The sequence below is a fragment of the Raphanus sativus genome, chromosome 6 (genome assembly GCF_000801105.2).
Source record: "Raphanus sativus cultivar WK10039 chromosome 6, ASM80110v3, whole genome shotgun sequence".
NCBI classification, from domain to species: domain Eukaryota; kingdom Viridiplantae; phylum Streptophyta; class Magnoliopsida; order Brassicales; family Brassicaceae; genus Raphanus; species Raphanus sativus.
Window position 1 is genome coordinate 33,128,846 of NC_079516.1, and position 72,089 is coordinate 33,200,934.

The 72,089-nt window shown below is 37.4% G+C and overlaps 4 protein-coding genes, 1 long non-coding RNA gene, 2 other non-coding genes and 1 pseudogene across 9 annotated transcripts; 5 read left to right on the top strand and 3 right to left on the bottom strand.

The window, feature by feature from the left end:
- The first annotated feature begins 13,223 nt into the window (after positions 1-13,223).
- Positions 13,224-15,442, top strand: LOC108810556 (protein BRASSINAZOLE-RESISTANT 2-like). The gene is made up of 2 exons (XM_056987951.1): positions 13,224-13,728; positions 14,575-15,442. Exons 1-2 carry the CDS (start codon positions 13,477-13,479, stop codon positions 15,268-15,270), a joined length of 948 nt encoding a protein of 315 aa, XP_056843931.1. The 5' UTR covers positions 13,224-13,476; the 3' UTR covers positions 15,271-15,442.
- A 5,144-nt stretch (positions 15,443-20,586) lies between these two features.
- LOC108808445 (arabinosyltransferase RRA3-like) lies at positions 20,587-21,781 on the bottom strand (annotated as a pseudogene).
- An 8,477-nt stretch (positions 21,782-30,258) lies between these two features.
- On the top strand, positions 30,259-30,365 carry LOC130497208 (small nucleolar RNA R71). The gene has a single exon (XR_008936218.1). It is a non-coding gene; the product is annotated as a small nucleolar RNA R71 (small nucleolar RNA).
- A 3,109-nt stretch (positions 30,366-33,474) lies between these two features.
- LOC130497274 (small nucleolar RNA R16) lies at positions 33,475-33,561 on the top strand. The gene has a single exon (XR_008936277.1). It is a non-coding gene; the product is annotated as a small nucleolar RNA R16 (small nucleolar RNA).
- Positions 33,562-34,747: 1,186 nt separating this feature from the next.
- LOC108812452 (uncharacterized protein At1g01500) lies at positions 34,748-37,249 on the bottom strand. Of its 3 annotated transcripts, none has more exons than XM_056988434.1 (3): positions 37,011-37,249; positions 35,334-36,129; positions 34,748-35,168 (listed from the first exon to the last, which is right to left on the bottom strand). In XM_056988434.1, the coding sequence occupies exons 2-3, from the start codon at positions 36,027-36,029 to the stop codon at positions 34,953-34,955; spliced, it is 912 nt and encodes a 303-aa protein (XP_056844414.1). In that variant the 5' UTR covers positions 36,030-36,129; positions 37,011-37,249; the 3' UTR covers positions 34,748-34,952. The 3 variants fall into 3 exon arrangements, with proteins under 3 accessions (XP_056844414.1, XP_018440216.1, XP_056844415.1); XM_018584714.2 differs by having other exon boundaries at positions 36,918-37,249; XM_056988435.1 differs by lacking the exon at positions 37,011-37,249 and adding an exon at positions 36,457-36,599.
- Positions 37,250-38,973: 1,724 nt separating this feature from the next.
- Positions 38,974-41,030, top strand: LOC108812450 (3-ketoacyl-CoA synthase 4). Its single transcript, XM_018584711.2, has one exon. It carries the CDS (start codon positions 39,327-39,329, stop codon positions 40,875-40,877), a length of 1,551 nt encoding a protein of 516 aa, XP_018440213.1. The 5' UTR covers positions 38,974-39,326; the 3' UTR covers positions 40,878-41,030.
- Positions 41,031-41,104: 74 nt separating this feature from the next.
- Positions 41,105-44,394, bottom strand: LOC108812451 (sugar transporter ERD6-like 4). Its single transcript, XM_018584712.2, has 17 exons — positions 43,944-44,394; positions 43,794-43,856; positions 43,597-43,686; positions 43,447-43,506; positions 43,294-43,359; positions 43,137-43,202; positions 42,922-42,997; positions 42,774-42,838; positions 42,595-42,687; positions 42,426-42,506; positions 42,266-42,350; positions 42,133-42,179; positions 42,004-42,066; positions 41,871-41,930; positions 41,724-41,789; positions 41,586-41,645; positions 41,105-41,499 (listed from the first exon to the last, which is right to left on the bottom strand). Exons 1-17 carry the CDS (start codon positions 44,136-44,138, stop codon positions 41,272-41,274), a joined length of 1,464 nt encoding a protein of 487 aa, XP_018440214.1. The 5' UTR covers positions 44,139-44,394; the 3' UTR covers positions 41,105-41,271.
- Positions 44,395-65,328: 20,934 nt separating this feature from the next.
- Positions 65,329-66,272, top strand: LOC108809182 (uncharacterized). The gene is made up of 2 exons (XR_001942787.2): positions 65,329-65,854; positions 65,929-66,272. It is a non-coding gene; the product is annotated as an uncharacterized LOC108809182 (long non-coding RNA).
- The last annotated feature ends 5,817 nt before the right edge of the window (positions 66,273-72,089 follow it).

A 72,089-nucleotide genomic window follows, 5' to 3' on the forward strand; every position in this document is an offset into this window, starting at 1 on the left:
ACCGTGTAAAATGAATTCAATAAGTGACTGCGCGTTGCAAGAACATACCTGCCTTGATGGGTCATGTGTGGGGGCAAATCCACTATCCCATTTTCCTACTATGTTCAGTGAACTATGCAATTTTCAAAAAGACATGAGAATTAAAGAAAATCATGACCATTGAAGAGAAGGGTCCAACAATGATTCCAAGTAAAGTTGATATGCTTACAAATATTATAGCCATTGCTAACGTAAAGGTTTCCTGTTTGTGTGAATAATTGCTATGTGAGTACAAATTAATATTAACGATATTCCTACATTTTCTTGGCATGTTCAATGAACTAATATGTAGGCATTAATATATATTATAAATACTATTTAACTGAAAAACTCGGTCACTCGTCAGGTGGTCAGTCATTAGGTCTAATACTATTCGCCTCAAGCGCAACTCAGTTGAGAAACGTAATTTATCGTCCAGATCTTCAAAGCTTTAGTTCTTAATAAATGGGAACATGAGATGATAGGTGTTATGAAAAGTACAAAGTCGAAGTTAAAAAAACCTCTATCCTCCTTCGATGCTCCCTCTTCTCTCTGCCTCTCCCTTTAAGCAACTGAAATTTGTGAGATAACAAACTAAATCCCACATTGGAGAATTTGATAAAGAGTGTCTAATATATAAAGAGATGTCCAACTCTAATAGTACGAGGTCTTCTGGGATGGAAACCAAAAAAAAAATCCATGCGGGCTTACCATTAAGGTCCAAAATGGACAATATCGTACTAATCGGATAATAAAGAGTTGGACATGGCTTTGACAATCCCAACAATTGGTATCAGAGCGGTTGACGAGAAATCTGCAAGAATACCTAAATACCCTTCGAGAGATGAATGGATATATCCTATGAGTTAGGAATGATGAGAGGTGTGTGTGGTAGAGATCAAATCAAAAAGATCCTGAAAATCAGTTGTGGAACACGAGATGGAGATGAATGTGATCCTAAGTTTGAGGGGGAGAATGTGAGATAACAAACTAAGTCCCACATTGGAGAATTAGATAAAGAGTGTCTAATATATAAAGAGATGTCCAACTCTAATAGTACGAGGCCTTTTGGGATGGAAACCAAAAAGAAATCCATGCGGGCTTACCATTAAGGCCCAAAGTGGACAATATCGTACTAATCGGATAATAAAGAGTTAGACATGGGCTTTGACAATCCCAACAAAATCTACGTTCTGGTGACCGGCGGTGGAGCGCATGGTTGCCGAGAGCATCCTTCTCTCCTCTTTTTCTTTGTTCGTTGCTCCATTTATCTTACCTTCTTCTTCCTCGTCGTTTTGCTCGGTGCTATGGGTTGGCTCTCCGTTGTGGTTCTTATCTGCGATTGAAGGGTTCCAGTATGGAGTGTCAGCAAGGCCGGGTGGTTAATGAGTAAATGGGGTCGACATTTAGGGTTTGCGGTGGCGACTGGATGAGAGTTTCCGCTTTCTCAATCTAGTCCCCCGTTGCGGTGAGAGCGCATGAGCGTGGCCTCAAGGCTCCTCCTTTCAGATCTAGTGGGTTGTCTTTCTTGCTCTTGATTTGGAGTGGTGTAGTCCGGCATCTTCGGATCTAGGTAATCGCTCGGTGTCGTGTGGTGTCTCGTCTCCCTCTCTTTCCGGCCAAGTGGTACTTCAGAGCCTTTCTAGAGCGTGCCTATGGTGGTCTCCATTGCTGTGTGGTTATTGTCCCGCGATGGCCGACGCGTGTGGTCGTCGATTTGTTCTGGATTCGACCATCTATGACCTGTGTTTAGAACTCTCCGACTACCGCTTCTGCTTTGTCTTCTCGTTTATCGCTGCTCTTGTGTTGTATATCACGTATGTACAGTGTGATTCTTTTCCCTTTCCAGCTCTTCAGTGTTCTCAGTGGTCTCCTCCGCTGTTGTCTCTCCGACGAGGCTCTGTAGAGCTCCCATCGGGTCTCGTTCTGAGCGCCAGCCAAGGTGTCAGACTTTCGTTTAAGTCTCGCAGTTCAACATCCTTGAAGGAGACTTGTACGCTTATCAGCCATCCTAACTCCATTATCGGGTCTATTGGGCTCCAGTGGAGGGCTGTTCTATCTTTATATTGCAGGTTTGGGCTAGCAGTTCAGGATGTGCCTCTCATTGCTCCCCTCTTCTTGCAGATCGCACTCTCAAGTCGAGAGTAATAAGTGTGACATTGTTTGTCTTGTGGCGTCAAGCCGGATAGCGCTCTAGTCTGCTTGATGCTATTGGATGTGTTTAGTTCGGGATTCAGTCTCCTCTATCAGTGGTGGTTGGCAGATCAGGTTCCTTAGGCCGCTCATTACAAAGCTTCTTGTGGTCGGAGTCAATCAATTGGAGTAGCGCTTTGAGCAAGCCGATATCTACCGAGCTGGTCCCATGTATTATCAAAGGCTCTGAACCCATTTGGGAATGGTTCAGTCTCGGCCAAGCTTTCTTTTTGCTAGTGTCTTGTGTGCTTGTATTCATTGTTTAAGTCTCTTGTTTCACTATTGTTGCTTGTTCTTTCTCCTTGATTTTTAGATTTTTGCTTCTTATATGTTACTGGTACTCTTTGTAATTTTGGTATAAAATTTAACAGTTAGACCAAAAAATGTTATGAAAATCTATAACAATTTGGTTATTCTACTCGCAACCATTCTTATCAATATAATACAGATAAATGGCCTATTTTGTAGTTATTCTATTTTTTATATCAAGTATCAAGGCAATATATTGAAGAAAATCTTGTAGAGAAGTAATTAAGATTTATAGTAACGATATTAGACATTCTAGAAAAAAACATTAAAAATTGACTAAAAAGTCAATTTAAATTTTAAATGGATTTTAAATTTTTAACCAAGTATCAAGACAATTTATCCTTTCAAATCAAACGAAAATACCTAGCAAAAATAGTGATGAGGAAGGTTAAAGTAACAAAAGCCATTTAAAAAATAAACTTCACTAATATCATTGATCTCATAAGTATCTTACCAAATCCCATCAATCGAATCACTATTAATTTAATACCTAAAAACTTACTAAAATATTTACCTTTTTTCAATAGATATACACCTATTCAAAAATATGTCGAATCTTTTCAAAAGCATAAGATAGCTGGTTCTCTCTTAAATGCGTTGAACCGCATTAATTGACTAGAAATCTATTTCAAGAGTTTTCTGAGCTTCTTGGGGATCAATGTCAAAATTCATAACTGAAACATCTAAACCTGCATCAATCGTGGATATATTGACAGAAATGATTGTTTTTTATATTATAAACTTTACTTAGGTAGATTTTTTTCAATACTCGTTTTTCCGTTCTGTTGTTACATATGTATCCATTTAAAAAGTTATTAATTTGTTGTTTGTGGGAACCGAAATTCGCACCGTCAATATTTCGTATAAATAAGGAAACTAGGAAAATTCTAATTTCCCAGAAGGTCCCGGATTTCTGAGAAATCACACGTCAAGCAATCAGAACACGATAACAACGGAAAAATAAAATATAAAACGTAAAAAAGAGAGCAAGAAAGGTTTTATTCCGAATCTGCGTATAAGCGTGACAACAACAGGACAACGTGCTTCGACTACGAGAGCTGTCGGCGAGATCTCTAGTTCTAATACCCGAAGGTGGCTAAACGTAATTGAGTCGCAGCTCGAAAACAGAAACGGAAAGTTGCCTAAAATGCTCTAAGTGCTATTTTGCTCTGAAAAAAGTGATGCCTCTATGCCTCTTGCCTTGAACTCCTTATATACTCCCTCCAAGGTCGGTTTACGCTTCTCCCTTTTGCCCTTAAGCCGTCATAGTCAAAAAATGGGAATATTTCATTTTTCCGATCTTCATGATTATCTGCGGAAAGTTTCCATTTTTTCCGCGGAAACTGATGCTTATCCTCCAAGCAAAAACCGTCATAAGGTTTATGGGTTTTTAAGAAATCGTAAGTGGGCCTCGAATCAAGTTTAGTCAAAAAAATGGGAATATTTCATTTTTCCGATCTTCATGATTATCTGCGGAAAGTTTCCATTTTTTCCGCGGAAACTGATGCTTATCCTCCAAGCAAAAACCGTCATAAGGTTTATGGGTTTTTAAGAAATCGTAAGTGGGCCTCGAATCAAGTTTAGGACCCCTTTGGGCCATATTTTTGATTTGAGACGTATTTACGATTTCTCCGATAAGGTTAAGTTTCCGCGGTTTTATTGTCGACAAAACGGACGATTCCATTTGATCGAGAGATCAAGAAATGGATAGTCGTGAATTGCGGAGAACGGCTATACGGATAGTCGAGAATGCATAGCTTACGTCGTATCGTCGTTTCGGAAGACTTCGGACGTTTCGGAGAATGATCGATGTACGAACGTTCGGTCGCTATAGCGACCAAACTTTGTCCGCAGCTCGGTCGCTATAGCGACCGAGCTTGTTCTCGAGCCCGGTCGCTATAGCGACCGTGCTAGTTCCCGAGCTCAGTCGCTATAGCGACCAAGCTTCGTACGATCCTGCGATTACCAAGTCCATATTCTTGTGTTTTGACGATTCTTTTGCTATCTTCGATGATCGTGTTTTGTCGAGAACTTTGTTTAATCTGCGGAACTTTTTCGCAAGATATTTAATTTTTACGATTTCATTTCGTAAAAATAAAAATAAAAATAAAGATAAAATTTATTTTTATCGAATGTTTGGATACTAACTTCGTAACGACGGTTTTTGACCCCAACAGTTAGTCCCCCAGTATGTTAGAATCGTAGAAAGATTCAAACGTATGTTTAGGTGAATCGGACAAGATAGTCGTTTCTTTTGACGAAGTTTGTATTCGTAAACTCTTAAGGTATACGAAATATATGTATATATATATATTTTTTTTTTGAATAGTATGCAGCCACAATCTTATAAGTATTGAGCTTTTCCACTTCATTTCTTTCACACCTCTTTTCTTTCTCTCAAATTCTCTCTCAAGATGTCTTCCTCTCAAGATGGCAAGATGAACTCAGATGCTGAAATGGTTGAAGCTCTGTTGGCCCCAGTTGACGGATCTGCTCCTGAGCCAACCTGTGTTGCTGGTTTCCTCTCTTTCCGCGAGAGGATGGCTCGTCGCAAGGCCGAGAAGGAAATCATCCAGACCACCGAAGAGAAATCGTCCTCTTCTGCCGCGACGGACGTCCCAGTTTCTGGTTCTGAGGTTCCAGTTCTTCCCGAGATCGGAGAGCGCTCCAAGACGCAGTCTCTTGGAGCTCCATCCCAGGTTTCGGGATCGTTGTCCGTTCCGATCATCCTTGAAGACAAGGAAGAGGCTATTGATCCCGTTCCTCCTGCCAAGAAGGAGATCGTTCTAGGGTTGCGAGCAGCAAGTGCTGTCCTGATCTCTCGGTCTCGGAAGAGGAAGTGTGTGGCACCTGTCGAGGGAGGTCCTCCGCTGCCGGAGGGATTGCGTATTGCACCCGTTCTCCGCGGAAAGGTATGTTGTTCAGATTTTAACTTATCTTTCCGTTTTGATTTTATGCTTATTAACACGTTTTTTTTTTTTTTTTGCAGTTCATACCTCTGATCGATGGGATGATTGGAGATTGCAGTACCGAGGCTGCTCGTCTTGCTAGGGAGCTCGGAGAAGCGCAGGGCCAATTATCCGAGGTCCAAGGCGCAATGACGGCGCTGACGGATTCCTGCACCGCCAAGGTGTCTAGGCTCGAAGGACAGGTCGGCGAGCTTGAGAGGGATCTTGGGAAAACTGCGAGTGCTTTGATCAAAGAGAAGAAAAACAGGAAGGCAAAGGCTTCGGAAGTTCGTCGACTCCAGCACCAGATTGAGACTAATGAGGGCTTGGTGCGTCGCAGTGCGGATGACGCCTTAAGTGCTTTGCGTGCCGGGTTCCAGTCTCGTTTGGCGGGTTTTGCCGAGATCTTAGGCTCCTTAGAGCTTGTTTACCGCAGGGATCTGATTTCAGCGAGCATTGATGGTGGGATGACGGTTATTCATGCGCTTAAAGGCGATCCCTCTTTGTCTTTTCAGTCCGAGGAGGATAGCTTGTTGGCCCACAGGTCCGAGTTGGGATCTATTGACAGGACTTTCGAGCTGTTGCTGTCTGATCTGCGATCTGAGTGCGTTCCAGATCGATCTGCGGAGGATGCTGAGAAGCCCAGTTCGGTGACTGGAGAAGATGGTGACGAAGCGGCTGGGAGCGAGGCAGGTGAAGGGGACATCTAGGTTTAAGGTTGTGGTCTTTAGGTTTAATCATTTTATGAGTTTGTGTTTGTTCCGGCCTTGAAAGGTCGTGTTTTTATCTTCGGGACAGGCCACTTGTGGCTTTGAATCCCTACCGCGTTGCGGTTTTTAATTAATGAAAATTTGGATTCGCGTTTTTATAAGAACTTCCGTATATCAAAGTTTGAAAGGTAGGGTATGAGTTGTCGTCTCATTCCTGCCTTTCAGATGATCGCCGTATCTATCATGTGTTTAAAGCGAGATTTTCCGCAGTTTATAAATTTACGTGGAGGTTCGTACAACGGATAGATTTTAGCGAAGAGGCAAATTTTGGGATCTCGTATCGGGTGTTGATACTATGCCTATAAGATGTTAAGTACCAGCAAGACTGGGTTTAGGGCAAGACCTAGGTTTACTTTCGGATTGAGGCTTTGCGATGACAAATCGGCTTTCGTTTTGCCTGTTTGCGATTTTGACATGACTCGTACCGTTTTAAAATCTGCGAAGTGTTATCGGCTTATTATGATTTGTCTGGATACGAGTCGGAGCTACTTCCTTTACGAAGTCCGGGACGAAATTTCGATTTTCTTGTATAGCACGCTATGAAATCCTGATCGGATGTAAGAGAGCCTACCCTTAGGTGGCTTGTCTGTTTAGGACGTTAGAGTTCGTTTGTTGTGATCAGCAACAAAGACGTGATGCCTTTCTGTAGGCGTTTTTTATTAGAAGTTTTTACGAGAGAAAAAAATTATTCGGGCACGAAGCGACGTCTCGCAGTGCAGTGAACGGATTTTTCTTATGCCATAAAAGAGTTATGGATTTTTTGAGTGACGATTTTCGGATGTGATCATCGTTGTTGAATTGTTTCGAAAATTTGGATTTTTCCGTAAAATTTAGAAAGTCGTGGGAGTATACGAATATACGCACCCCGCTCCCCCCCCCTTTTTAATCGGGGGGGGATAGCTGAACCCGCCGGTTAGCGAGTTGCCTACGTACCCCTTTCCGGGGATCAAGCCATCTCGTAGTTCTTTGATTGTGATAAGTGATAGTATTTTTTGAGATGCATGATGTTCCAAGTTCTTGGGATTTTCACACCTTGCATGTTTTCGATTTCGTAGGAACCAGGCCGGACGACTTTTATGATTTTATACGGTCCTTCCCAGTTGGCTCCTAGCTTTCCTGCGTTTCGTTCAGCAGTGTTCTGGAAAATTTTGCGCAAAACTAAGTCTCCTACGTGGAATCGTCGATTTCGGACGTTGGAGTTATAGTATTTTGCGGCTGCGTGTTGATAATTTTGGATTCGAGTTAGGGCCCGATCTCGTTGTTCGTTGACGAGATCGAGGTTGTCCAATAGCATGGCATTGTTTATTTCCCTCCCGTTCTGGGAGAAGCCGTCTACGGATCCCGGGAAATTCGACTTCTGCAGGAATCATGCACTCGGTGCCGTACACGAGGGCGAAGGGCGTTTCTCCCGTCCCTCGTCTCGGAGTTGTGCGGTGTGACCAGAGGACTCCTTCGAGTTCCTCCGCCCATCTCCCTTTCTTTTCGTCTAGGCTTTTCTTAAGTCCGTCAAGGACGGTTTTATTGATTGTTTCCGCCTGTCCGTTGCATTGCGGATATCTGGGAGTTGATTTGTTCAATCGTATCTTCCATTTTTCGCAAAATGCTTCAAAGCGGGTAGAGATGAACTGGGATCCGTTATCAGTTACTATTTCGTATGGGATTCCATGCCTACAGATAATGTTTTTCCATACGAAATTTTCAACTTGGGCGTCCTTTATACTTGCGTATGATTCGGCTTCTACCCATTTTGAAAAGAAATCTGTGAGGACCAGCAGGAAGCGTTTTTGTTTGGATTTGTGAAGAGGTCCTACAATATCCATAGCCCAGCGCATGAAGGGGTATGGTGACGTAATGGAGGAGAGTTCTTCCGCGGGTTGCCGAATAGTTGGGGCGTGCCTCTGGCATTTTTCACATTTTCGTGTGAATTTTTCGCAGTCTCCGATCATCGTTGGCCAGTAGTATCCGTGGCGTTTTATTTTTACGGCGAGCGACCTTCCGCCGGAATGATTTCCGCAGGAACCAGCGTGGACTTCTTCCATTACCTTTCTGGCCTTATGTCCCTCCAGACAAGTCATGAGTGGTCCAGAAAATTTTAATTTGTAAATTTCTCCGTCGACCGTTACATAACGGGCAGCTTAAGTTCGGACTTTTCGAGCTGCCCATTTCTCAGGAGGTAATTTTCCGTCAATGATATACGCTCTTATCGCCTCTAGCCACGGCGCATCACAGCCATACTCGTTTTGTTCTGGCGTTTCTTCTGATTCGACTGCGATTTCATCCTCGTTATCATCCTGAATAAGATTGATGATGACGGGAGGTCCAATGCTTGGATGTTCAATGAACTCTACCGGGATTACTCTTTTAAGTCCCGGATCTGAACTCGAGGCCAGGGCTGCGAGTGCGTCTGCTTGAATATTCTCGGAGCGAGGGATTCTAGTCAGGGCGAAAGAATCAAAGTCTTGGGATAAGTTTTGGACTAGTTTGAGGTATGCTTCCATCCTTTCGTCCCTGGCTTCGTACTCCCTGCTATACTGCCTTGCAACGAGTTGAGAGTCGCAGTAAGCATGGATATTTCGTATTTTCAAACCGTGGGCTAATCGTAATCCTGCGATAAGGGCCTCGTATTCTGCCTTGTTATTCGAGGCATGGAACTCTAATCTAAATGATTTTTTCGAGGATTTCTCCGGTCGGTGACGTCAAACGGATGCTGATGCCGGATCCTTGTTTTGACGATGACCCGTCAACGTGGAGGAGCCAGGTTGAGTTAGGCTCTTTGTTAGTTATGGCTTTGGTTGGCAACTCCACCAAGAAATCCGCGAGGACTTGAGACTTTGCACTCGTCCTGGGGCGATAGTCTATACCGTACTCGCTGAGTTCGACGGCCCATTTGGCTAACCTTCCCGACTGGCTCTGACTATGTAAGATAGTTCGGATGGGGAATGTCGTAAGGATGATGATGGTGTGGGATTGAAAATAAGGTCGAAGTTTCTGCGCCGATGTTACGACTGCGTATGCTAATTTCTCCATCAGGGGATAACGGGTTTCGGCGTCCAGGAGCGTCTTGCTTACGTAAAAGATGGGTTTCTGATCGCCACGTTCTTCTCGTATCATGACGCCGCTAACGGCCGTTGCTGATACTGCTATGTACAGGAATAGAGGTTCCCCTTCTACGGGTTTTGCGAGAACTAGAGGACTCGCCGTTTGAAAGCGTCTTCGCATTCGTCGGACCACTCGAATTTTTTGTTTCCCCGCAGGACGTCGTAGAAAGGTAAGCATTTATCCGTTGATCGGGATATAAACCGATTGAGTGCTGCGACCCTCCCGGTCAACCTTTGTACTTCTCGCTTGTTTTGGGGGAGGCCATCCCGATGAGTGCATCGATCTGTTTTGGGTTGGCTTCAATCCCGCGATAAGTTACCAAGTACCCGAGGAATTCTCCCGATGCTACGGCAAATCTGCATTTGGCCGGGTTAAGTTTCATGTTATGTGAATTCAGCCGTGAGAAGCACTCCTCAAGATGGTCGACGTGGTCGTTAGCGTGGAGGGATTTGACGAGCATATCGTCAATGTATACCTCCATTGTTTTTCCGAGTTGATCAGTGAACATTCGATTGACGAGTCGTTGATACGTTGCGCCGGCGTTCTTGAGGCCGAAAGGCATTACTTTATAGCAATAAGTCCCGCGATCCGTAATGAACGCTGTTTTCTCGCGGTCATCGGGATTCATCATAATCTGATTGTATCCTGAGAACGCGTCCATGAAGGACAAGAGTTCGTTTCCTGCTGTTGCTTCGACCAACCGGTCGATGTGCGGCAAATGGAAACTATCTTTTGGGCATGCTTTATTTAGATCGGTAAAATCGACGCATACTCGCCATTTTCCGTTCTTCTTTTTAACCACGACGGGATTTGCAAGCCAATCGGGGTATTGCACTTCCGTTATAGATCCCACTTTAAGAAGTTTTTCGACTTCCTCGTTGACTGCGGTTGCTCGCTCGAGGCCTAGTTTCCGCCTTTTCTGTTTGATTGGTTTGAACGTTGGATCGGTGTTTAGTTCATGGCAGGTGATGTTAATGTCAATTCCTGGCATATCCTCTGTAGTCCATGCGAATGTGTTAAGATTCTTCTTAAGACAGGCTACGAGTTTTGTCTTTAAGGGCTCGCGGAGATTAGCTCCGATTTCGACACAACGTTCTGGGAATGCTTCATCGAGACAAACCGTAATTACGGGCTCACAGGTTGGTTCGCGTTTTTCTTCTAGGGCATCAGACCTTCGAGATTGCCAGAAGAGTTCAGCCAAATCCCGTGTGTCTTCTTCTGAAATCGTTTTCTTAGTATTCTTGGGAGCGGTGTCGAGATCGGACCTCTTGCGCTTGAGTTCCGCAGCGAGATATATCTGCGACATTCTGGGATTTCCCCAGATTGTTTCGATCCCGTGGGAGGTCGGAAACTTGAGGCACATATGATATGTCGACGGGACTGCTCTCATTGAATTTATCCAGGAGGTGCCCATGATGGCATTGTATGATGCCGGGAGATCCACTACTAGGAATTCCATCAGTTTTTCTACCATTCCGGCTTTGACTGCGAAACTGATCGACCCTGAAGCGATGGTGGGTTCTCCTGAAAGCCCTACCAGCGGGCTGGCATCTTCTGTAATTTCCGACGAATCGATCTGCATTTTCGCGAGAGTTTCTTGGAAGATGATGTTAACCGAGCTTCCGGTGTCGATCGGTACTCTCGCGACGTCGATGTCGTGGATCGTCAGCTCAATTACCAGGAGGTCGTCGCGAGTTTTAGCCTGTTCGGCCGCTGCTCCCTCCATGAATGAGATCTTGTCTGAGATTTCCATCTTGCGTCTGATTGTTGAGCGTGAGCTGGTCGTGAGTAAGATTGATCCGTACCCCCCCCCCTCCTTCTAGCGCCAAACTGTGGGAACCGAAATCCGCACCGTCAATATTTCGTATAAATAAGGAAACTAAGAAAACCCTAATTTCCCAGAAGGTCCCGGATTTCTGAGAAACCACACGTCAAGCAATCAGAACACGTTAACAACGGAAAAATAAAATATAAAACGTAAAAAAGTGAGCAAGAAGGATTTTATTCCGAATCTGCGTATAAGCGTGACAACAACAGGACAACGTGCTTCGGCTACGAGAGCTGTCGGCGAGATCCCTAGTTCTAATACCCGAAGGTGGCTAAACCTAATTGAGTTGCAGCTCGAAAACAAAAACGGAAAGTTGCCTAAAAGGCTCTAAGTGCTAGTTTGCTCTGAAAAAAGTGATGCCTCTATGCCTCTCGCCTTGAACTCCTTATATACTCCCTCCAAGATCGGTTTACGCTTCCCCCTTTTGCCCTTAAGCCGTCATAGTCAAAAAATGGGAATATTCCATTTTTCCGATCTTCATGATTATCTGCGGAAAGTTTCCATTTTTTCCGCGGAAACTGATGCTTATCCTCCAAGCATAAACCGTCATAAGGTTTATGGGTTTTTAAGAAATCGTAAGTGGGCCTCGAATCAAGTTTAGGACTCCTTTGGGCCGTATTTTTGATTTGAGACGTTTTTACGATTTCTCCGATAAGGTTAAGTTTCCGCGGTTTTATTGTCGACAAAACGGACGATTCCATTTGATCGAGAGATCAAGAAACGGATAGTCGTGAATTGCGGAGAACGGCTATACGGATAGTCGAGAATGCATAGCTTACGTCGTATCGTCGTTTCGGAAGACTTCGAACGTTTCGGAGAATGATCGATGTACGAACGTTCGGTCGCTATAGCGACCGAACTTTGTCTGCAGCTCGGTCGCTATAGCGACCGAGCTTGTTCTCGAGCCCGGTCGCTATAGCGACCGAGCTTGTTCCCGAGCTCGGTCGCTATAGCGACCGTGCTTCGTACGGGGCTTGGTCGCTATAGTGACCGAGCTTGCGTACGAGCTCGTTCGCTATAGCGACCAAGCTTCGTACGATCCTGCGATTACCAAGTCCTTATTCTCGTGTTTTGACGATTCTTTTGCTATCTTCGATGATCGTGTTTTGTCGAGAACTTTGTTTAATCTGTGGAACTTTTTCGCAAGATATTTTATTTTTACGATTTCATTTCGTAAAAATAAAAATAAAAATAAAAATAAAGATAAAATTTATTTTTATCGAATGTTTGGATACTAACTTCGTAACGACGGTTTTTGACCCCAACATTGTTTCATATGTATAAATTTAATATTTTTTTATTAATTTACTAACGATGCAAACAAAGTAAAAAAATAAAACAATCATTGGATAGACAGAACATGATACTATACAGAGACACTAACCAGGACAAAAGTGAGCCTTTCTTTTGTTTTTGTTCGTACTCCCAATAGTGAGAATTAAAATTTTAATTAAATAAAATTCATTAACGTTTATTAAAACTTAAAACAGTTTGTTTTCTATTAACATGTCTATTGGAGAAAAAATCCCTGGTCGAAAATATGAATGATATTTAAGTAATATATATATAAAAGATTTAAACCACTCCACTTCCCATCGATTAGTTTTAAACTGGAAATCAAGAAAACTTGTCATAATATCAGAGTAGACCTATACTCTGATCCATTAGTCCGACCTAGATAGTTAGACCCGATCATCCTTTTAGCTGATGACCCATAGAAAATTCAGTTGTGCCGAAATTATTAGAGAACAAAGCATTGTTTCGAAAGGGGTATGATTTATTATACGAAATTAATGATATAGGCACCATTATCTCGAAGGAGAATGTTGAAGAGAAGATTTCACATCGAAAACATGAATGAGACCATTTCACTCACCACATTTAGTTTTAAGTTGGAAGCTCATGAAACTTGTTAATGTCTGAAAAGCCAATCGGATGGGTGTTTGCCGGTCGTACATCAAGGGCCTCACTTAAACTATGGACCACGCATGTCTCTCCATCTTTTCTCTATATAACCTCTGGTCAGTTTACACATATTGAGAAAGAAACATGCATAAACGTACTACTTCGACTGATCCACTGCGCAGAACCTCGCAGTAAGTTACGTGCACCACTGCTAATCTCACCATTTAGATTGACTCTCTGCGTATTTAAGTCAGATCACCGTTCATTCAGGTTTTACTTTTTGTCCTTTCAATAACGAAAAAGATACTTGTAAAGTGTAATAACCCCCAGTTAAGAAAAAAAACCTTATTCCTTCGTGAGTTACTAACTTCAGCTGAATCAAACTTCCGTGCGTCTTAAGAAGAAGATGACCTATGAGGGTGCAACGTTGACGTCAGCAGCAGCGATGGCGATGACGCGGAAGCCGTCGTGGAGAGAGAGGGAGAACAATAGGAGGAGGGAGAGGAGGAGAAGAGCTGTAGCGGCGAAGATTTATAACGGTCTCAGAGCTCAAGGTAACTTTAATCTTCCCAGGCATTGCGACAACAATGAAGTGCTTAAAGCTCTTTGTTCTGAAGCTGGTTGGGTGGTCGAAGAGGACGGAACCACTTATCGCAAGGTTAGTTAAATCTGAGTTAGTGGTGGGTGTTTTGATGTTGACTATGCCTTACTATATATATTTAGATCTTTTCATTAGCTTTAGAAAGTGGAGAAACTATAAACTATTCCTTTGACCAAAAAAAAAAAAAAAAAAACTATTCCTATGAAAGACAAAACTACAGCACATGACTAAATATCTTGGTAGGTTGAACTTTTTAAAAGCGTATTTAAGCATGGGAATTTAGGCATGGGCATGTTAACTATATCCGAAACTGTTACAAAAAAATCTGGATGAGTTTGGATACAACACGAACTAAAATCTAGATGCGAGAATATCAGAAATTAAATTAGTTAAATCTATTTTTTTGTATATGTTAAAACAATTTAGATATGTTGAAGTATTTTGTAATTTTGTTGTTATGTTGAATATTTTTAGTTAGACTAAATAGTTTGACTAGTTTTTATTAGCTTACTGAATAGGTTATATATTTTGATTTTTGAGTATTGTGTGGTCAATTTCATTAGTTTCTTTGTTTTGGGCAATTTCAGATATTAGTTATAATTGAATCTGAATCCAATAAATAAAGAAGTCAACTGTGTCCGATCTAAAAATTAGTATATAGAACCCAATTGGAACTTATGAATATAGTAATAAAAATCTAAATTAACCTAACCGAACTCAAATACGACACCGAACAACATGGACATTAAATTCTAAAAACCTTCACAAATTTACACTAAGACAAAAAGTTTATGGTGGGCAAGTGCCCCTCCCAAACACAACGTACGTCCGCCACTGGTTTTATAGTGCATCTTCAAATCTCAGTCATAATGTTAATGTTTGAGAACTAACTGGTATTTTCAGGGACATAAGCCTCTTCCTGATGACATGGCTGGATCATCTTCTCGTGCCACTCCTTACTCTTCTTATAACCAAAGTCCTTTTGAAAGTCCCATACATTCTTACCAAGCCAGCCCGTCATCTTCTTCATTCCCGAGCCCTCGTGGTGGCGACACACACAACATCTCCACCATCTTCCCTTTTTATAGAAACGGTGGGTTTCCTCCACTTAAAACCTCAAACAGTGCTCCTGTCACTCCACCTGTCTCATCTCCAACTTCTAGAAACACTAAGCCATTACCAACGTGGGAGTCTCTTACCAGACAGTCCATGGCCAATGCTGCTAGACAACGAACGTCATCTTTCAACTACCCGTTTTATGCAGTATCAGCACCTGCTAGCCCCACTAATCATCGCCAGTTCAATGCCCCGGCTACTATACCTGAATGTGATGAGTCTGACTCCACTATTGATTCGAGTCAGTGGTTAAGCTCTCAAAAGTTCTCACAACAGCCATTCCGTGGTGGCTTTGCAGTGCCACCCTCTCCTACCTTCAATCTTATGAAACCCCTCTTACCAGAACTAGTATCTTCAAACAATTTAACAGCACCAGAGATTGGTCAGAACAGCCAAGTTAAGCCATGGGAAGGGGAGAGGATCCATGATGTGGCTATGGAGGATCTTGAGCTCACACTTGGAAACTCTAAAGGTCGTAGTTGAGATGAAGAACGAAAGCTCGTTGTGCCATGCTGAAAGAAATGATTAATGTATCAGTGAGTGTGTTTCAAAAGCATTATTTATAGATAAAATGTGTTGTAAGATGTATGTTCATATTATCATTCCGTTTAGATCTTGTAAAACATTACATATATTTTATTATTAAGTGGCTTCAGCTGGAACATTTATCATTCAAACTTGAGATATACCAAAACTTTGAAACAGAGCCCAAGGAAGTAAAAGAAGACTTGAGATTTAGCTATAAGTTACACAAAATTCATAATACAAAAAAAAGGCATGAGTAAAAATAAATTAGAAAGCCAAAATGTCAAAGAAACTGTAAAAACTTTTGAGCCTACACTGCTTTTAAGGTGAATCTTCATTCAGAACCATCAGGGAAGCTATCAAGGGCATCTTGCTTACCATTTACATAGAACTCAACCACAGCTTACATTCTACTAAGCTTATCAGGATGATAATTCAGATGAAAAATCACTGGTTTCACCTTCTTCTTCAGTTCCTCATTCTTTTGTTGGATAATTTCAAGCTTGTGGAAACTTAACATATTGATAAGTGTTCAATTATGTTAAGAAACACAAAAAGGAAATCCAAGAATAGAAAAAGAAAATTTCTATTTAGGTTAGTTTTTGCTTTCCATATCCCACATGTTTAAGGGAATTGTCTGTAACTATAAATATAAGTTTCATGGAGAAGTATTCCACAGGAGATCTAAGAGAAACATTGAGAATGTTAGTTTTGAGTAGTTTCTAAAACTAATAAGAAAAGTTGTTCTTATAAATTTCTTTATTTCTAGAGATCTAAGAGAATTATCAAAGCTTAAGTTGTAGCTTTGAGATTTGAACTGGTATCAGAGCTTCCTCAGGTTGATCAGGTTGAAGACTCGATCTAAGCTTAAGTTGAAGCTTCGATCCTGGTGCTTGTGAACAAGAGATCACGTGACTAAGATGGCGGACGTGACTAGGGCTCCACGCACGAAGGACTTTGGATCCGCAACCATCCAATGTGCGATGTTATCATCAACAAACTACACAGTTTGGTCGATGAGGAAGAAGGTTCTACTTCGTGTTCATGAAGTGTGGGACACGTTCGAATCCTGTTCGGATGATCAAAAGAAGAACGACGTAGCGACAGCTCTTTTGTTTCAATCTGTTCCTGAAACTTTGATTCTCCAGGTGAGAGAACAAACCGCAGCGAAGGACATCTGGAACGCCATCAAGTCACGACACCTTGGAGCTGATCGCGTAAGGGAGGCGAGACTTCAGACGTTGATGGCGGAGTTTGATAGGTTGAAGATGGATGATAACTATACGGTCAATGACTTAGCAGGGAAGATATCCGGCCTATCATCCAAAGCAGCCTAGTTGGGAGAAACAATAGAAGAATCCAAGATGGTCAAGAAGTTCTTGAAGAGTCTTCCGAGCCAAAAGTATATCCAGATCGTGGCATCGTTTGAGCAAGTCCTAGACCTAAAATCTACGGATTTTGAGGACATCATTGGAAGGCTTAAGGCGTACGAGGATCTTGTAAGCGGAGAAACTCAGAAAGAAGGCCAAGGGAAGCTTATGTTCTCCAACAACGAACAACATAGTCAGAGGGGCTATGAGAATTCCCGTGGTAGAGGTAGTGGACGGAATGGTAGAGGCAGAGGTTGTGGAAGGTCACACAACCAAAACCCAGTGTCACACACGGAAGACAAAAACTCGAAGAAGGATCGTTCAAAGGTGAAATGTTGGAGATGTGACAAGTCGGGTCACTATGCAATTGTCTGTCCTGAGAAGTCAGTGAAGAGTCAAGAAACCAACCTAAACGAGACACAAGAGGCCGATGCACTCTATGTACACGAGGTGGTGTACTTGAATGAAGACAAGGTGATTCCGAAGAATCTCGATATCAACAAAGGCAGCGCAAGTGTTTGGTATTTGGATAATGGAGCGAGCAATCACATGACGGGAAACAAGGAGTTCTTTTAGAGTTTGGATCAAAACACCAAAGGGAAGGTGAAGTTTGGTGATGGATCGTGTGTTGATATCGTTGGAAAGGGTGTGATTACTTTTGTGTGCAAGAATGGAGAGAAGAAGGCACTCAAAGACATCTACTACATATCTGACCTGAAGCACAACATATTGAGTCTTGGGCAAGCAACAGAAAACAGATGTGAGGTTAACACGAAGGATGTCTACTTAACGCTCACGGATTCGTGTGGAAGGTTACTTCTACGTGTCACAAGATCTCCTAACCGTCTCTACAAGACCCCGATGGAGATTAGCTACTCGGAATGCTTACATGTCAGAGATCAAGATGCTACATGGAGGTGGCATGCTCGACTAGGACATATAAGTTATGGAGTGATGAACAACATGGTAAAGAAGGATATGGTCATAGGAATGCCGAGTGTAACACATGAAGAAAACGTGTGTGACGCATCTCTAGAAGGAAAGCAGATTAGACATTCATTCCCGACTAAAACCATGTTTCGTGCGACAAAGCCATTAGAGTTATTGCATGGAGATTTTTGTGGACCAATCACGCCACCAACGCCAGCAAACAACAAGTATGTCTTTGTCTTGATCGATGACTTCTCAAGGTATATGTGAATTATACTTATGAAGGAGAAGAGTGAGGCATTCGATCGCTTCAAAAGATTTAAGGAGAATGTAGAAAAGCAAACAGGGTCAACCATTAAAACCTTCCGCACCGATAGAGGATGAGAGTTTACCTCAGCTGAGTTCAATCTATTTTGGGAATAGAATGGAATCAAAAAGCACCTAACCGTGCCTTACACACCTCAGCAAAACGGTGTTGTGGAGAGGAGAAACCGAACCTTAATGGTTATGACAAGGAGTATGCTGAAGGTAATGAAGATGCCAAACTACTTGTGGGGAGAAGCTGTGCGTCATTCAACTTACCTCATCAATAAAGTTCCTACAAAACCCTTGAAGGATCAAACGCCATACGAGTGTCTCACATTGCGGAAACCAAATATCAAGCACTTGAGGATATTCGGTTGTGTAGCACACGCGAAGATATGTGTGACTCATCTGAAGAAGTTAGATGAGAGATCGAAGTGTGTGGTCAATCTTGGAACTGAGGCGGGTTCCAAAGCATATAGACTCTACGATCCAGTCACAAGAGCGGTGATGGTGAGTAGAGATGTGGTTTTCGATGAGAAGAAAGTTTGGGACTGGTCATCTACAACAACTCAAGCGGAGTGTGAACCAAGTATGCTTAAGCTTCCACATGAGGGTGATATAGAAGAAGGTAATGATCATGAACATGAAGCTATAGACCAAGATGAGGAAGAGGAAGAAGAAGCTACTGATCACAATGACACCCAAGATGGTGGTGTTCAACCGTTGGTGACTAGACACGGTCGCACCATATCAAAACCAAGATATATCAATGATTATGTGTTGATTGCAGATCAAGAAAGTGCAATGATGTTGCTCACAATGGATGGCGAGCCAGAGAACTATTTTGAGGCTGAACACATAAGAGAATGGATTGAAGCAATGGTGGCCGAGATAGAGTCTTTCACAAGAAACAAGACATGAGAGCTTGTACATAGACCGACTAGAGTGAAACCCATAGGGTTGAAGTGGATCTACAAGATAAATAGAAAGGCGGATGGTACAGTGAGTAAGTATAAGGCGAGGCTTGTGGCAAAAGGCTATGTACAAAGGCAAGGAATAGATTTCGACGAAGTGTTTGCACCTGTGGCGCGTCTCGAAACTATTAGGCTCTTGATAGCCCTCGCAGCAACCAATGGTTGGGAGATACATCACATGGACGTGAAGACCGCTTTCTTGAATGGAGATCTAAAGGAGTTAGTGTATGTAACTCAACCCAAAGGTTTCAAGAAGAAAGGAGAAGAGGATCGAGTTTATGTGTTACACAAGGCTTTGTATGGGTTATACCAAGCACCAAGAGCATGGAATGTGAAACTCGATCAGGTCCTAAAGGAGATGAGATTTGAGAAGTGCACGAAGGAACCATCAGTGTACCGCAAAACTACAGGAGGAAACGTCTTGATCATAGCCATCTACATTGATGAACTGTTTGTGACGGGAACTTCGCTTAAGGTGATTAAGCAATTCAAGGAAGAGATGTCTAAGAAGTTCGAGATGCCAGATCTAGGTAAGCTAACATATTACCTTGGCATTGAGGTGATTCAAGGAGAAGACGGAATCAGAATAAAACAGGAAAAGTAAGCTCAAGGAATCATGTGTGATGGGCAACTCAAGTTCCAATGGAGTCGAACTTGAGAATCTCAAAAGCTGAAGATGAACCAGAGATAGATGATACTGAGTTCAGAAGAATCATAGGATGTTTGAGGTATATGCTTCACACACGACCTGACTTGTGTTACGCTGTGGGTGTTCTAAGCAGATACATGCACAATCCGAGAGACTCTTATGGACAAGCCATCAAACACATACTGCGGTATGTAAAAGGAACAACAAACTTCTGTTTGTTCTTCAAGAGAGATGGGTCAAAGATTGTCATTGGTTATAGTGATAGCAGTCACAACATTGATCTCGATGACGGGAAGAGCACGCCAGGACATGCATTCTACTACGGTTCATCATTGATCACTTGGACGTCGCAGAAGCAGCAGACGGTCGCATTGTCATCATGCGAAGCAGAGTTCATGGCGGCAACAGAAGCAGCGAAGCAAGCTATATAGATCAAGGATTTGTTGAGTGAGATACTAGGTGAAGAAGACAAGACAGTCACGCTTAGGATCGACAACAAATCAGCCATTGCTCTAACAAAGAATCCAGTTTTCCGTGGAAGGAGTAAACATGTACTCAAGAAGTATCACTTCATTCGTGAGTGTGTGGAGAACGGGCAAATCAAAGTGGAGTATGTGCCGGGTGTTAAGCAGAAGGCCGACATCCTTACCAAGCTATTAGCAAAGATTAAGTTCAAGCAAATGAGGAGCTTAATTGGAGTTCAAAAATTTGATCTCCCTAATTCAAGTTGGAATTAAGGAGGTGAATGTTGGATAATTCCAAGCTTGTAGAAACTTAATATATTGATAAGTGTTCAATTATGTTAAGAACACAAAAAGGAAATCTAGGAATAGAAAAAAGGAAATTTCTATTTAGGTTAGTTCGTGTTTTCCATGTCTCACATATTTAAGGGAATTGTCTTAACTACAATATAGGTCTCATGGAGAGGTGTTCCATAAGAGATCTAAGAGAAATATTGAAGCTTTAGTTTTGAATAATTTCTAAAGCTAATAAAAAAAGTTGTTCTTATATAATTTCTTTATATAATTTCTTTATTTCTAGAGATCAAAGCTTAAGTTGTAGCTTTGAGATTTAATCTTTCTCACATCTTGAACAGAACCTTACTATTAACAAACTTATACATATCCATCACTCTCTTAGAAGTATGCAAATTGCAGCCTAATGTACTCAGATAAAACAGCTCTTCGTTAAAAACAACTTGGTTCCGCAGTTCTGCTTTGGAGAGCCTATCCGCTACATGGTCCAGCAGCTCGATTGATAGAACCGTGGGTCTTGGATAGAAAAAACCCGGAATTGAAAACCCATATCCTCATTGTATGAGCATACCTAGCCATCCCATGGCTGGCTCATCAAACACATCGTTAAATCCATAAGCTGTCATGTTGTTATGACCATCACCTCAATGACTCCACGTCAGGGTCTCTGTACAGATACCTAAAAGGGTAGTGCAAAAATACAATATCCACATCCGAAAGAAGAACTTGGTACCCGAGTTGTAAGAACTCTCTCAACACACGGAACTTCAATCCATAGATGGCGTGGTTGCCTCCGTTTTTCCCGACCGTGTCCACGTCCTTGTCCGGATCTGCTTATTATATTTACAGAAACTCGCAATGTAATCATCCAATGCGACAACTAGATAGTTTTTTTTATACCTAATCTCTTTACACTAGCGATCTAAAGTCTAGCATAGCTTTCACGTTTGAGTTTGCAAGAGCCACGACACGATCACCTCTTTATCAACAGCAACATCCTCTAGTATCTTTGCTAGTCTAGGGTTTACAGATTCATCGGGAAGGATGATTGGGTTAGTTCTTATACTCTTGATAGTTCCAAATGGACCAGCCTTTATCTATGGTTTCCTTGCATTGTCTGATCCTTGTTCCGCTAACCGTAGCTTCTCTGTCAGCTCTCTGACCTGTTTCTTTAACTCAGCGTTCTTGTCTGAGAGAGATGCAAAGTCTGCCTTCAATTAGCCATTTCTCAAAAAAAAAGTCTGCCTTCAGCACCTTGATTCGTGGGATGAAGAAATATATATATATATATATATTATATATATAAAAGAAGACTAAGAAAGTGTATAACTGTAAAGCTCAAATCTTTAAACCTACCTGGACGCGTTCGTTAACTTTGAGCGACGAGCTCGAGTTGAAGAACCCGTTTGGGAAGATGACGATCGCGATTCGAGATCCTCTACCTCTGAGCTGTTGGGTTCTGTCTATACGACCCATCATGGCCATTTGACTTTCTCCCCCTCTCTTAACTAAGCGAGATCAAAAGATCAAACGAAGAAGCTAAAAATTGTAATGATTTCTTCTCTGCTGATTCTCGGTGTCAAAGGTTTCGGCTTTTGAAGTTGTTTAGAGAATAGAGAGCTTATTTTTGGCAACAACGACGACGATGAATCAAAAGGCTGCATGTTCCTCTGCTTCACGGTGTTAGATGTGTTTATTCTGTTTTTCTCGTATTCGCCAGTTTAAGATGAAGTTCGATGAGATGACTTTTTCGTTGACTCATCTGATGGTCAACATAATAAAATTGTAAACTACTTGCTAACACTAACTATCACACATGATAGACCAAAACGCTTATGATTGAGATTAGTTAAGCTGTCAAACATTTGAATCAATTTTTTCACAACTTATTGTCCCAAAGCTTAGTCCACCCACATCTTATATACGAGATCCCGAAAACTTTGTTTCTTCCTTTTACCATGAATTCAATTTAAACTAGATTTTGATCCGCGTGTCCGCGCGGATATATTTTTCAAAAATATTGTTATTTATTTTTCTGTCAATATTAAAGTTGAGCAAAAAATCCGAAGAACCGAATCGAATCCGATCCGAAAAAATAGTATCATACTCAAACCGAAATTGATTAAATATCCAAATTATTCAAAATTTGGTATTTAGATAACCGAATCCGATCTGAACCGAAGTATTTCGGATACCCGAATGTATTCAAAATAAATTTAAATACTTATATATGTATATTAGTTATTTTTAGATTTAAAGTACATAAAAACAACTAGAATACTTTTAAGTTGGTTTAAATACTTAAAAATATATACAAATAGTTGAAAGTAAATACCTAAAATAGTTAAATTATACTCAAAACATCAAAAATACTTAAAAAATTATTGATTCTCTATCCAAATATTTAAATCAAACCAATTTATATGTTAAGTTTAGATATTTTGACATAGGTTATTCAGATTTATATGTAATATATTATTTTGTTTATAAATTTTGAGAAAATTAAAGTATATAATGAATTTTAAAATTTTAAATGGGTTATCCGAACCCGCAAAGATCTGAATCGAACCTAAACCAAAATTTAGAATATCCAAATGGGGCTAAATCTTTTACTCCGGAAACCCGAAACCCAAACAGATCCGAACCGAACCCAAATGGATACCTAAACGTCCACTCCTAGTCACTATTATAAATCATATATGTCATCATATAATTAATCGTATTTTATATGTACCATCATATAAGTAATCATATAATTAATAGTATTTTATATGTACCATTAATATATATTATATTTTAGAAATTTAATGAGAAATACAAAAACCACAATTTAAGTTGGTATATGAAACTGGAGTATTTGTATTTTTCTTATATATATATTGAAATTCTATATGTACGATTAATATATATTGTATTTTAAAAATTTAATGAGAAATAAAAAACCACAATTTAAGTTGGTATATGAACCTGGAGTATTTGTATTTTTCTTATATATATTGAAAGCATTTTTTAATAATTGTTGTTGGAAAATATTTCATTAGCAATTAATTTTTGAATATATGTATATTTTGATCAATTCTTGACATAAAATAAACTTTAAATTATTAATTTGATTTGGAATATGTATATAAAGTTTAAATTTTGTTTATGATTATTTTAAACAAAAGATGTTCTTAGGTAATTAGAGTGACTCATTTTCTTATATTTTAAAAGTAGTCCAAATAGATAGTTTTTTCATAATATAATGGGCTTCCAATTTTGCCTAATTTTAAGCCCATTACTTTTTTTCTTAATATACTGTTATCCATATTTCCAAACAAACCTCATTTTCTAAAAACTAATATTCATGTTTCCAAATAAATCTCATTTTTAAAAATACTATCCATGTTTCCAAACAAATTTTAAATATACTTCAGTTTCAATAATATAGATATCAAACAAAAGAGAAAATTGTTTAGTGGCTAAAAATACTGATTGTATGATCAAGCCTTTATCTGTTCGGTATTTGAAAAGGAAAAATGTGAAATGAGGAGAAAGATAATTGTTTGAATAGCCGAGGAGACTGCCTACTAGGGTATTTGGAAAGGAAAAATGTGATATGAGGAGAAAGAGTATTTAACAATAAGAATATTATGTGTAAATATGTCATACAAAACATATGTATAATATAGTAAACTAGGTAGTTTGCCCGCACTTGCGGATTTGATAAATTATTTTCATATTTTTGAAATATTTAATAGTTAATTAAATATTAAATCTTTTATATACGGTAAACATTGTAATGTTTTGGATAACATAATATATAATCTCTTAATATAATATATTTTATTACGAAAAATAAACTTAAAACATTCATATATACATAAAACTATAGTTACGGAATTATATTTATTTTGAAAATATTGTAATGTTTTTGGATAACATAATATATAATCTTTTTAGATAATGATGATTATCAAATTAATGATTTTTTTAAAAAAAATTATGGGTAATTATATATTAACAAATCTAATCTAATTATTTATTAAGAAAAATAAAATTTTAAACGCTCTAACTTTTAGCGTGAGAGCAAAAAAATCACATGAGTGATTTTGATTGTAAGAAGAAATTTATCTTAGAATATAAATGATTCATTGTAACTTATGTGATATATATATATATATATATTATATTTGTTTTAGTAATATTAAAATGACTCTAATTTAATATATATATATATATATATATATAAAACATTGACGACAATAAATATAATATAATTTAAAATAATATTGTTACAATTTCTAAATTATTTTCAAAATAATAATAAATTATCAGCTAAATCACTAAAATTGAAATATGACTTAAACCTAAAATTATGGGAAACATAGTAAATTATCAAATTTATCTTTCAAATAATAATATAGATATATAAGATTACATGAATATATTTATTTTTTTGCTCACCACTCTTCCACAATTTGTTAACACAAACCTGTGATTTGTATATGTTTTTTTTCCTGGTTTATTATCACTGATATTAACCACAACAGCTGCTTTCATATGAAGAAACATATTTTCCAGTAATGAAACCTCTTATCTATACAAAAGCACCTGGCTCACAATAAAAAAAAATTAACGTATGTTTAGGTTTAATATTTTGTATTTCCATTCAAGATAAAATTATTAGTTAGAATGATAATTACACACTATAAGATAATATCCTATGTAACTTAATCTATAATATTATAAATAATAATAAATTACATATAATTGTATAACATATATGTTTTCAAAACACGAGAACATATAACTTAATAGTACATTGATGTTAGGAGTTTTGAGGCTCCTAAGTCAAATGATAGTATAGTGGAAGTAAGTTGTCGAACCAGTTCTGAAGGATTTAAAATCAGAGAGAATGCAAGTATTTGCCTAATCTAAGTGCAATCAGTGAATTGGATGGTTTTTAAACTAAAACTAGAATGCAAGTAATAGAAATGATACTTTTAAGCTATTGAAAAGGAGAACTCATGGGTATAGGGATTTCAGACCTTGGGTGATCAAGTTCCGAACTAAGGATGACAAATGAATCAATCAAACTATTAACCTTAAGCCTAAACACAATTTTAAGCAAGCTCTATATCTAGATGAATGCTCATTTGCTAACATGTCTCAAACATCAAATGTCTTTGGTTGAATAACATGCAAGCAATCATTACTAACAAGTCTATTAGCTATCTTAGCATCTTTAACAACAAATATCTTTGGCAAAGTACACTAAGAGCTTAGGAGAGTTGACTCAGGCATTTCATCAAACACTTTTTGGGTGGGAAATGCCTAGAGATCACCCTTTGAGTGGCCTACTCAAATGATGCATTAAGATCACTCTACTATGCAAGGAACAAGTATGATTTACACCTAACACATCCTAGAACTAACCTAATCACCCTAAATCTCCCTAACCCATGAATCCAAAAGTGGATTACTCACTAATCTCCATGATTCCTCTTAAACCCATGGTGGATTTCAGATGAATCATATAGAGAACTAGAAGAGAAAATCACAAGAACACAAGAACAATTAAAGCAAAAGAGAGCTTTTCTTGAGAGAGTTTTGTGTATTCCAATGTCAAAAGATAATCTGCCAAAATGGTGGCTACATAGTACTTAAACATTAGGTTTTCCAAGTGCAAAAACGTGCACAACAATTGCAAAAAGGTCCTTCAAAAATAATAAAATCGTGCAGCAGATAACGCGGAGCGACCTCAGAGGGTCACTCCAGGAAGTCGTTCTGGGGTTGGGAGCGACCTTGGGGGGTCGCTCTGAGAGGTCGCTCCAGCCTCCATTTTTGTGTCTCCGGGCGATGAAAACGCGAGCGACTTAGGTAGGTCGCTCTGGTTGGTCGCTCTGGTTGGGAGCTACCTTAGGGGGTCGCTCCAGAAGGTCACTCTGCGGTTCTCGACCAGGATGGATATGCCTCTAGTAAATTGATCATAACTCCTCCATTACAGCTCCAAATGACTTGAAACCACTTCCATTAGAAAGCTAACTCAATTTCCTGTGTCTCCACAAAATATTAGCAACAGAAGATTTCTCTAAGGCCTTCATCCATGCTCATCATTCACCCCCTTTTTGATCACATTGCTTCCAAATGTCTCTAAGAACTCCATGTGGTGTTCCAATACCTGATAGAGACATATGTATGCCAAATGCAACCTAAACATGTATAAATCCTAATCTATATGATGCAAATGCTTATGAATGAATGGTTAAAACAATGCAAATATGCAAGACATCAACTCCCCCACACTAGTCATTTACTTGTCCACAAGTAAACTTTCAAGAACCAAGGAGAAGAGGTTTGAAGATGGGGACTCATAATCAAAAGAAACTCTTCTTAGTTCTCAACCTAACAACCTTGCATAATCATACCAAATAGCAAAAGCAAAGATTTTATCCATCTCTAACTTCTATAGGCCTATCCCAGCTCCTTTGATCTCTACACTCATTAATCATGCATCCACAAACCACAAATCCACCATCTCTCTAACATTCAGGAAGCAAACTCAATAGACATCTCACAAATGGTCAACTGGTCCAAGTCAATTGGTTTGGTAAGACAAATGCTTTAATGCAAGTGAAATCAGAGGTTCAAAATGATCTTTTAAGGTGGTTTACTCTCAAAACAAAGTAGCTTTGACATTACACATAATATATCTAAGAAAAGGATCAACTCATGCATACAATGCTCAATCTCCATTGTTCTACCCTTTCCCAAACACACAAGATATTCAGTTATTCCTCAATGTCAAACCCAACTCACATCTCTCACCAAAAGATTCCAAGAACATTTTTCACTTCAGACTCTTTCTTTTTGAAATCAATAAGGGGTTTTCACAATTTTTAAACAAATCTCAGCTCCTAACAACTTTGCTAGCCCCCTTTTTATTCTTTTTTTTTTTTTTATTATATTTGGGGGCCAAGACTTTTCACAATAAGAGCTAGATACTTCTCCACTTATCCCATAAAGACTAATCATTTAAGCACAAAGAGTCAAACCTTTCATATTCCCAAATCACAATCACAACACTCACCCCCTTCCTATAGCTAGACAATAGAGTGACTAATCTAGCAAGAATGGAGACTAAGCATTGTCGTTCCCAATACTCTCAACATTATGCACATGTAAAGCTTTCCAAAGAGGCCTCACTCAACAAATAATGATGGTTTAAAAAGGAGGTATGGGTTTTGGGAGTGGAGTACCACTTGAGTTTGTCAAGAAGATTGGTAAAAAGGATAGGACAACTCAAGTGTGTATATCCATGACTTAGCACACAAGGGACCATATGCAAGAGACATTAAAACATGAGCTTGCTTCAAAGAGAGAGTATCAACAGTCAAATGAGTTTCAAGAGGAGCATTCAAGGCGCGAAGTTTATAAGCTTTCCAAAGGGTGCTTAAGCTACTTGTCATGATTACAAAGGTCAATAAATTCAGTATTTAGCATGAGCTCTTTACAAGGTTGAAATCCCCCTAATGAATGAATGCAACCTATATGCTTCTAGACTCAATCCTAAAAATGCAAATGATGCAACTAAATGATTCTTTTTGTGCTTTTCAAATTTTTTTATTTTTTTGGATTTTTCTATGCAAATAAGAATGTAATATGCAATGCATGAGACTCAAAATCATGGAAACAAACATGATCAAATACTTGGTACCTCCCCCACACTTAAATCACACAGTCTCTGTGTGAGTGAGGTACCCAATGGAAATGTGAAATACAAAAAAAAGTTATGTGTTACCTTCCGTGGAGCGAGGTGTGAACGTCGTTGCGACATGTCGCTCCCAGCTGGAGCGACTTCGGTATGTCGCTGTGAGAAAATCGCTCTGAGGTCGGTTTCTGTGTTTCCACTCGCGTGTGACGCGAGCGACCTCGGCATCTCGCTCTGGACATGTCGCTCCCAGGTGGAGCGACCTAGAGGTGTCGCTGCGATGAGATCGCTCTGGTGTCCGACTTTCTGCTCAATACCTGCACACAACTTAACTTTCCCATTGTTTTATGCAATAAAATGATAATGCAAATACTAATGCAATATATACAAGGATACTCATGGGACTTCCTCCCAAGTAAGCTTGTTTTAAGTCTCTACCTTGACTTTGCCTCCTTTGGATCAGGCTGGACTAGGTGCAGAAAGTGGAGTTGACATCCCATCTTTCTCAGGTGGTAGCTCATCAAAGTGATCATCAGCAGGAGAAGGATTCATCTCTTCAATGGTGAAGGCTTGTCCAAATACAGTGGGGTTCCTCATCTTCTCCTTGATGTCAAAGTGGAGGATGTTCTCCTTGCCCAAATGGAGGTCAATCTTCCCTTCCTTCACATTCACAATAGCTCCTGCTGTAGCTAAGAATTGCCTTCCAAGAATCAATGGGTCTTGAGCCTCCTCACCCATTTCAAGCACCACAAAATCTGTAGGTATCTCATACCTTCCAATCTTCACAGGGAGGTTCTCTAGGATGCCCACAGAGTACTTCACTGATCGATCAGCCAACACCAGAGAGAGTCTACACTTCTTGTATTGAGTGAAGCCAAGCTTCTTTGCCACAGACAAAGGCATCAAGCTGACACTAGCTCCCAAATCGCAAAGACATTTCTCAAATACCATAGGTCCAAGAGCACAAGGTAGTGTGAAGCATCCTGGATCTTCTAGCTTCTCTGGAGCATCAAGCCTCTGAATGATGGCATTGCACTCATGACTTAGAACCATCATGCCCTCCATCTCCTTCTTCTTAGCAGCTACAGCATCTTTCAGGAACTTGCTGTATTGAGGAATCAGCATGAAAACATCAATGATGGGCATTGTAACCTGAACTTCACTCATCTGCTTCTCAAACAAAGTCTTGTACTTCTGTAGCAGCTGCTTCTTGAATCTACCAGGGAATAGAAGCTTGGGTTCATAGGGAGGAGGGACAGAAGAGCTCTCACCTGTTGGAGCAGCAGATTCACCATCTTTTGTTGTCTTCTTCTCTTCTCCAACCTTTTCTTTACCCTTATCTTTCTCAATCTTCTCCAAGATCTCATCATCTGTCTTCTCATCAACAATGACCACTTCATCATCTAGATTGATGGCTACCTCCTCACCTTGTTTCTCAGCATCCTTAGTGAGGGTTCTAGGAGGTAACTGCTTACCACTCCTGAGTGTGACAGCTTTTGCTTCCTTGGGGTTTTGATCAGATTTTCCAGGTAGAGATCCTGGCTGGCGATTCTGGTGGGTGCTCATGGAAGCAAACTGAGTCTCTAAATTCTTGACAGAAGAAGCGAGGTGGGTGAATTTGTTGTTGAGCTCATTGTAGCTCCCATCAATCTTGGAGTGAAGGTTCTTCAGCTCATAGCCCACATGCTTCTCACTTCTAGTCTGAGACTCCAAGATCTGTTTCAGTAAGGCATCAGTGCTGTTCTGTTGAGGAGCAGAGGAGCTAGGAGAGGAGTTTTGCTGAGGCTGATAGTTGCTCTGCTGGTTGTTTCGAGGCTGATAACCACTCTGCTGGTTGTTTGAATAGGGCTTCTGTTGGTAGTTGTTGTACTGAAAGTTGGGTTCCTTCTTATACCAGCTACCATTACTGTTGATGAAACACAATTCTTCTTGCCCTTCCAAACCCTCAACCTCATTGATAGTAGGAGGTATCTCCTGGCTTGGGTTGCCAACAAAGTTCACCTGCGCTTGTGTGGCCTTATCAGCAATGAGTTTGTCAATCTTCTCCTGAAGAGCCTTTATCTCATTCCTTGTTTGATTGTCATCACCTCTGCTGCTTTTGTCATGGTCTCCACTGTAGACTGCATCACTCTTAACCATGTTGTCAACCAGAGCCTCTGCCTCTTCCTCAGTTCTCCCCAAAAAGAACCCATTGCTAGCTGTATCCAGTCGGGCTCTGTACTTAGGAAGAGCACCTCTGTAGAATGTGCTCAGCAAGCTCTCCTTAGAGAATCCATGGTGTGGGCACTGAGCTTGGTAACCATTGAATCTCTCCCAAGCTTCACTGAATCCTTCCAAGTTATTCTGTTGGAAGCTGGAGATCTCATTCCTCAACTTAGCAGTTCTTGAGGTAGAGAAGAACTTCTCCAAGAATGCCCTTTTGCAGTCTTCCCAAGTGGTGATGGAGTCACTTGGTAGAGACTTCTCCCACTGACGTGCCTTATCCCCCAAAGAGAAAGGGAATAGCTTGAGCTTTAAGGCATCCTCTGACACACCATTAGTCTTTGACATACCACAGTAGCTGTCAAACTTATCCAAGTGATCAAATGGGTCCTCCACAGCCAGACCATGATACTTGTTGTTCTCTATGCAGTTTAGCAGTCCTGACTTGAACTCAAAGTTGTTAGCAGCCACAGCTGGTGCTCGGATTCCAAGTCTAGGACCATGGATGTTGGGGCGGTCATAAGTGTCAATGGGGCGAGCTGGTCCCTGTTGGGGCCCTTCTGGAACATTGTTTACTCCATTGGGGTTCAGAGGATTTTGTGGATCAGCCATCTCAGCTTCCTCTGTCTGCAGTAAAGCTTGTTGCTCTTCTTCTCTTCTTTTTCTAGCACACTCTCTCTAAAGCTCTGATGTCTGCGGCTCTTGGAACAAGGTTTGATGTACATTTGCTCCTCAAGTTCATACACCTGAAAATCACAAAGAGGTGAAGAAGAGAATCAGTAACTTACAAAAAATAAAAATGACTTAGTCTCAAGCAAATGACTAAATCTCAATGTTTAAATCAAACTCAGAATTTGGCAGCGGCGCCAATTTGATGTTAGGAGTTTTGAGGCTCCTAAGTCAAATGATAGTATAGTGGAAGTAAGTTGTCGAACCAGTTCTGAAGGATTTAAAATCAGAGAGAATGCAAGTATTTGCCTAATCTAAGTGCAATCAGTGAATTGGATGGTTTTTAAACTAAAACTAGAATGCAAGTAATAGAAATGATACTTTTAAGCTATTGGAAAGGAGAACTCATGGGTATAGGGATTTCAGACCTTGGGTGATCAAGTTTCGAACTAAGGACGACAAATGAATCAATCAAACTATTAACCTTAAGCCTAGACACAATTTTAAGCAAACTCTATGTCTAGATGAATGCTCATTTGCTAACATGTCTCAAACATCAAATGTCTTTGGTTGAATAACATGCAAGCAATCATTACTAATAAGTCTATTAGCTATCTTAGCATCTTTAACAACAAATATATTTGGCAAAGTACACTAAGAGCCTAGGAGAGTTGACTCAGGCATTTCATCAAACACCTTTTGGGTGGGAAATGCCTAGAGATCACCCTTTGAGTGGCCTACTCAAATGTTGCATTAAGATCACTCTACTATGCAAGGAACAAGTATGATTTACACCTAACACATCCTAGAACTAACCTAATCACCCTAAATCTCCCTAACCCATGAATCCAAAAGTGGATTACTCACTAATCTCCATGATTCCTCTTAAATCCATGGTGGATTTCAGATGAATCATATAGAGAACTAGAAGAGAAAATCACAAGAACACAAGAACAATCAAAGCCAAAAGAGAGCTTTTCTTGAGAGAGTTTTGTGTATTCCAATGTCAAAAGATAATCTGCCAAAATGGTGGCTACATAGTACTTAAACATTAGGTTTTCCAAGTGCAAAAACGTGCACAACAATTGCAAAAATGTCCTTGAAAAATAATAAAATCGTGCAGCAAATAAAGCGGAGCGACCTCAGAGGGTCACTCCAGGAAGTCGTTCTGGGGTTGGGAGCGACCTTGGGGGGTCGCTCTGAGAGGTCGCTCCAGCCTCCATTTTTGTGTCTCCGGGCGATGAAAACGCGAGCGATTTAGGTAGGTCGCTCTGGTTGGTCGCTCTGGTTGGGAGCTACCTTAGGGGGTCGCTCCAGAAAGTCATTTTGCGGTTCTCGACCAGGATGGATATGCCTCTAGTAAATTGATTATAACTCTTCCATTACATCTCCAAATGACTTGAAACCACTTCCATTAGAAAGCTAACTCAATTTCCTGTGTCTCCATAAAATCTTAGCAACAGAAGATTTCTCTAAGGCCTTCATCCATGCTCATCTTTCACCCTCTTTTTGATCACATTGCTTCCAAATGTCTCTAAGAACTCCATGTGGTGTTCCAATACCTGATAGAGACATATGTATGCCAAATGCAACCTAAACATGTCTAAATCCTAATCTATATGATGCAAATGCTTATGAATGAATGGTTAAAACAATGCAAATATGCAAGACATCATACATTAACGTCTTTAATTTATTTAGTTAATCAAAAGATGATACATTATATTTTTTAGAGTTTGATTTATTTTTAAATTTAAATATTTAGTATTCATTAAGGGTACAATCGATATTAACTGCTCTAATTTTTAACGTGAGAGCTTCATTGCGAAAACCCACTTCGCAAATAATAGTATAGATATTATATATCTATAGCATTAAAAATATATATATTATTCATTTCTATGGAAATAATTATATGCGTGCGGATACGCGGATCAAAATTTAATGATTATTATTCACGATTTTTCGGTGCGAAATAATAGTTAGTGTCTCATTATCTTTAGTCGAATTCTTATATATTGTAATATGTTTCAAATCAGTTTAAATAAAAAGGTGTCAAATAAAAAAGTGTTAGAAAAAAGATGGACCGATATACATCAGACTTTTGCTTATATATGGATGCACTCTATTTTCTTTTGCCAATGTATATAAGTCCTTCTTTGTTGATGAATTAGACTTTTACATTTACTGTCTTTGTTTCTCTGGGTATTTTTCAAATTATCAATTTCTCGTCATTTCAAACTTTAGTTACACATAATTTTTTGTTTATCTTGAGACGTTTAACAATATGGATATTTTGGGCTTGAAAGAATGTGTGTATCAAAATTCTTTGCAAAATTGGACTAATGTTTTTCGACTTCAGAGCCCATTAAGCTATTAAAATAAAAGCTAGCCCGTTTAAACACTAAACCCTAGCTAGGGTTGCCAGCTCCTCGCTACATATACTCTTTTTTTTTCAACCAGGCAAATAACTGAAACATCTTCGGTAGCTCGCTCGTTCGCTGTTCTTTGGTCAATTTTTTCGAAAGTGTTTTTTTTGCTTTGTTTGTTTTTCATGTATTTTGTTGCAATTTGATTTTTTTTATATCCGAAAATTGAGAAATTAGGTGTTTTCGACGGCAAGTGATGAGTATTTTATCTTATTCTACACACAGATGAATCAGTGTTGACAACCGGTCTCTATTTATAATCTGATGCCATAACCCAAAGCTTTTTTTTTTCCTTCGTCTCCACACCTTTTCAGTGTTTTCTTCTGGTAGAGTTTATCCAGCAAGATTTCAGTAATTGAATTCACGTTGGCTTGAATTTTCCCTAATGTGAAAGTCAAAATCTCTTAATTTCTGTTAAATATGATTGTGAAGAATTGACAGTGATGAGATAATAGCAGACGGGCGGTCTGAAATTGATGTCGTGTTGAATGTCTGCCTTTTGCTACATTTAGCATCTCTGAGTCATTCGCCATTACCTAATTTCTGGACAATTCGATTATAACTAATTACTGAGTAAATTGGTTACTAGCTCGTATCTAAACCGATCATAAAGTCAAATCATCCGTTAATAATTCTAAAACATTATAATAACATAATATAACCTCGGTTAATCATTGGAATTTTCGACCCCTGAATTAATCTAAGTAGTATGTTACTCTATTTGGTTAAAACCTGCGATAGTCTGTTATGAAAACTGTGAAATCGTGAAGAAAAAAAACTGAAAAGGTCGATTTTTAGATCTGTAAATCGCATGACAAAAGGAAGAAGAAGAGGGTAAAATTGCCATTTTGCATTCATTAAATGAAAATAAAATAAAAAAAGAGGGACACCGTTGGCGTAGATTCGAACTCGCCACCCGCGAGGCTTTAACAGTGGAACTAACCCCTACACCACTTAAATCACATTGCGTATTGTTCAATAATTCATTTATATATTCGTAATTATACATAAAAGTCCTTAAAAAAATCTCTGATTAATCTACGATTAATTGTTAGGTGTTAGGCCTTGATCAGCCTCACGCAAGCGTAATTTCGCAAGTGATGGATGTTCTCCAGAAATTGCTTTTTCATGTGTTGTGCCACCAAAGAAAAGAATTCAAAAGAATGTTCACAATATCGCGCGTACAGCAGTCTTCTTCCAAATTGGAAGATGGAATCTAAAGAGAAATACATGGTTTCGTAATTCGTGAAAATTGTGTTTGTATTAACGCTCTTAGCAACATATATATACAACGTAATGTTTCCAAATACTATGTAGATATGGATAATCACAATATGGAAGCTTAACATTATCTCTAATATAGTCTTTATCTCTAGAGATTACGTTAATAAGTATTCAGTGGCATTCATGCCATAAACATGTATCTAATCTATCCTCACTCATCAGGCAAATTCTGAATACAAAAGCTACACTCTCAATCGTTTATTTACATCAAAACAGATATCAACAATCCCTCTTAACATTTTTACCAAAAAAAAAAGATATCAACAATCCCACACTAAAATGTTTGATTCACAACCACACCTAAAATACAAACAACTAAAATATATAGGGATTAATTCAAAATTTCAAGGTAAAAATCTGCAAATGTATATTATTTAAACTAGAGAAGCCTCTTCCTGAAGTTTTTGGTAGTTGATTTATATGTACGAACGAGAAGACCGACACCAATCCCAAGACCAACACAGACGCCAAGTCCAATCCCAACACCAACCCTTACACCTGCATTAAACCATGACATCTCTCCATCCAAGCACTGGTCACTTTTCCAGTACATATCTCCTTCGTATTCCTCTTTGTAATTTGTGTATTCTATTGCCTGAACACACAAAAAGAATGATATAACTTAAGGACACAAACATACACACCTTGAAGGGCTAGCTTTGATAGATACACTCATATACTTGCATCTATGCAATAACTCTCATTGCATTTTTGCTATAAGACTCTAGTTCCTACCAGTAATATATGCTATGAAAGTTACCTGATAATGGAGCTCAGCGGAAGTGTTTTTCTGAGGCTCTGCAGTTTCATACTCCGGTATTGAACCCAATGCCGTTCTTCTACTTTGCTTCTTTCTCGAACCAGGCTGTAGAGTTTTGGTTAAGATGATGGGTGTTCCTGAGAAGCAACCAGTGACATAGACCTCTATAGTTGGCAATATTGGCAACAATTCTTGACCGTTTCTGCTCTTCTCCTTTAAGAAACCAGACCCTGCAGTGATCGCAGATTCACAAGTCATGTTCCACTGACTCTTTGATTCCCCAGTGAATCCGTTACCATCAGACATCTCGAGGACTCCAGACAAGACTAGCTCCTTTTTGTCACAAACCTCAAACTTAACGCTACCGTTTAACCTGATATTGTCTGTGCTGACATAAGTAGCTTCTTCTGATGTCTTATCAACTCGATCCCTCCTAAGCTGTGAGGAACACCCTTCTGAGTACATGCTCATTCTAACCCCGTTTATCTCCAAAAGGGTATCTGGATCCAGAGGAATGTGATTGATGGTAAGGACTTCAGGGGTTGAATCTTCCACCATGAAATTGCTTATCCTGACGTAGAACACTCTCAAATCTAACCAGGAAGAGGATATTCTAGAGCTGAGGTGGTTATAGTTACGATATCGAGGTATTTCAAAGGCTTCACCGTTGTTACGTGTCGCACAAGGTTCCTCCATGACCGAGAGAGGAAGACGATCGACGAGTGTTTAAAACCTAGATTTTATTCTTACTCCGAAATCTAAACGGAAAATACTTGTGTGTAGAGGAAGAAGAGACCTGGTTTTGAGGAACAGAAAGCCTTGTCGTGAGGACATGAAACGAGGAATACTTCAAAACTGAAAGCAAGAAATCTTTTATGCCCTAGAATGGAAGATTCTCATCATGAAACATATAGACAGAAGCAATAACAACACCAAACAATATTTTTTTTTTTTGATCAACAACACCAAACAATATATCTGCTATAAATTGTAACGCAAACGCTAAGATAATCGAAGAACTCAAAACTTTTGCAAACGCTTAGAAGACTCAAACTTTCGAGATTGACCTAGATAAGAAACAAAGTTTCAAGATGCTCTGTTTCTTCAAGAACAAAGCATCTACCTTTAACAACACTCGAAGCTTCTCAAACTATGAAGTATTAGACACATAGTTGTCCCACATCGGGTATTGGAAGGAATCCTTAGCAATATATAAGATAGATGGGTCACTCCTCTTATTACCAATTGGTTTTAAGTGTGAAGCTCATCTAGCTTAACATGGTATCAGAGCCCGATCCACGCAGTCCAACCCGATCCATTATCGATATGGCCCAAAGTTGGCCCATCGATCTTTGCCCGAGCATTCCGAGATTGACGCTCAGAGAGCCATCATCTCGAGGGAGCGTATTAGACACATAGTTGTCCCACATCGGGTATTGGAAGGAATCCTTAGCAATATATAAGATAGATGGGTCACTCCTCTTATTACCAATTGGTTTTAAGTGTGAAGCTCATCTAGCTTAACATGAAGATCCCAAGAGAATGAAAAGAATAATATTAATAAAGAAAAAAAAAGAAACTCACCAAAGAAGAAAGTAACAACAACATATATTAAAAGGAAAAAAGATTTTGAAGGGAAATATTGTTTATGGCCAAGATTATACATGTAGAACCCACCACCAAGATCACAGCTTTTCTTTCGATCTAATGAGAACAAAGCGCGTGTCCTAGGACTGCGATCGACCAAGTTGAGCAGATGTAGTTAATGTACGTCATTGTTTGAGGAAAACATGTGGTTATCTATTTAGTTATCTAACTTTGTTTAAAACGTCGGTAAAGTCACGAAAAAGTCTACGGTGATGAAAGGGAGAAACAAAAATATCAGAAACAGTGATGAGAAGAATTAGTGAGGTGGAAGATGATGTGTTCTTTTCTGACCTAACGATCTTATCGTTTAAAACCGTTCGTTGTTTTTTTTTGTAAACTTAAAAACCGTTCGTTGTTACTCAGAAAAAAAAGTGTTCGTTGATTAGTACAAACGAAAGCGACTTGCATTTGATTTCACCCAACACAAAATGATACACTTATCCAAATTAAAGAAATGGAAAATAAAAGTTTTTGTTTTGTCTGAAAGCAAGTTCATGAGTAAAAAAGCTGTCATATTCTGTTCTACGTCTTTTTGATCCTCCTCCTTAACCATAGCCTCTACTACTACTACCTAGGGCTGGGCAAAAAATCCGAACTCGAAAAACCGAACCGAACCCGATCCGAAAAAGTAGCACCGAACCCGAACGGAAATTGATTAAATATCCGAACGGGTCCAAAATTTCGGTATTTAAAGAACCAAAACCGAATCTGATCCGAACCGAAATATTTTGGGTACCCGAATGTATCCGAAATAAATTTATATACTTAAATATATACATTATTTTATATATAATGTATATTAAAAATATTAAAAATATATAAGATATCTTTAAGTTTTCCAAAATACTTGGAAAATATATGCAAATAGTCAAAAGTAAATGTTTAAAATAGCTAAAGTATACTGAAAACACCAAAATAGTTAAATATCTATTGATTCTTTATCCAAATATTCAAAGAAAACTAATTTATATGTTAAATTAAGGTATTTTGACATATATGTTATGAAAACTTATATGTAATATATTATCTTTCTTATAGATTTTGAAAATTTAAAGTATATAATGAATTTTGAAAATTTAAAAACATTTTAAATGGGTTATCCGAACCCGAACCGAACCCGAACCGAACCCGAACCGAAATTTAGAAATATCCGAATGGGGCTGAAATCTTTGACCCCGAAAACCCGAAACCCGAATGAACTGAACCGAAACCCGAATGGGTACCCGAACGCCCAACCCTACTACTACCGGCTTTGGCGCATCTTACCATTTGGATGAGACACAACAAACCAGCACAAAATGGGCTTTTAAAGTAGTGAGACCATTGGGCTGTTGAATATTGTTTAGGCAATAATAAGTAACACTGTGTTGAACAAAAAAAAAAGTAACACTGTAATAATGTAATTCATACGGTGCCATCACTTTTGTTAAAGTTTCAATCAAAATTAGAAAGTTAGATACGCTCTCTTCTTTTAAATTTTGAAAAAGCTTAATGGAAATCTCAGCTTCCAATCAGATCAGGATAGCACTCCCCACAAGATTTTCACCTTTTTTAGATGGTCACAGAGTCAATATTTTGAGATCTCTTTCTTTCAATTACACTGTTTTTAAACCCCTTATTTCGGAATGTAAGTATTACACACTATTTTTAGTTTTTTTTTTTTTTTTGGATTTTACTATTAGTAGTATACTAGTACGGTAGTACCCTTCTCTGTTCCATTCTAATATATCACAAAAATTAATCCGTTTATGATGTACAAATAGAGAAAGTCATATCTTAACAATTTTTTTATAAAATTAGAACTTAACCAAAAAGTTAGTTTTGTTCACGTATGAAAAGGAATATGCGGTTAATTAGAGACACGATCAAACATTTTTTAATTTAAAAAATAAAAATATATTTTCACAGATATAGAATCTAGCTTCAAGATGCTAATAATATCTTTTTAATAATTCTAATGTAACAAAAAATAAAAAGAGAGAAAAGGAACAAAAAAAAAAAACACAGCTCACATGCCTCACGTCTCTTGGTTCTCTTCTCTCCTCTCTGTGTTTTGCTTTGCTGCTGTGTCAATATTATTCCTTTTTTTCAAAAAAAAAACGTGTACTCTCCACTACCACCTTTGTTTCTTTCCTCTCCATTGCTTCAGACATCTCTGTCTTGTACAAATCCAAGCTCTGTGATTTTTTTTGGTGGGTCATCTTCAAAATTGTCTCCTAGAATTAAAAAAGGACGACTGCATTTAAATAAATAATCAGAGACATCATTCTCCAGTTACGTTTCCCTACCAAAAAAAAAACAGACTCTCTTGTTCCGTCAGTTCAATAAAAATCTCATTACTCTACCATGGACGCCGGCGGAGATTCACGACACTGCGGAGGAAGCAGCGGTGACGGTTCTGTCGGAGTACAGATCCGACAAACCCGGATCCTACCGGACTTTCTCCAAAGCGTGAATCTCAAGTACGTGAAGCTAGGCTACCATTACGTAATCTCCAATCTCTTAGCTCTCTGTCTGCTCCCTCTCGCCGTCGTCATCTCCGTCGAAGCATCTCAGACCAACCCCGAAGATCTCCGCCAGCTGTGGATCCATCTCCAATACAATCTGGTCAGCATCATCGTCTGCTCCGCCGTCCTCGTCTTCGGTCTAACCGTCTACGTCATGACCAGGCCCAGGCCCATTTACTTGGTGGACTTCTCGTGCCACCTCCCGCCTAACCACCTCAAGGTTCCCGTCTCTCGTTTCATGAACCACTCTACGCTCACCGGTGACTTCGACGAGTCTTCCCTCGAGTTTCAGCGCAAGATCCTCGAGCGGTCCGGTCTCGGAGAAGACACGTACCTCCCCGAAGCTATGCATCACGTCCCTCCGAGGATCTCGATGGCCGCCGCTAGAGAGGAAGCCGAGCAGGTCATGTTCGGCGCGTTGGACAGCCTCTTCGCGAACACGAACGTGAAGGCGAAGGATATAGGGATCTTGGTCGTGAACTGTAGTCTCTTTAACCCTACTCCTTCTCTCTCGGCGATGATCGTGAACAAGTATAAGCTCAGAGGGAACATCAGAAGCTACAACCTCGGCGGGATGGGCTGCAGCGCCGGGGTTATCGCGGTTGATCTCGCTAAAGACATGTTGTTAGTACACAGGAACACTTACGCGGTCGTTGTCTCCACGGAGAACATAACTCAGAACTGGTACTTCGGTAACAAGAAAGCAATGCTGATACCGAACTGCTTGTTTCGTGTCGGCGGCTCCGCGGTTCTGCTTTCGAACAAGTCTCGTGACAAGAGGAGGTCCAAGTACAGGCTCTCGCATGTGGTCAGGACTCACCGCGGAGCAGACGACAAGGCTTTCCGTTGCGTGTATCAAGAACAGGACGATACGGGAAGAACCGGTGTCTCCTTGTCGAAAGAGCTGATGGCTATCGCGGGTGAGACTCTCAAGACCAATATCACCACGTTGGGTCCTCTCGTTCTACCGATAAGCGAGCAGATTCTCTTCTTCGTGACTCTTGTCGTGAAGAAGCTTTTTAACGGCAAGGTTAAACCGTATATTCCGGATTTCAAACTTGCTTTCGAGCATTTCTGTATCCATGCTGGTGGAAGAGCTGTGATAGATGAGTTGGAGAAGAATCTGCAGCTTTCACCGGTTCATGTGGAGGCTTCCAGGATGACTCTTCATAGATTTGGGAACACGTCTTCGAGCTCCATTTGGTATGAGTTGGCTTACATAGAGGCTAAAGGAAGGATGAGAAGAGGTAACCGCGTTTGGCAGATTGCTTTTGGTAGTGGGTTTAAGTGTAACAGTGCGGTTTGGGAAGCTTTAAGGAATGTGAAACCTTCTAAGGACAGTCCTTGGGAAGATTGTATTGACAAGTATCCTGTAACGTTAAGTTATTAGGCTTTCTTTGTTCCAAAGACTCAGTATCCATGGTTTATTTCCGTTTTGATCTTTGACAAATGTCAATGTTCTTGTTTTTGTTTTATTATGTTTGGGAGATTTTGTGATATTTTTGATTTACATTTGTTGAACTTCATGCTCATGTGTTCTGTTCTTAGTTGTGTCATGACAAAAACTCACAAAAAATAATAAATGAAAAAAGGTAGGACATTTTAACTAAAGTTATGGATCAAAAATTATATATTTCATTATTGAATTTGCAAAATAATTGGTGGAAAACATGCTGAACAAAGCCTGAAATAAAAGACAAAGAGAAGGACAAAAGAATGATCTGTAATGGCCAAAAACAAAAGTGAAAAATGTATGTTGTATGTCTTTTTCTCCTTGTCTAGAATCATCTGAATAATGCTTGAATCTCTTCAAGAGTTTTGCCTTTAGTCTCAGGAACCCAAAGACTCACAAATGCTACAGTGAATCCACAGACCAAAGCATAGAGAGTGAAAGTTCCCCCACTGCTCCAAGCTAAGAGCATATTTGCAGTCATTGTGACTAACCAGGAGACAAACCAGTTGGCTAAAGTTGCTATACTTCCGGCTAAACCTTTTATATTCACTGGAAGAATCTGTTTTCGCAACATAATACTTATAGTCAGAGATCAGATTTTAGCTCTGATTTTAACATCTAGTAACATGTTTAATATTCAGATACCTCAGACATAATCAGCCATGGAATTGGTCCCATTCCTAGAGAGCAAGAAATAACCATAGCCTGTAAACAAGAATGGTTAAGCACAAATGCTATTTTTCTTGCAATAACAATGTGTGAATGTGTATACAAGAAACTTACCACAACTCCAACAACAGAAACCATGCTTAGAACGCTGAACATATTGGAATCAGGTGATACAAATTCCTAACAAGAAATTACTAACTTGTATCAAAGTGAAACTCTAAATTTCAACAATATTATACATCAAAAGTTAAAAAAAAATACCTTAAGGTAAAATGCGACTGCTACAATCACCAGGCTAATCGTCATCCCTATAGAAGAGATCTGCATTTAAGAGGAACAACTTATACTCAGTTTGCATACATAGTTAACTCTTGAGGCTCAAATAAATTCTCACCATGAGCAGAAGTCTGCGACCTGATTTATCCACCAACCATGTCGCTACTGCAGTGGCCACTACCTGGTTTAGAAGGAACAGAACAGTTATAAACCAAAGCAAATGTCTCCTAGACTGAAGTTATATTACCTGAACAGCACCAACTCCAAATGTTGCCACATTACTCGATGAGACCCCTAAGTGAATCAAATGGGACAAAGAAGCATGTTTATTATCTCTTAAGCAACATTCCAAAAATCAAGACAAAGATTTGAGACTCTACCTGCAGATGCAAAAATTGTACTCGAATAGAACAAGACACCGTTAATTCCTCCAAGCTGTTGAAGTACAAGCAGTCCAATACCAACCTGTAACACATATATTACATGAAACATGTGAGTTTTCTCTCACAGTTTAGCTTCCTGAGGTAAGAGTAACTGTACCATCAATGGGAAATAGTATCTCCTACGCTTGAGGTCCACAAACCGAATTGCAGAACGTTTGCCAGATGAGGCCACAGATCTCTGTATATTTGAAAAATAGAACCCTTCAGCAATCATGAATTTATTGAAACCACTATCATGTTTCAGCATTTTTCACTTTAGTAAATACCTTGATTTCATTAACCTCAATGGTAATATCAGTATCAAATCCACGAAGAACTTGCAACGAAGTTTCAAAATCATCTGTCAAGCCCATCTTTGCCTACATACGTGACACAAACACAACAAAAAAAAAGTGAGAATAATTAATACAGAAACAATACAAACAATACGGTTCTAATGACTTACCAGCCACCGAGGGGATTCAGGAATGAAGAAAAGGCCTGGTATCAATAATGTACATGGCAATACTCCTAATGACAAAACAAGACGTTCAAGATAGTTATTAGACCGTATTTCTTCTCTTAAGCCATGTTCAAAACGTTACGAGAGTTACCCAAAACTGCAAGAATTCTCCATGGAACAAAGAGACCGAGTAGATATGCCAACATTATCCCAACGGTTACAGAAAGCTATAAACACAAAAAATCATCTATTGATTAATGTTTTTTTTCTATTGACCGAGTATAAACATAATGTTTAATGTAAAAAAATAATCATCTCATAATGCAAGAAAAGAAAAGCGAAGATATATATAAACATATGTCAAACCTGGTTTACGGAACCTAAGGCTCCTCTCATGTTCTGTGGAGCGATCTCGGCTATATATACAGGCACCTACAATCCCATCCAAAGTTGTGTACATATATAACAGTTTTATTCAAAAAAAATTGCTGAAACAAAAGAGCTATTTGAGACTAGTTTTTACCGTATAAGAGATGATCCCAACGCCGAAACCTTCTAACAGTCTTCCCATGTAAAGAAAAGAAGTGTCCTAAACAAAACCAAGAAAGATAACTCGAGAGTTAAGAGGAGTAGGCCAACAATATCAGAAGCCTTCTGAACACCAAGAAACACTTACTTTTGCGAATGATATCGTGAGCCAGCCAATAATATTGGGAATTGCAGCAATCATCAGAGACTGTCAAACATTATATACAACAAATATACGAAAATATTACATGAAAATGAGAATATTTTTCGAATCTTAAGGTACGAACTCTCTTCTTACTCCTTTTCTCCCCATGTATTCTGCAATCTGACCACTTGCAATTGCGCCAACCATAGCACCCACATTGGACAGAGACCCAAACACAGAGTACTAAACATCAAACATAAAACCTAAAAGTCAGAACACTATTGAGAAAAGTGTAAAAAGAAAAGAAAAAAAACAGACAGTTGTTAGATTAAAAGTTTGGACCTTATTACCTCTGATACAGTTAAGCCAAGATCCTTAGTAATAGCAGCTTGAGTTGGAGACGAATAACCACACTAAATAAAAAAATAAGAAATAATTACATCTAAGCTCCATCGATTAAATAAAGAAAGCTGAGATATTTATATTTTGTGATGTCTTACAGTGAAACCGAATTGAATAGGACCAAGGGCAACGATCAAGACACAAGCTAAGACAGAAATGGAGCTGTCTCGAATAATTAGAGAGGATTCCAACATGCTAGATTGTCTAGAACCCATCCGGTACCAGCTTCCGGTGTGTAAGAACGGTCTCCGAAGATCATTCCTTCCCTCTTCCGTATCATCTCTATTACTCATCTCTTCTTTTCCTTCTGAATCTATACAAAATCGTAATCTACAGAGATAAAAAAGCTTTGCCTCTTGTGAAGAAAAAAATGCAGAAACAATTGAGCTTTCTTCTGGCTTCCTATGATCTTATAGATGGAAAAAAAAACCCGGTTGGGATTCGAAGGATGTCTTCTCTTTTGATGTTATGTTAAATGTCCATCATGGTTTGAGCCAATGCCTCCTGGAGAGACGTAGACAGTTTCAGAGTTTTCAACCTAACGGACACGTCTCCTTAATCCTTAAAATAATGTATAGAGTTCAAGAATATAGATCGTAAATACATTTCAATTTAATGGGTTTTATTGAACCAGCGATGCATGTTCACGTATATTTATAAGATTATTTATGTTTTTCTACATACTAGTTTTTTTGAGTAAAAAAAAGTAATTTCACCTTTTTGCAGCATGAAATTATTCAAACAATGTAGATAGTTTTTCTTACCAAGAGATATCAGCGTAGGGATTCCTTTATCACCAGGCTAACACTTTGTTGGTAATTTTTGTACATACTATTTAATAGTGTAACTTGATGACCGGTCCGTACCCTGCGCAGACATTGTACATATTCAAATTATAGATTAAATAGTACAAAGTTTTAGAAGTAACGGATTTTATATCATAAGACCACCGTCTTTGGGATAAAGCATGAGGCACAAAAAAAAGTAGATAACAATTATGTATCCTACCTACGGAATATTCTAAAAAACTTGTTTATAGACAACATTCAATATTTTTGTCTGCAGCTGTCTTTCTTTACCAGTTATTAGGATTTTTAATCCAGATCTCGATTTAACTCTTGAAAGTGCAACGTAGAGCTGACCATGAGAGAACACTGGCCTAGGCAGAAACAAACCAATACTTTCTAGTGTTTGACCTTGATTTTTGTTGATGATCATCGCGAAAGCCAATGTAACTGGAAACTATCTTCGACGCATTCTGAAGAGAAACTTTGTGTCAGGTGGTGTTACAAACATTCTAGGAATCCAGACCTTGTCTACAGCAATATTGTTTCCGGTTATAATTCTATCTTCTATCACATGGGGCAGTAACTGAGTAACAATTAGCTTAGTACCACTGCATAAGCCATCTGCAACATCAAGGTTACAGAGACACATAATAGGAGCACCAACCTTCAGCTTCAAATAATGTCTAGGCGGTCCAGCCACTTTAACACTGTTCAAAAACAATGCAGGATATACTACATTTTCTTCTACGTCAACATCGGATGGGATTATACTGTCAGAGCTAAGGTAAACATCTTCTTCACCTGAAAGCATATGTAAATCTTTTACTTTAGTGACATGTAAAAAGTTACTGGAACATAAAAGAACACAAAACATGTTACTTGGCAACTGCGAAAACATGTAATCATTTATTTTATCCACTTCATCATTTGTGGGAGTGAGAATGGCTCGATGTCTAAACAAATCTTTATCTGTTGAGGTTTGAAAAGCTTGTCCATAAACCTCTTTTGCCATCTCAATAGGATCTTCTCCACTATTTTTTATCAGCAAATCAGAAGGGATGTCAATCTCAACTTGACGTTGTTAAGCAAATTTATTTTTCCATCTCCAATATCCAAAATCCATTTTGAGAAGGATTCAAACTCTTTTGCTGCATCATCAGTAAGACCAGCGAGAAATCTCATGTTTTTTGTTAGCTTCAAAACTTTGCAGTGCTCCCAAAGATATGACGAATTCAGAGCCGCCAAAACAGTCTCTGCTCTACAACCTCCAGGTATAACCGGTAAAATCTGTCTGAAATCTCCACCGAAAACAACAACTTTACCTCCAAAATATTTTTCTTCAGAAGATCTTATAATATCACGCATAGAACGATCCAACGTCTCGAAACAGTGTCTGCTCATCATAGGCGCCTCATCCCATACAATTAACTTTGCCGCCTTAACTAATTCTGCACGATCTGATCCTGGCTCCATTTTCTTGCAAGTACTGAACTCGTCTGCATCTATCGGAATACCAAATCTGGAATGTGCGGTTCTACCTCCTTCCAACAATAATGCAGCAATTCCACTGGATGCGGTATTTAGAACAATCATAAGTCTAGATCGGATTGCTGATGAGAGTGCTCTGTATATGAAGCTTTTTCATGCGCCTCCATAACCATAAAGAAAGAACACTCAACCGCTATCATTTAAAACTGCATCCAAAATCTGGTTGTATACCCCTCTTTACTCATCTGTTATCATCGCCACAAGTCTTTCATTTTCCTTTAGCTGATCTTCCACAACATATTTGAACTCATCATCTATAAGGCGATTGCCATTGTAACTGCCAAAATCTTTTGGATTTTGCATTAGGGGCCATTTATTGAGGCTACGACCATTGCTGAGTAAATGATTTTCGATCTCGGTAAGAGCAATGTTTTTGATCTGCTCTATGGTCAAGTTCATATATGCAAGTTTGATAAATTTATTAAGGGCCTGACTGGTTCAAACGCAGCGGTTGCGGTTACGGGTGCGGGTGTTTGCGGGTGCGGGTGGTTGCGGTTTCAAGCGTTACATGGCATTTTGTATGACTGGAGTAACATTTAAAAATTGTTGCGTTTGCGGGATGTTTGTGACTGGTTGATTATGAGATATTGTAGCGGTTTAATAATAAATTATCAATATAAACATATTATAACATTATAAAAAATATAAAAATATAATATTGTGATAAAATATAATAATTGTTAATATAATATTATTAATAATAATATTAAGTTAATTTTTTTTTAATTTTTAAGTAGTTGAAAGTTATATTTTTAATATATTTTTATGAAGATTTATATTAAAACTTTTAAAGAATGTTTTATTTCTTTTTATATGTGTATATCTTTATATATGTATGTATATTAACTTTTAAAAATTATGATGAATAGCTACTTTAAAGTTTTTATAAAAAATACTATATTGTTTGTGAATTTAAATTAATATATAAAATGTGTATATGTTTTTATTTATAATATTGTCCTTTTTAATTTTAAATATTAAATTTTAAAATATTTTTAAAAAATAGTTTAATATTTTTTTATCCAACCGAACCGTCCGCAACCGCGCGCAACCGCAAACACTAGCTGGAACCAGCTTTTGATTTTAAGAGGTTCGGAGCGGTTTAAAGCGATTTGTATGATTGTTTTGAAATGCTGTCAACCGTTACTAACCGCAAAAGCTGCGTGTGCGGGTGGTAGCGGGAAAACCAGTCAACCCCTAAATAACAGAGACATTTTTAAAATAAAAAAAGTTTAATAAGACAAACGCTCACCAGGTCGTCTAGTTTCTCGCCGTTTCTTGTAAAGAATATCGTTGGTAAAATACTCCTAAGTAGCTTCCGACACAACCTGAGGCTGAGATAATGTTTTGGATACCAACATTCTCGCAAAAAGCTTCCTGGCATACGTGGCAGAACTATTATCACTGCAATCTTTGATAGCTTCTATGAATTCCTTGTCATCATCCATCAATCCCAAAGCATAGCAAGCATCTTCGTATGTAGGATATACAACACCATCAACTGTTCTTATATCCTCGTATGATGTCGGCCTTCTTACCCAATTTAGCAATACTCTTAAGAAATATAGCTCATCAAGTGCTGGATTAATATGTGCAATCCTCTCTATCGCAAAGTCTCGTTTCCGTGGTACACATTTTCTCATACTTGATTTCCAAACAAATTTTGTTGGAAATTCGACATATGTCAACTCTCTTGCCTCTGGGTATTTTTGGTTTGCTATGAACCATGCCAAAAACATGGATTGGTTGACAGTTTTTTTTTCCAGAATATTCTCAATAGGTTCATCTTCATAAAAAAACACCAGCTCCTGATCTGAAAGATGAAATCCAAATTTCTCTACAGAAGTAGTACGAAAATGTATAGGAAAAGCAAGAATCCGCCACGACGACTCGCATGCAGTAATATATCTAATTAAGAAATACGAAAACATAAATTAGAAAAGATGATTGTAGACCTTAAAATGTAAAAGAAAGTTGACCTATATTTGTTAATAATGTATTTATTTTATTGTTTTCCCCGAGTTTTATAAATTTTATTTATGATACTATATATATTTGTTAAAGCGTATACATTAGTAATTTTTAATAATATTAATAGATTATTCATGTATTTTCGTTTGATGCACACATAGCGTAGCATACAAATTTTGTTTTATATCTATTATTAATACAATAAAAATAAAAATAAAGATTATACAATGGATAAAGAATTTAGTTATTCGTAGATACTAAAACGAATTGATTTATATATAGTAATACCTGCAGTCGTAATATGTTTTGATTTCGTCAATGACGCAATCTTCATCTTCTTTATCCATTGCAGCTGAAGCATAATCAGGTCTCTTATGGATATATTTGAAAAGATACTTAACAGCTCGTGTTTGGACGCACCACTCGATATTCATACTCGCGCGATATCGAACCATGAGGTCTTTATTGTATGGTACAACATTTTCATTGTCTAATCTGATTCCATTTTTCTCAATGAATCTACTATCAATACGACGCATGTAAGCTGAAAATCCATTTGCGTCAATCGATGTCCTGATGTTCAGTGGTTTCGGAAACATCTTAGAACATTTACCGTTTACCATACATACATTATCCTTCTTTGCTGCACCGCAAGGACCATGCATCATACAATCCCCAACGATTTCATACATGTCTGGATCTACTGTCTTGGCTGGTATTTCAGCGGATATAATCTTATCTATATCTTTGGTTGTTGGAAACTTAGCTCCTTTTTCCATGAAGACGAGAATATGAGCGTGTGGCACTCCTCTTTTCTAAAACTCAATCGTGTATATTACTGACAAAATAAAAAAAAATTTAAAAAATTTTAACTTACAAAAACACTATCTAAAGTAGTTCTTTCAAAAACAAAACAATCAAACACCAGTATCACTGAAGAACATGTGCAAGGAGATTTACCTGCAGCAACTGGGCCAAATAAAGAGCCGTCCTTTTTTTGTCAAAAACTCGGTAAGATTATCGAGTTTCATCTTGAAAACTGTACAAAATATTTCTGGTCTGTTTTCGCTGGTCAGGTTATATTTTTTCAGATACCTTGTAACTTCAGACCATTTTGGATTGTACGTAAAAGTGATGAAAATATCTGGAAATCCATGGTACTTGCACAGAGCCATGACATCATAGTAATGCTGCTTCATATACCTTTTTACTCCGGTGAAAGTTGCTGGGATGAAAATTCGGCTCCCTTGCTCAGCCATCTTAGCTCCACCTCTTGCAGCTGCTTTCTGGATTGCATCATAACTATCTGACCGGAGCTTTTTTTTATTCAGCCACAAGTAACGCAGTCTACTCGATTCTATCATTGTGTAGGCATCCACAAGGAAATGATGAAACAATTTGTCTGATCTCGTAATTGTGGATGCTTCCCACCTCCTCTCTAAAATACGAAATGCAAAGTATTCACGCATAGTTACATTTTTTTTTGCATTTTCTCGCAGTTCTGTCTTCAAAACCAATAGGAATATTTAATCGAAAGCCATCATTTCCATATGGAAACAATAGTGGATACTGCAGAGGCAAATACGCTGGATGTAATTCACTTATCCTTTGCAACTTTCCACTTGTACTCTCTAGAACAATATCTCGCGGCTCCATATTTAAAACAAAATTTCCAGGTATCAAAGCAGCAACTTCATTTGCAGTCGGCAGATTATGGGTCCGTCCATCAGATTGTCGACTTTCAATCAACCTCATCCTATAACCTGTTGATCCTTCCACGTCGAACCTGTTTCTTGCAGACCTAAAAGCCTTAAAATGAGGGTTACACTGATCTAACATGTTTAGCAGAAAAATAACAAGTGGTTCTCTTAGTTTCTTAGCACTAGCTCCGTCAGACCTGCAAAGTATATTATATTTAAAAAATAAGTTAACAAATGGTCGACCATAATGCAAAATCATAAAATAATCATAGTAAGTTCAAAAAGTCTCCAGTATTACCCGACATAAGCATCAAGTCTATTTTTGATCTCATTTAAAGTATCAATGATATACAGCTGGGAAAATTTTGGAGCTTGTCCTGGCTCGGAGACTATATCACCAATACGATGACAGTTCTCACCGGACATTCGGAAAACAAATGGTCCACGACCATTGTTAATAGAATGATCGATCTTCCCCCCAAGAGATGTGAAAGACAACATCATATTGTAAGCTCGTATGAACTCTCGATAATGTTTACTTAACTCGTCTCCTTTGCATAACAAAGTCATTAACTCCATTGGAGGATTCGCGAGCCGAGGAAGCACAACTTTACCATGTTTACAACACATTGAGAACACATGTTTCTTGCTGCGACGGCGTTTTGCAATTCTTTCACCATATCACATATATGCTTGGCAAAACCTACAATTCCAAACTGGATCTCCGTCGTCGTAATAACCTGTGTAAGAAAATTTCTTCATTAGCAAAAAAAAAACAAACTAATATGTAGTTATTTATTTGTAAGAGACATTATCATATTTTCAAGTTATCATCGTTTTTTGTATCCCGATGATAATATGCGAAATAACTGTATGATTAGTTTGTTGTGGGATATGTTGTGGTGATGGGTTTATCAAAGACTCTCCAGCAGGATAGCTAGTGTAAGTCTGATTCTTGTCATCTTCATCTTTATTTTCAGACTCACTCTCCATTTCATATCAATTGTTGTAAGCTGCGTGAAAAAGTGTATCTCAACATCTAAACATATCATCCATGAATATAATTAAGTGTCTACGTATAGATGGAAAAAACATTTTACCTTCAGGATGGTCCTGGACGATGAACCTTGGTGGAGGAATGAATTCATTTGTTTTGGTTTGCTCGAATGGACACTGAGTAGCTAAAAAAGATTAATTTAAACATAGAAACAAAGGTCTAGCCCAAAGAAATTCATGAAATATGCATAATATTAGTATTTACCTTTTGGTAGTCATCATATTAGTACAATTAAAACAGGGAAAAAATACCTTCAAAATTTGCATATGTTACAAACATTGGTGGAAGACCCGAAGTTGATTGTTCTGTGATGTTGGGACCTTGCCTTGTTGTTCAAATTTGTTTAAGTTTAGTCGCACTTTTGAAATAGTACCATAGAATATCTATACCTTCTTTATTATTTAAAACCCGTTGTTACTTTTCTTTTGTCTTGTCTTTGAATTCACCGATGAAGGTGATCCAAGTGTCTTACGTTTCCTCAACGAAATGCTGGTACTCCCGAGAATAGATTCTTGATTACCAATTGTAACTAAAAATATGACATTTTATTATTATAAGAAACTTTTTATCAACCATAGTCCATAATTACTATTATCTTTACTATTTGTATAAAATCATACTACATAAAAAATAACTTATTTAATATGCAGTTATTAGTTACCGGTTCCTATACTCGATGGATGCATGTTGGTTCTAGAACCACTGCCATTTGCAAGAGTAGATGAACTTTGGGCTGAAGTATAGGAACTTGCAGACGTAAGTACAATGAACAGAGAAATAAATAAGGCAATTTTGAAAAAGAGTTGTATAAATGTTTCTATAAAAAGCCTTGTAGCTATCAATGGAAAAGCAAATATTACTCAAAGTTGGTACAACTGATGCCTTTGTTGGCTTGAAAATCCTTGTAACTGTGGAATGTAATGAAAATGAATTGGTCAGAAATGTTATTTTCTCAACAGATTAATAAGAATCAACGTGGAAAAAATGAAAGCGTTAGGAGAGTAACCTGTATTTGAGGTAGTAAGGCCTATTGTTCTTTTGTTATTCAGTATTTCTTTTCTCGCAGATCTCGCTTGATATGTTAGTCCATGTTTAGACTCTGATGGCTGTGTATTAATGGATCGAAATACTTGATTTGTAACATTTTGAAAGGGCGCCCTAAAAGGATTGATAGTTGGTTCTGGTGAAACGTTTGTGATAGATGACTTTTGTGTTATATTCCCTCTTGGAGTATCTCTTTGTCATTGGTACCTATGTTTTCACAAGGTGCGGGCAAATACAAAAATTAACTATAGTTTGTCACTTCAGAATGTCTACCAAATAGAGCTGAAAGATATTTCTTGTAGACAATTGTATTTTATAACAACTTGCCCTGTTTCCATAGCAATCGATTAGGTATCATTCTTTATATTTAGCAGTACGAAAATTGAAAAATTTCTCAAGGTTTTTATTTATTTTCAGTACAACATACCAATTTTTTTTTTTATCTTTTGTGGTTTTTTCCCAGTGTCTGTTCCCACTGGATTACTTCTCTTCATGCGTCCGACTCTAAATCTATTGTTTGTGTCTTCAGTAAGACCAGAACTCCACCTATAGATTGAATCGAATGCAGTTAGAAAAAAAGGCTTGAATAAACTTATATAGTTTGAAAGAAAATCGAACATATAGAATTCAGAAGCCGACCTCTTCGCCAAAATATAATAGAGATCGATTCATGACCATTAGGTTATAGCATCTTTTCAAATATACGTACAATCCTTTGTTGCCAAAAAATTCCTTATTAAATTCTTACCATGTATCTATTTATTGCGCAAGTGAATATGATATTTATTGGAAAACAGTTGACGTTTCTATAATCCCCCCGTTATCCTCTTTTAGCTGTGTACCTTTATTTATTATTATTTTGGTAAATTTAACATATATAGAACCACCATATTTTATCACCTTAAATTTATAATTCTATACTATCTTCAACTGATTGGTTTAAAATTTTAAAGTTTTAAAGACTAAATTTGCTATGATGTCGAAAAAAGTGGTAAAGAAGTTGTTCTATATAACCAAGCAAATACCACCTTATTATTCATTCTGATAAGTATGAAACACAAAAGAGAGACAATGGAAAACATAATGAAATTTGAAGAAAACAAAAACAAATCATTGCTTAAACGCTTCCACTTTCAAGTGCATAATGGACTTCAACTTTCTTCCTTCATTTTGGATTAGCATCGCGACTTATAATACTCAGTCCTCTTTCCACTCATAGTCATGAAATATGAAAACATGTGGCTGCATAAATAAATTATTTTGTTAGAATATAAATTTCTATTAAAAAAATTTGAGTTATCAGTAAAAACAAATATTACATGTGGATCAAAGTATTCGATTATTTCAGCATTGTCAACCACTGAATCAAAAACATATGCTAAATTTTGTTCTTTTTGACCATAAGATCCGATAGTCATCATAAATAGAAATTCCCTCCCAATTAAATCAGTTAGAGATTGAGGTAGAAAATGTGGATTTTCCTGTAAAACATATTTAAAATTTACTATGTAATATATAGAAATAATATATTCTTTAATCCCCCAATTAAAAATGAAGAAAATACCTGAGCTGCCTCTTGGACTAACTCAAATGCAGGTCTCCTAATTAGCTTCTCCGCAATATTGTTGAAAAGAAAAAACTTGGTTTCAACTTTTGATTCATCGCTAACACGTACAACCAAGTAGTAACTAAATAACCCAAAAATTTTAATTTGCATATGAACTTATAACAAAATGAGATTAGAAAGGTAGGAAGATTGAGAACTATAAACCATGTTCAAAATCTTTTTTACTTCTTTTGCAATTCTATAGAGGGTTCTGTTGAAGATTTTGCACGTTTCCCTCAAAACCATTTCATTTACCATGGTTTTTCCAAATCAATGGCCTCAATTTTAGCAACAACCATAAACTTTCCAGACTATGATAAAGCATTTAAATGCCAAACAATTTAAAATTATAAGATATTTGAATTAGTTTAACAAAAACAAAAAATGTTTGGAAAAATAAAAAATGCTAAATATTTACCGATTTTGCTTCAATAATTTCAGATATTGTTTTCTTCACGCTTGCCATTGCTTTCAGGAATACTGTGTTTACAAAAATACCTATATCAACCTTCATACCCGGTTTGTATAACACAATAATAGAGAAGATAGAGAGTGCAGATTGTAACCTATTTGTGCTCGATATGATTTATACAATATCGACTATATCTTAGTTTTATTTATAAGAGCATATGAGATAAACAAGTTAAGTCAATATTTTGTTTGAGCAACAAAATATTCTTATACGTATGAATAATGACACGAGTAATGGTCAAGTAAATTTCTAACATTTATTAGAGTTTATTAAGAAATAAATATGCATTGCTAAAGTTATTCAAATGCTTTAATGCATTTCCTAATGTAAGAAATTAAGGATATATTGTTACCATTAAATTTACTGGTTGATTGTTTGACAAACAAAATATTCAAATGCATATAAGATTATGGAAATATTTATTGGTCGAGTTGATGTTTTACTTTTATCATTTTTATTAGGAATACTGACTTCTCTTGGTGATAACTATTGGTGCATGCCAAGAAAAGCAACGACAAACTATTCTTCTTAAATGACAATACAATTACCACAGCCTTTTAGTATTGCATGTGTAGTCCCTCTGCATGTGTCGTCCTTTCTCCTTTTTTTGCACGTACTTCTAGCATCCTTGGTAACAACCATCTTGGTAACTATTTTTTTCTAGCACGTAAACAGCATTTTCATAAAGTACAATCACATCATCTACACAAATACAACCATCTTTATAAATGTCCTATAACTTCCAACATTACTTTCACAAGATTCTCAGCATCAATTGACAGTAAAAACCACCTAAAATAAAAGAAAACTTTCAGCGAAGAAAGACACTAAAGTGAAGATGGGAGAAAATTCATCGGTAAACAATTATGACATCATCTCCATCGGTGATTATTCTAATTTAAACGACGACCACTCCAACTCTGATCGCACCAACTATTTCAGAAATGCTCACTAAGCACAACCGAAATGCTCACTAAGCACAACGACTTCAAGGAACTATGCTTGGAGAATGGGAACTCTGAGCGCCACTATATTGAGGGCATACTTCAATACTTCGTAAAGGAAGACTATATTGAGGGCATACTTCAATACTTCGTAAAGGAAGACAAACACACAGGCCTATATCATTTACGCCAATCATCCGAAAAACTATAGAGACGGTACGTATCTTTACGGTTTGTTACTGCTTGCATTAGAACGCTTTCATAAAGGTGCGAAGTATTTGGATAAACTCCAATGGAAAGAAAATCTATCAACCTCCGATCAATGCTGGGAAAGAGTCAAGAAATCTCTAAGTGATATCCCTGGTATTATGAATCAAGGCTACTATATAGCTATGGTCAACCTTGAGGCACTCTGCAAATGCCACTCAGATACCATGGCTGTAGTATGCAATCATGGTTACTGCTACCAAAGGCTTAATCAATTTGCTAACTTTGATATGAATAGAAACAACTAAAGGGAGAGTTGGTAAGGTGTATTGTCTATGAACGCATGTAAAAATACTTATGTTTTTTACATGTCTGTTTATCTATTTCGTTCAGTTTCCAAAGTTGCTACTTTGTATGTTTTTTTTGAATTTTTATATAATATAAAATCCAAATAACATCTTCCTTACTATGTGAACTGCTGAATTAACTTAGGTTGTTTTCATACGTCTTGACTGTATTCTGAAAAAGTTATGATTACATATGTGTTAGTAGTTTGAATTAAAAGGACCAAAGCACCTCAAGGTTGGAGATGGAACTTGTTATATAAACGTTTTTTACTAAATGGTGTGTCCATGAAGGTAAAATTATATATGCAAGGTCCACACAATTTTCATACTCTATATCCTCGTCATTAATAACACCAATATTTGGAAAGTCAAATACATGAAAGTTAATAAATATAATTTACTTTAGTGGTAAATTAATTTTAATCATTTGGCTTTCTAAATACAATGATCGAGATCTGATGTAATAGGTACAAAACATAATTAATTTGATATCTTCATAAAATATTATTGCATTACATAGTGGTGAAGTAATTCACCTTCCAAATACAGAGACTAAAATATACGTATTGTTACTAAATAGTGTGTCCATAAAGGTAAAATTATATATGCAAGGTCCACAGAATCAAACTACTTTATATCCTCGTCATTAATAACATAACTATTTGACAAGTAAAATACATGAAAGTTAATAAAAACTAGATATTGACCCGCACACCCGTGCGGGTGTTAATTCTTACATTTTTATACATCGATATTTATTTTTCATAATTAGTTCTATATGTTTAAGATGTCATGTAATATAATTAATTATATTCAAAAGACTTGGACCAAATCGGGTAATATGGTTATTTTGACACACTATTCGAACCCGTTTTAGACATATTGATTATTTAGATATTTTTAGGTTTCTATACATCAAAACCAAACTCATCCAGATCTGAAAGGATCCAACACAAAACCCATACATAAATTTATAAAATTGAAACAGATCTAATTTTAATACAAGAAAAACAATACCCGGAAAGAACAACTTGTACCTAAATGAATAATCAATGTTCATGCCTAACTGATTTTAATAAGAAAACCTCTTTCTATGTGTTTGAATAAATTAAGTGTAATAAAAAATTTCTTTTATTTAGTAAATTATTATATGGAGTGAAAATTTAAGTGACAGTAAAAGTAACACATTTTATATTATTTTAATTGTAATTTATTATTTTATTGACAAAAACATGTTTTTGAGTTATGTTTTTGACTACGTAATTTTCCAACGAATTGAAACTAAAATAAAAAATGTCTTAGTAAATCAAACTAAACCGAAAGTTTAACCATATATAAAATCTAATTATTTATATTTTGATTTTATAATTGGCACAAGTTTATGTTGATTAATTAATAAATAAAAATCTGCACTATTATTATTGTAATATAATTAATGATGTGAATTATTGTTTAGGTAATAACTAATGAAATTGTTAAAATAAGTAAAATATGGAAATGCAATTAATGTAATATTGATATCCATGTTTCCAAACAATTTTAATTTTGACTACTATTCATGTTCCAAACAATCTCAATGTGTACTTCAGTTTTAATAATATAGATTATTAATTTATTCACAAAACATGTATTTGAATTATGTTTTTGACTACGCAATTTTCCAACGAATTGAAACTAAAATAAAAAAAACCTTTTTAATAAAAAAAAACTAAACAAACTTTTTAGCATATATAAATCCTAATTATTTATATTGTTGATTTTATAATTGGCACAAGTTTATATTGATTAATTAATAAATAAAAATTTCACTATTATTATTATGGTAATATAATTAATGATGTAATTATTGTTGAGATAATATAATTAATGAAATTGTTATACTAAGTAAAATAAAAATGCAATTAATGTAAAATTGCTATCTATGTTTCCAAACAATTTTAATTTAGACTACTATTCATGTTTCCAAACAATCTCAATGTGTACTTCAGTTTTAATAATATAGATGATTGACTTTAGTAGTAAATTTATTTGCATCCATTGGCTTTTTAAATACAATGATCGAGTTCTGATGTAATAGGTACAAAACACAATTAATTTGATATTTTCAAAAATATTCATATGCATTACGTAGTGGTGAAGTAATTCACCTTCCATATACAGAGACTAAAATATACGTATTGTTACTAAATGGTGTGTCCATCAAGGTAATAGTATATATGCAAGGTCCACACAATCTTCATACTTTATGTCCTCGTCATTAATAACAAAACTATTTAGCAATTAAAATCCATGAAAGTTAATAAAAATAATTGACTTTAGTGGTAACTAATCTAAGAAGATAATTGTCTAGTTCTAGTATTTTTCTACAATTTTAAGAAAGAAAGTAAACTTAATTACATATTGGTCAAGAAATTCTATAATATTACGACGACTACATGCATGGTACCAGTAATGTTATGGATATTAGAGCAACTGATATAGGAGAAATCAAGATCTCTAATACAAAACATAGAAAAACCCCAATGAAGTAATAAATAAAAACAAATCTTATTAATGATTCGATAAATACGACAAATTACTAAAAAAATATATAGCAATCTTCAAATCTCAAATTTTGGTGTCCATGTTTTAGCTTTTGGATCCCAAACAAAGTTACGAACATCACAGGAATATGAAGACTTTAGATTTACTCCTTGAGGTATTTGTTTGTTAGTCTCCATCCAATCCATAAACTTAGATTTATCTTGGTCATCGTGGATATTGACTGAATGTTGATCTCTGTGTGTAAATGTCATCATATTGTGATATCGATGACTCTGATTGACTTTAGTCTTTGTATGATTCTCAACTTTTTCGTAAATCTGTCACATATTGTACGACAGTTTATTCCCTCGAAGTACTCCAAACGTATAATATAAAGTAAATATTTTATAAGATAAAAAGCACTTACATAACAATAGGAAGACAATGAAGTTTTATCATGATCAAATGTGCATAATTCCTATAGGAAAATAAAACATAAGTCCTTAACTCAAAAAAGGTATTGCATAAATGTTTGGATCTCGAGTTCGATAAAACCTGGGTATGAATTGACCAACTATATTTGTCCGGCTGCATGTTAAGCTAAGAATTTAACGATGCTAGGTTTGCCTAAATATTTTAAGTCTCTTGATTTATAGAGTTCTAAATAACACATATCAATTAAGGGTTTCCAGTTTTGAAGGCCGTCTTCATTATATTTGGGCATAAGTTCAATTTTAGTTCGATATATCAAATGGGCTGTGTGATTGTATTAATGCATATAAAAGCCTAATAAGGGGGATCAGTTCGATTATCATTTTAACAATGAAATTATTCTGAACAATAGTTCAATTTCATTTGGATAGTAGTTGGTTTTGGATTTTTATATATCAGGACTCGTTATCATATTGTATAATTACATTTATAAATAAATTGTATTTATTTGTTCGGTTTAAGCATTTGCTGATTTTGATATTTTGGTGACTGGCAATAGTGAATTCATATTTCTTATGTTCATGGCAGAATATTTAACACAATCTAGCTGGAAATAGAGAAATTCATATTATAAAACCATATCTGATGAAAGATACATAGTATGAACAAATTTTAGCTGAAATGTTTTTGTCAATTTCATTTCAATATTCCAAGATTTTACATATAGGACTGCGTTAAAAATCAATAAAACCCAATAACTGTAAAACATGGTTGCTAAATTTTTTCTTTATATAGAATCCAATTTGTTCATGTCATTTTCTACTAAAATATCTAAGCGAAGACAAAATTCTATGAACAAATCTTAGAACTTTTTATCATTACACCAAGTATAACTGATGATTAATAGTTCAAATAACTCTTAAAGGACATCGAAACTAAACTGACTCAACACAATAAATCACGAAAGAATGTTTATAAAACATTTAAACGATGACCAAGATAAATCAAAATATGAAATATTGCAATGACCCATGTAAATATAAAAGAAATTTAGCATTAAGAACAATAAGTTTAGTTCCACAAAATAACATATTTGAAAACTGGTTTACAGAACCAGAAGATAAATTCCAAAATTGGTAGCAGAATCAACACACAAACTTAAACATTTGAAACTTGGAGAGATTATTCAAGCAAAGAGGTTAATCAAACATTTGTGACTCACCCAATCTGAACCAATCAACGTAAGAAATCTTAACCCCATCCATCTTCTCCTTTGCGAGAACAAGTTCGGTCTCCAGTTTCTTCTTCTCCTTGGTCATAGCCGCCATATTGAAGAGTTCCTTGAGTAACTCTAATTTACCTAGAACGCGATACACTTCACGCTCTTCATCATGCCTGGCTGTGATGGCTTCCAATCAGTTCTGATACATGAAGAGCATGCCTCGGTAGCGCTCCCTAGTCGCAATCATTCCATTGTTGAAAGCCTCTTGGAGGGGATTCTCTGGATATTCTTAAACCATCGGTTTATTGAGATTTATATCTCTGTTGAATGCCATCGCGAGATCTTGTCTTGCATGTGTAGAAAAAAATTTGATTAACATATAGAACGATTATAAAAGCAATATAATTAAAAATAAAGACACTATGATTGATAATTCAGATCTAAAACAGAGACAAAGCTATACTAACACTGAAATACATCTATTTAGTTAGATCCTCAAAACTATAGAATAGATGATACTATATAAATAAGAAAATCGTAAACTAAATTCCAAAGAAATTTATATAACCCTAAAAAGATGATGGTCATGTATTGTTCAATAAACATATATTCACGAAGTTATGAATCTAAGAAACCTTGATTGGATAATTGAATAAATGACTGATGATCTACATGTGTTGCTGACATAAAATGAAAATAAAATCTTTCCAAATGATATGTCCAGGGATTAGGAGAGAATTGGAGAGACAATGTCGGAGAAGAAGACTGATATTAGATTTGGTAAGATAACAAATAAAAAAGTTTATATAGAAAGATGTGTTCTAGAACAATCCTTTCCATTTGTCCTTTAAAGACTCATCCAATTAGATTCGAATACAATATTTATTTAACACATATTTTTGAAACAATGAAGGTTGGATTTATTAATGAACCGTAAAAGCGAAGCTAAATAATTGTTCAAGTTCAATGGATTATTTGACCAAAATATTATATTATAATTTTCTAGGAGATTCAATGTAATAATATATATATATATATATATATATATATATATATATATATATATTTTTTTTCCTTATATTTGGGTAACTCCGACTATTAACAGAAACTAATAATTGTAATGTAATAATACGCTAACTATGTATTATATAGTTAGCTTCGTAAAAAGAATTTAAAAATATTGCCTTACAAACTTATTGTTGATAAATTTATTAGATATATCATGCAGATTATCAAAAAGCGTATTAAAAATTTAGGTAGATATGTTTACATTTTTTGTTCCCTTTTACACATATTGATAATTAATGAAAATTGTCCATACTGACATGTCAAAATCTTTCAGCATGTCTGCAAATAAATGTTTTAAAATATCAAAAAGATCATCATTACCATACCTCGATTGCATATTTAACTTAAACAATCATCTAGAGTTTATTAATTTGAGACACAAATTATTTCATTAAATATAGTTTATTTTTATTTTGGGATAATATTGTAAGATCTCAAAAATCGAAACATGTAAAGATATGGTCTATAAAATATTAATTAGAGACACAAATAAGTTCATTAATTATATTATATTTTTGCAACTAATATTGTAAGATCTCAAAAATCGAAACTTATAATATATAAATAACTTTGTTGTATCGTCTATCACATAATCACATCAACTATCATGTTCATAGTATATAAAATAACTTTGTTTAATTGGCATTATCACCTTGAAGAATGTGATATGAACATATCTGTCAAACTACTATACCTAACACTATACGCAAACACTTACTTTCTATGCCAAAATCATGATTAAGAAAATAGATACAATTGTAACTAAAGAAACTAAATGAAACGAATGTCTAACCAAAACATGCTTATGAATTATAAGCTATGACAATAAGAAACCAATAAAATAGATAAGCGAATAGATAAGAAGATGTCCAAAAAAAAAGAATAGATAAGAAGATAACATATAACATAAGTAGTTTAGTTTAATAACCGACCAAGATCCAAGAAAAACTGGTTTGAAAAACCAGAAAATATGTTCCGAAAGACATAACCATAATATGAGAACAACATTAAACGTTTTAAAGTTGAAGAGATTGAGAAACCGAAGAGGTTAATCAAACATTTGTGGCTCATTCAATTTGTACCAATCGATGTAAGGAACCTTCACATCAGACGTCTTGGCCATTGCAAACACAAGTTCGGACTCTAGCTTCTCTCTCTTCGGTCAATGCAAACGTGTTGAAGAGTTTGTCAATGAGTTCCAATTTACCTTCTGTGCGCGAGACTTCATGCTCTTCAGCATGTTTCTTGATGAGGGCATCATGTAGTTGCTTGAACGAAAAGAGCTTGGCTCGGTAATGCTCAGTGCTCGCCTCCTTTCCCTTGTTGAATGCCTCTTGTAGAGAAGAACCGTAATCTTCAACCATGGGAGCCTTGAGTTTAAGATCCTTGTTGAATGCCATGTTTAGATCCTGGTCTGCATGTTAATATAAACAGTATTGGTTAGAAAATTAAAATTAACTAAGGGAAACAAATATATTCAAACAATAATAACCATTTGCTTACATAAGATATGAAAAATTCTCAAATACTATCATAAATAAACTCGATGAAAATTGTGGAAAAATAGTTTACTAAATTGAATCAAAATTATTATAACCCTAGCAAGATCAGTATGCGTAACTTACTTTCCAAAAATACTCATGACGGCTACAAAACCTATAAAAACTCCTTAGATTCCATAAACTAAATATACAGAAAAGAATTGATCTACAGTTGTTCATATATCGAAAAGGAAAATCTAAGGAGAAAGAAAACTTACTTTCGTAATATTTTGAGAGACTAAATTAGAGAAGAAGAGAGATGATAGATTTGAGAAGTTTCTGGTTCAATGTACAGTTTATATAGAAGCTGAAAGGATCAAAGAGTCGTGTCTTTTCACATGACTACTGGACCTCATTAAAAATCCACTAACTGCACTACATTTTCGTTAATAGCAATTTAAGTATTTGGGCTTCAATTTGTTTTTTAGTTCTATAATCAAATGGGCTAAGATAGGCTGTAATGCAAATAATAGCCTAAGAAAGGGGAATCGGTTCGATTATGAATCTAAGCATGTTATGATTCTCAAACGGTTCGATTATGAACTTAAGAATGCAAGTAAAAATAAAATCATACGTTTATTAATTCATAACAGAATAAATATAAAAAAATATTAATAGATTCATATCAGAATATTCAAAATATAGTTTAATCTCTTACTAACAATCTCTTACTAACAATTAGTAAACCGTGGATAGTGAATTTGATATAATGCAATCTGATTAAATGAGGAACAAATAAATGTTTAAATCTTAAAAAACCAAAAACAAACGTACTTAGAGTAAATTGAAGAAACGATAATAAGAAAATAGAACCAAGACAAAGCCATGACAGTAGATAGTACAGCAACATTATCTCCCGACAGATTACTTTCACTTGACTTTCTTTTGAACAAATTTCTTGTTGATGGAGTGTTGATCCTCAAGGCTACTCTCTTGATCATCTTGGCTTTTTCTTTTAGACAAAGGAGTTCCTGAAAAACCACCTGAACCATAGGAAATATCATCTGAGGACTGCAACATTAGGACCTGCAAGAGAAAAGTTCATCCAATCAATATTACGGTAATGTAAGAATCAAATTTAGGCAATTATGATCAGTGTAATACCGGTTTAGGAGGCAAAGCAGCAAATTCCTCAATCATTTCACGGTCATCAGTAGCCATTCGAACAACATACTGAGAGCTCTTTCCTTTGATGTTATCAGCATCAACTGAAATCTCAAAAAGGATTTTCTTTCCAAAAAGGTCGCTAACTGCTTCTGGTAACAAATCTTCATCTTGATTCTACAATTACATAGAGATAAGTTAAACAAAGGTATTTGTCGATCATTATTGGCCAATATTTATTTTCTAAGGGTACCTCATTATAGAGTTTAGTGGCAGAACGACGCACAATGACTTGAGCATTGCCATCAAACAAAAGAAAGTTTGCCTCACCGCTATCGTCTTTAACATGGACAATTAATTTGAACCTGAGAACAAGATAATTTAAAGTCACATACAAACTGGATGACTTTCCCATTAATTAAACATTACGATCTGAAGAGCCCTTGTTTTGAAAAGTAGCAAATACATTAATATACTTAATTATGTAAGGCTAAAATACAATACCTCATGATGATGTCAATGTGTTCTTTATCACATGTATTGCAGAAGAACAAGGGACGATTATCAGCATCAACATTGGTTGTAGGCAATACTTTTTTGTTGTGGTATTATGGTATTTGCAACTTAGATATTGCCAACCACATTCAGTATCTATGGTTTCAATAGTGGTCAGACTGACAAAAGTCCCAACCTATTCGCCCATGACAATATGTTGTGATCATTGATAACAAATGGAATATAATCATATATTTAAAAAAAAAATTCAATGATAGGTTTAGTGTTACCAGAATACTATCAATGATCTCTCTTATGTTTAGCCTCTCATTAAGAACAAAAAATCTGGCACAAACAGATGTAGCCACTACAAAAAAAAAGGGTATTGATAGCATATCATGATAGCAGTGTTTTCAGAAGTGCTATGAAAGATCAATTTTTTATTTTGATTTTTATTGATAGCAGTTAATAAATGCTGTTGCGGAAAATTAGTAAGCGGGAAAAGAAAAACACGGATACCGCCAATACTTAGGTGAAAATTAGACAAGCGCCAAGACATAACTTTTTATTTTTATTCAATAGCACATTATGATAGCTTTGTTTTGATAACTGTTATGAAAAATCAAATTATAATCTTTGAAACCCTAAACTCTAAACATGTTTTAAATCCTAGATACTAAACAAAATCTTTAAAAACTCTAATCTTTTCATATTATAACTTGAAGTCATAAACATAAACTCAAAATTCTTCATTTTAATCTTAATATATAACTTCCAAAACACAAACCTTAAATTTTTAGTCACACTCTATACCCTAAACATACATTTAAACCCTAAACTCTAGACACAAACCTTATTCCAAATTATAATTAAACACTCATATTGTATTCAACACCCATATTGTTCATACTTTAGTTCCAAATCTTAAGTTAAAACTCAATTTTTAGTTATTTTCAAAATTTGGTTTCAAATCTTAAACTAAACCTTAACATTACACTTCAAACCCTAAACTCTACATCCAAGCTTCAAATCTAAAGTTCTCTACTTAAATCTATTTTTTTTTAAATAGCTCTACACTCAAATTTTCAAAAACAATGCAAATCTAAGACCAAACACCATTTTTTTACTCAAAACACTCTATAATAAATACTAATCTTAAAATTCCAATTACTTTATATTTGTTCACAATTTATACTATTTTAAATTTTACTACAAGTATATTTTTATAATTTTATTCCCAATTTTTAAAATTTAAAACTTAAAATTCAAATTATAAAGTACAAAATATAATTTTTGAATTAAACACAACTTGAAAATTACAAACAAAAAAAATCATCAAATAATGAAAGACAAGACAAAAGAAAAAAGAAAGAAAGGTAAAGTTATAATTTTAACAATTAGATTTATATAAACCTCAAAATAAAACTTAATTATTAAATATACTAAACATATAAACTACATTAAGATTCTAAACCAAATTTATATGAAAATTAATTAAAAAGAGAAACAAAACTTCTGACCAATCAGAAACATATACAAGGATAGCCTTTATGAGCTGTTGGATTAACCTAAATCTAAGGGTGCATATTTACTCTTTTATTTTATTTTATTTTATTTTCTTCTCTCTCTGTGCCGACACCCACAGATCTTCTTCTTCGTTCTCTCTTTTTTTTTTCTTTTGTATGAATCTGTTCCTGTTCTCTTCATCTTCTTCTTTCTCTTCACTCTCATTTCTCTATCTCTCCCATCTCTCTCCAGATTGAAAGTTTACTAATTTCTCTCATGTTTTTTTTTTTTTAGATTTGGTCAACAGATAACATATGAAGATGATACTGGAGGTGACGAAGACTCGCTGGTGAAGAAGACTCGTCGGTGACGAACGCCGGAGCTCACCGGAGATGATGCACATCGAAGAGTAACCGGGCGCATGGAGAGGAACCGTGAGTCTCTCTCTCTCTCTCTGTTTTTATTTTGATTTGGAGTATGATTTTAACTTTGTTTTTTCTGGTAAAAGAATGTAAATGAGGCAGAAGAAGAAGATGTATGGTAGTGGTGCTTAGGGAAGAATGGTGTGCTAGAGGAGTTGAAGGAGCTCGACAGTGAAGAGTTAGTAGAAGAAGTGTGACAGAGGAGGACACAGAAGAAGCTTTCCGGAGCTAGTGGTGGAGGAACTGGTGGCGACCATGCGGGAGGAGGAGGAGAGAGCGGCGGCCTAGGGTTAGGATAGGTTTTTGGTTTAATAGGTTTGGTTTAGTGTGTTTTGGTTTTTACTTAATTTTATTTTAGTCTGGTTAAGTTTTGTAAACCGGATTCTATTTGTAAACCAATTTAAATTATAAATAAAATTTAATATATTTTTATATTATTGACAATTTTTAATTTATTTCATTTAAATTATTATTATATAATATTAACCATATAACAGCAAACAAGAAATACTGCTATTATATCTCCTATATATAACAGCGTGTACAAAACTGCTATCGGAAGTGGTATACCTATTATAGCTGGGGCAGACATAGCGGTTCATAATACGCCATCAAAGACATATGATAGCAGTTTCTTCGTGCTAAGAAAAGCGATTTTTCTTGTAGTGAGCACTACCAACAGACTATTGGCTACTATCCTTGTTTGTAATAACAAGTGAATCATCAGGGAGACTGCACAAATAAAGTAAGCCATCATATCAAAACGATTTAGTATGTTGTAGCGGTCTTATCATAATATCAGATTTACAAATAAATAACATAATATACTGGAGGCGTACCAAGTTTTGAACTCCTCAATCAATTCAATCGTTGGGTTGAGCGAAATATGGGTGGAATTAAAACCGCAAGATATGGAGTAAGCACCTACAATAATGTGATCTTATTATATGGTATGCGAGTAATAATTAGGAATTAAAACCGCGTCTGATAACATACCTTTCTACTCTTTAACAGAACAGAACCTGATAACACAAATAATCATTGTGGACATTGTTGGGCCCGAATATGGCCCGATAGCTGAATAGCGGATAATAAAATATGATAACAGGCCACGACAGGCCCATCACGAATTCAATATGTGAAAGGAGTTAAGCTGGAGCCGGAGGCTGTGAGCTAAAGACTTTTACCAAAAAGGTCACGGTGACGAGGAAGCTCACATCGTAACAGAAAGAGCGCAAGACCCGGTCAAAGGGAAGCTGTTGCAGATCCCCCAATAAACGGAGAAGATCTCGGGAACCAGTTGGCGACGATCAAGCGGAACCTGAGGCTATTTAAAGAGAAAGCAAGTCAAGAAAGGGGATCTATTCAACTCATATTCCACTCGATACTCTGAAAACATTCTTATTATTGTAACATTCTTATAATCTTTGTATTCATCAAAGATCATCTCTTGTAAACGTTCTTTTACCAAAAATCATTAATACAAATCATCATTCATTCTACAAGTTCTTACGGGATTCAGCCCACGATTATCTTTCCCTAATTCTTTCTTAAACTATAACCTGACCTAAAAATCAGAAGGTGAGTTTTGCCCTACCGATCAAACAACAAATCCGTCTGACCTTAACCTCCCGATTCAGAGCGATGGCTCACCGAACGATGGAGGCTTTAGTCTCGCAACCACGGAGCCTCGATGTGGCGACCACCGATCTGGGCAACAGCCTCCGGCTAGCGCTCGAACGAGCCAGCCCGCAACCGGAGCTACTAACCCGAGATCATCAAGTGGAACCGCCCCCGGGCTTCCAGTCGCCGAGAATCGTCAGCAGCAAGCCACTCCGAATCAAACGGAGGCTCAGCTCTCTGAGATTCGTCAGATGATGATGCAATTAGTGGACAAAGCTCAGGAAAGTGAGCGTACGATGCATCAACTAGCTGCTCGTCAGCAAAGATTCGAAGAGATAACTAGATCTCTAAACACAACAACCCAACCACCGCAACGTCAAGCTCCGGGGGTCACCTTCCGAGATCGATTGACCGATCCCTCATTCCCCGAGGACGTTTAGATTTTTCTCCTGATAGCACTGCTCCGGAAGGACGGGGATCTGCTTTCCAGACACCTCATACTGGGACAGCTCCCGTGTTTAACCCACCTATCACCAGTGCTATGGGAAGTAACGTAGCGACAACCAGTTCCACACCTAGTCAGGTCGCTGACCGGAGCACCCACTTACCTCCTCCGCCGCCTGATTTTAGGTCCGGAGCAGGAGTATCCTTTCCATCTGGGGGCAGAACATCAGCTTCGGTTTATCAAACCAGAAGCTCAACCCCGAATGGGGACGGGTATCAAAGGATAGACTCCGATAACCCAAGAGCTGGTGAGCGACTTAGCCCACCAACTGCATGGGAGGATGAGCCAACACGATTCCGTCAGGAACCTGCCCGTCGGGTACCTAATAACGACCCAAGTGTCCTTCCCTTATAGGGACCTGAAGCTATCCGTAGGTATATGGAACGAACTCACGCAGCTCTCCAAAAATTGGGAGCTCAAGTCCATAAAGCTACGAGCTCAGCTCCCGAAATCGATAGCTTGATCGAAGAAACCTGTGGAACTCCATTCACTGACAGAATTGCCAGCTCCTACATAAGAGATACCCGAAAAATCAGAATTCCCGAGTATGATGGGACCTCTGACCCAAAGGCCTATTTGAGAGCTTTCCGATTGGCTATCGTGAAAGCCCATTTTACACAGGAAGAATGTGAAGCAGGTTACTACAGGACATTCGCCGAAAACTTGGTCGGAACAGCCCTTGAGTGGTTCTCTGGTCTCGAACCAGCCTCGATAGATATTTTCGATCAGTTAACTAGCGCCTTCATGAAGCAATACTCGACCCATATCCTGAAGCAAACCTCTGAGGCCGACCTTTGGAAGGTCAGACAAGGAATGGGGGACTCACTACGAGTCTACATCGAGAAATTCAGGGCAGTAAGAACTAAGCTCTCGAATCCCAACGACCTAGTCGCCATCGAGGCTCTTCGGAGAGGTTTGTTCTATAGATCGAAGTTCTGGTCGGAGCTAACACTCAATACTCCTCCAACTATCGATGATGCTCTTCATAAAGCCACCAGATACATTACTTTGGAGGAAGAGACAGCTGCACTAGATAAACTCCACAAGAAGCCTCAGAATCACTCGAAAGGTGAATCCTCTGAGGCAAAGGGACCTCATAAAAGGGGGAACCTCCGAAACAACCAAACTCAGGGAGAACATTCCTATGCAATCGAGGAAGACAAGGAAGAGAAACCTGTCGCCGCAGCAAACAAAACTCCCTGGTCAAAGGGCTTTGATTAAAACAAACATTGCTCTTATCATGATCGAGAAGGGCACTCAACTGAGGAATGTTGGGACCTCCAACGACAGAAAAAAGGTCCCAGAAATTCACAGCCGGAGAAATAAAGGGAGTGGACCTTAAAAAGCCACCACCTTATCAGAAAAGAGGTCCCAGAGACACCTCTCCAAAGCGCGAGAGGTCACCCGAGAAGGAGACCTCCAGCTCCCAAGAAAAGAGTCGAGATGATTCTTGGAAAATTCCCCCAAGGAAAAAGTTTACAAGTCGAAGCTCTCTTGAGCAAACCGTCCCCTCAATCGAGCCCCGACTCGAGGGTGGACTGTACCCTTGGAGGATCAGATATATGTCAAGACTCCGTCAACTCCATTAAGAATCACGTACGGAAGGCTGTGTCTAACACTGGACCTAAGCCTCCTAACCCCGAGTCAAATACTAAGATTTCTTTCTGGGAAAGCGAGACCTCAAACCTTTACAGACCTCACGATGATGCGTTGATTGTCACCTTGAACATCGCAGGATACGAGGTCCCTAAACTCATGATAGACACAGGAAGCTCTGTTGACCTTATCTTCTACAACACCCTAAAAGAAATGGAAATAGACGACTACGAAATTATTGGCCAAAAAGCTAATCTCGTAGGCTTCTCCGGAGAAACAGCTACCTCATTGGGGACTATCAAGCTCCCAATCATAGCTGGCGGAATAATGAAAATGACCAACTTAGTAGTCATCGACAGACCTTCCCCGTTCCATGCGATCTTGGGAAGACCCTGGATTCACAAGATGAAGGCAGTAGCCTCGACTTATCATCAATGTGTGAATTTCCCAACACCTGAAGGGATAACTACCGTACACGGTACCCAGAAGATATCCAGGATCTGCTACTTGGGAGGATTCGAAATCCTCAAAAAATCTCCCCAATAGCAATTACAGATCCAGGAGGGTCGCGAAATGCAACAGAATATTCGAGGTCCCCCTAAGAACCTCACCGAAAAAGTTTGCATTGACGACTCAAATCCTGAAAGACAGGTGAGCATCGGATCTGAGCTACCTCTAGAGACAAAAAGGGAGCTCCTTGACTTCCTGAAAAGCAACATCAAAACCTTTGCATGGTCCACCAATGACATGAAAGGCATAGATCCGAACGTCACCACCCATAAACTAAAAGTAGACCCCACTTTCAAACCAATCAAACAAAAGCGTCGCAAGCTAGGCCTCGAAAAGGCTCAAGCTGTTAACGACGAAGTTGACCGACTTACGAAAGCTGGGTCCATTCGAGAAGTACACTACCCTGACTAGTTAGCTAACCCGGTAGTTGTAAAGAAGAAAAACGGGAAATGGAGAATCTGTGTAGACTTCACCGACCTAAACAAGGCTTGTCCTAAAGACAGCTTTCCGTTACCTCACATCGACCGCCTGGTTGAAGCAACAGCTGGCCATCGACTCCTATCCTTCATGGATGCCTTCTCAGGATACAATCAAATCATGATGGATCCTGAGGATCAGGAGAAAACTGCATTCATAACCGAACGAGGAACCTATTGTTACAAGGTTATGCCATTCGGATTAAAGAACGCATGAGCTACCTATCAGAGGCTAGTAAATAAGATGTTTGCTGGGCAACTCGGAAAAACCATGGAGGTCTATATTGACGATATGCTAGTCAAATTCTCAGCTGGAGAAGACCATATCTCCCACTTAAGGGAATGCTTTGATATCCTCAATAAATACGATATGAAGCTCAATCCCACTAAATGTACCTTTGGGGTACCCTCAGGCGAGTTCCTAGGCTATCTCGTAACCGAAAGAGGCATTGAAGCCAACCCGCAGCAGATAACAACCTTCCTAGAAATGCCGTCACCTAAGACAACCAGAGAGGTAAAGAGATTGACCGGACGAATCGCAGCATTAAACCGGTTCATATCCAAGTCCACCGATAAGTGCCTCCCATTCTACAAACTTCTAAGAAATAATAAGAAGTTCTTATGGGACGAGAAATGTGAGGAAGCCTTCAAACAATTGAAAGCTTACCTATCTGAACCTCCGATCCTATCCAAACCTGTAGTAGGAGAGCCACTGTACCTGTACCTCGCCGTATCGACTGCTGCAGTTAGCGGCGTCCTAGTACGAGAAGAACAAAACGAACAAAGACCTGTCTATTACACCAGCAAGAGTTTGATAGACGCCGAAACAAGGTATCCCGCAATGGAAAAATTAGCGCTAGCAGTCGTAACAGCTGCCAGAAAGTTACGACCTTACTTCCAATCGCACTCAATCGTCGTAATGACCTCACAACCATTACGAATGATATTGCACAGCCCTAGCCAGTCAGGGCGATTGGCTAAATGGGCCATAGAGCTCAGTGAATACGACATTGAGTATAGACCTTGAGCAGCAGCGAAGGCTCAGGTCCTTTCCGACTTTGACATTGAGCTAACATCCGAGCAATTAGACTCCGAAATGGAATCTCCAAAGTGGAGCCTGTATGTCGACGGAGCCTCATCAAAACATGGCTCCGGTGTCAGTCTAAGGCTGACTTCTTCAGCAGGAGAAACCATTGAGCAGTCATATAGGCTCGGATTCAGCGCCTCAAACAACGAAGCTGAATATGAAGCACTAATCGCAGGGTTGAAACTCGCCCTAAGCCTCAGAATTCGAGAGCTAAACGCTTATAGTGATTCACAGCTAGTAGCTAGCCATTTTCACGGGGAATATGAGACGAGGGACGAAAGAATGGGAGCATATCTCGAAGTCGTCCAGAACATCACTAGGCAGTTCGACAAATTCGAGCTAACAAGGACAAGGATCCCACGAGGAGAGAACTCCTCAGCAGATGCGTTGGCTGCTTTAGCCTCCACATCGGACCCCCTCGTAAAACGGATCATACCCGTGGAAAGAATC

Bases quoted from the DNA above. Each gene is read 5' to 3' on its own strand.
- LOC108810556 (XM_056987951.1), top strand. From the start codon at position 13,477: ATGACCTATGAGGGTGCAACGTTGACGTCAGCAGCAGCGATGGCGATG. The intron at 13,729-14,574 runs GTTAGTTAAATC...TGGTATTTTCAG, and splicing joins ACGGAACCACTTATCGCAAG to GGACATAAGCCTCTTCCTGA.
- LOC108812452 (XM_056988434.1), bottom strand. From the start codon at position 36,029: ATGGAGGAACCTTGTGCGACACGTAACAACGGTGAAGCCTTTGAAATA. The intron at 35,169-35,333 runs GTAACTTTCATA...TTGTGTGTTCAG, and splicing joins CCGCTGAGCTCCATTATCAG to GCAATAGAATACACAAATTA.
- LOC108812450 (XM_018584711.2), top strand. From the start codon at position 39,327: ATGGACGCCGGCGGAGATTCACGACACTGCGGAGGAAGCAGCGGTGAC.
- LOC108812451 (XM_018584712.2), bottom strand. From the start codon at position 44,138: ATGAGTAATAGAGATGATACGGAAGAGGGAAGGAATGATCTTCGGAGA. The intron at 43,507-43,596 runs GTAAGAAGAGAG...AATGTTTGACAG, and splicing joins AATACATGGGGAGAAAAGGA to TCTCTGATGATTGCTGCAAT. The intron at 42,180-42,265 runs GTAGAGTCTCAA...TGATTCACTTAG, and splicing joins TACAATTTTTGCATCTGCAG to GGGTCTCATCGAGTAATGTG.